General features: G+C 32.7%; 3 protein-coding genes across 5 annotated transcripts in view; all 3 read left to right on the plus strand.

Moving 5' to 3' along the window:
* Positions 1-3,471: 3,471 nt before the first annotated feature.
* On the plus strand, positions 3,472-13,685 carry LOC139523797 (uncharacterized). 2 transcript variants are annotated; one of them, XR_011664695.1, is made up of 3 exons: positions 3,472-3,576; positions 5,317-7,546; positions 12,243-13,685. XR_011664695.1 is itself a non-coding variant. In XM_071318080.1 (2 exons), the coding sequence occupies exon 2, from the start codon at positions 6,046-6,048 to the stop codon at positions 7,018-7,020; it is 975 nt and encodes a 324-aa protein (XP_071174181.1). In that variant the 5' UTR covers positions 3,472-3,576; positions 5,317-6,045; the 3' UTR covers positions 7,021-7,174. The 2 variants fall into 2 exon arrangements, 1 of the variants encoding a protein (XP_071174181.1); XM_071318080.1 differs by lacking the exon at positions 12,243-13,685 and having other exon boundaries at positions 5,317-7,174.
* Positions 13,686-14,450: 765 nt separating this feature from the next.
* On the plus strand, positions 14,451-27,375 carry LOC139523798 (monomeric sarcosine oxidase-like). Its single transcript, XM_071318081.1, has 9 exons — positions 14,451-14,644; positions 21,012-21,081; positions 21,749-21,805; positions 22,706-22,837; positions 23,357-23,570; positions 24,981-25,147; positions 25,527-25,713; positions 26,150-26,283; positions 27,104-27,375. Exons 1-9 carry the CDS (start codon positions 14,551-14,553, stop codon positions 27,282-27,284), a joined length of 1,236 nt encoding a protein of 411 aa, XP_071174182.1. The 5' UTR covers positions 14,451-14,550; the 3' UTR covers positions 27,285-27,375.
* Positions 27,376-63,567: 36,192 nt separating this feature from the next.
* Positions 63,568-72,089, plus strand: part of LOC139523799 (uncharacterized) — a 13,681-nt gene continuing 5,159 nt past the window's right edge. For both annotated transcript variants that reach the window (XR_011664696.1, XM_071318082.1), the window contains exon 1: positions 63,568-63,667. The gene's annotated coding sequence lies outside the window, so the exon portion shown is untranslated. The remainder of the gene's footprint in view (positions 63,668-72,089) is intronic.

Here is a 72,089-nt window from a genome sequence, read left to right on the forward strand (position 1 = left end):
ACATAACGAATCATACATATTACCGGGTTTGTACTAACATAAACAACATCATCGCGGTAGCAAGATTTTGAGTAGGGTTGTCTTACCTTTCCAGAGTAGTTTAGGTCATCCCCCCATTTTGATATGGTATGTGTTGCGTAGTCTTTAGTTTTCTATGCTCTGTTTTGCGTACTGTTGTTTGTCTGTTGTTTTTTTGTTTTGCCAAGGCGTTGTCAGCTTATTTTTGACGTATGAAATTAGGGGTTAAAGTCATAAAACTTTGCTCAGTGCTTGGAGCACAAAAATCATGCTCGAAACATGAAATCCAGGCCTTGCGGTCATAAAACTTTCGAGTACGATTTTTGTACTCAGACTCAAGATTCAACCAATCAATATGCTGGATTTAATGTTTCGAGCATGATTTTTGTGCTCCGAGCACTGAGCAAAGTTTTATGACTTCAACCCCTGCCTTTTCATTGGTTGATTTTCGAGTACGAGTACAAAAAACTGACTCGAAAGTTTTATGACCGCAAGGCTAGATGTTACTTTTATATATTTCGCCTCTCTGTTACAAATCTTTAGGTTGAAGATAACGATAATACAGTTTAACTTCTTTCCTTAATAATGATGAAGCTATGGACTTTTCCATTACAACAGCGTAACATGTGAAGGGTGTATAAGTAAGCATGTCATAATTTGTAGTAATTCTATATCCAATTACTTATTTCAAAAAATTGACGTCCACGCGAACCTTTTCAACAACTGAGATAATATATGAAAATGTCTAATTTTTGGCAATAAAAAAAAACAAAAAAAAAGTCTTTAGAACCGGATTTTTAATAACACAACTGGAAGAACACACATTGAGGATCTATGAACTATTGTCTGTAATTTTTTTAAATGTGGTTATAATTGCAAATTATTTTTTTAAACTGTATTTGCGAGATGAAAAATCTGCCTAGGTAATGGAAAATTCTAAGTTAAATTCCTTTCTATTACCATCTACTATACTAAAATTGCTCAATGTTTTCTGCTGTTATCAGAAGTAAAAACCCTGTATTTTCATTCGATAACCTGTATATTATGTTGAGATTTATTTAGTATGATGATCATAATTTATATTAAAAAAATAGCTAGCATATGGAAGATAAACTTAAAGTTTGTGATTCATCAGGGAAATTGTCTTTAACATCCTTCATGTTGCTGATTATGGCTATGCTGTTACTTTTCATCAAGTAACATGACAGAACGTAACAGAAAGAAATTACACAATACTTGTTGTTCTTTTATTCGAATTGTGTAGAAGTTTACTTCCATCTACAATTTAATAATATACTATAAAAACACATTTACTGTTACAGAGCTGTCAATGAAATATTCTCAGAAGGTACACTAAAAGGCTGTAACAGGAGAGAACAACAAAATTATTCTCCTCTAAATTCTGATCCTTGGGGAATTTGAATTTTTCAATTTGGCTGCCATTCACCAATACATACGGGGTCATACATTCAGGAAATGGTGCTCTTCTCATTACATTACAAGACACCAAATCTTGGTCTTTTAAACGTTTCTAGAGGTGAAAAACAGTTATGACAGGAGGGAAACAACCCTTTGGGACAACATTTAAAATACCCTCAAAAATGCTAAATTTTATCACATGCTTTAGATGTAATATAATCAGACCATTAAGAACAAGTTGTCTATATAATCTATCATATTTGTAAAAATAAATCGGAAGCCTGTTTACTTAATTTATATGTTCGATGAATGACTTAGTTGTCAGAAAACAACACCGGACAACATAATTTGGGGAGGGGGGGTGAACATTTTAATTATAATATTTTATTAGAAGAAATATAGGAAAGAGTGTTTAATTGACAATAGTTGGTGTAGTATATACTCTAGTTAATACTGAAACTTAAAACACTCCAAATAAATATGCCTGAATTGTTGAAGAAAAATTGCGGGTGCAAGATGGAACTTGAAAATTCTACTTTTTCAGATAATTTCTCAACTACAGTGTATGTGATTGGTCCGTGCAAGTTGTCTGATGCAAGATACATTTCTGCCCTGTCAAACAGGCTCTTTTTTATAATTGACAATATAAGTGTCACGCCCTTCTTTTTGTCGAACTAAATGACAGAACACATTATATGAATTATTGCGAAATTGTTCTTGTCCTTTAATATGGATGTTATATTTGCTACTGTTTATCGGTATTCAATATGGATGGACTATAAGCCTATGTTTCATGTCCTTTAATATCGGCCCCTGTTTATCGGTCATTAATATTGATAAAATAGTTCGCGATCTTTAATTGTGATGAAATAGTTGCCAAAGTTTCTCGATATTTACCATCTCCATGACATATTTGCAACTGTTTCTCGTCCTTTAATTATGGTGAATCCGTGTTTAGAACTGCTGTTATAAATTTGATATTGTATGATTTATTAGATGTGTTCGGTCTCGAACAGTCTAAACTAGGACACCATAATGGCGGTTTTAAAGACCACTCAAGGATATGATATGTAAACATATCATTGCGGCGGGCTCCTTCATAAATACATGTGGGATGTGATTGTCAATGTTAACATAAAAAAAATAAAGAATAAACGATAGTTGTTTTTAGTTAACTTAAGAGTAAATAAATGTTGATTGAAGACTTTGAAACAGAAGGATAACATAATGGTGCGTTCGAGGCGTTTTTCCGTAATGTCATTTACTTTCATCAGGAACAGCCAAACTCGAATGCTATTTATCATCTGGATAGACATGGTAGATGTTCTGATTGTTCACGATAGTGACGCGCAATGTTTAAATACGCGTCCTTTTGTCATTACTGAAAAATATGTTACAAACAATTATCTTACCACGATAACAGAAAAACGCCAGATAGTTTTAAAGCATAAGTACTTGAAAAGGCACTGTGCTACAATTAAGTTTATGCCAATTGTGTTTTTTTAAGATTGACATTGATGAAAATATAAGTGAGCTGATCATTCAAATGAAACAGAGACAACAACTATGTTAATTTCAAGTTTTATAAGAGAAATTATGTATAGCTGCACCATGTATGAAAAGCTTCACATTTTCCCGAGTATGTTATAGCCCACCCCCTTTTTGCAGGAAATTTTATGGTGATTATTTAAAGAATCATTGTTGCTGGAGTTCTCTTATGGCAGTCAGTTGATTTCAGGTTCCACCACTGATATATATATGACATCGACTGCTACAGATGTTTAACGGCTTTGACTAGTTTATTAAGACCCCGCTCTGTTATATTTGACACCCGCCAATTCATATTTTGTCGTTAACTGTCTATTTATAGTTTTTTTTTAATAAATATATAAAATTATCGACGCTCTTTTCTATTCGCGCTATCAGTCTAAACTCTTCATTTTACAACTGGAATATATACTGTATTGATGAATGCAGCTGCCAATTGTTGTGCATGTGCTGCGTTTCTTTTGAAGAAAAGTATACATGCGTTACGTGTATATAGTGACATTTAAACATCCGGGTTGATTTATTGACCTTTTCAGAAAACATGAATTGTTTCGATAAGAATTTTTGAATGACAGAAACTAAACATTTAAGGTAAAACTACTAATATTATTTTATATCATCTACTTAATTATCAATGCATTAGCAAATGACTTTTATTTAAATTTGCAGAGTAAACCAAAAGTCCTTTCAGTTCTTTGTGATGACCACGGATTTTTATATAGCTTCTATACATGCTATAGAAACACAATTACCAGTGGCGGATCCAGAACTTTTCATAAGTGGGGACCACTGACTCCCTGAGAGGGGCCCCGCTCCAGTCATGCTTCAGTGATTCCCTATATAATCAACCAAATTTTCCCCAGAAATGTAATGTCAAGAATAGTTTGTATATTCAAAGGTAAAAGGAATGAAGTATATGTAGACATTTCCGTTCAAGTACATCGAGTCGACGATCACCTTTCTCGATGTTTATTTTTTTATGTTCTGCAAACAACTGGCCCAATAGAACAGTAATTGGCCTTGCAAGATGATTACTGTTTTCAAACTTGGATGTGTTTTCAAACAGAAAATCTAATACAGTATAACAGAAAAAAGACTTACAAAAACAGTCAATCAAATCCTTATAACTCATTGGTGAATTTTTTTTCTGGGGGCTACAGAAACTAAAAGATAGAAAAAACCATTAAATATCAGCAAAACAAGACCTACAAATACGTTTACACAATTGACACCTTTTAAGCTGTGATTCAACTAAATGATGATTTAAGTTTTATCTAAAAGGGAATTGGGGATTTTAAACCAAATAATAAAATAAAAGTAATTCGAGGTAAAGTAGAAAGTTCTAGTTGGTAAACTTGGCCAAATATCAGACTCTAATATGAATATTAAATCTTGAATCAGGATTTTTTACTTTAATGATTATGTAATAATCTAAAAAGAACTGTATATAGATGTAGGAATATGTGATATGAGTGCCAAAGAGACAACTCTCCATCCAAATAACAATTTATAAATATTAATGTTAACCATTATAGGTCAAGGTACGGCCTTCAACACGGAGCCTTGGCTCACACCGAACGGCAAGCTATAAAGGGCTCCAAAAATTACTAATGTAAAACCATTCATACGGGTAAACCAACGGTCTAATCTATATAAAAACGAGAAACGAGAAACACGTATGAACTACGTAAAAAGACGACAACTACTGTACATCAGATTCCTGACTTAGGACAGATGCAAACATTTGCAGCGGGATTAAACGTTTTAATGGTACCAAACCTTCTCCCTTTTCTGAAACAATAGTATAACATCACGCCATCGAAAAAACACACTATAAAATATAAATTGGAAGGCTTAACTTAATAAAAAAAAACTAAAATTAACACACAATGAACGAATAAATTTGATCTTCAATACCTGAAGCAAAAAACATAGTAAATGAAATTTACAAGGGATAAATAATTAAGGTCAAAAGTAAATAAACAGGTTTAAACAAAGCTAAAGTAAGATTATACCACTTTGAAATAATAAACGATTTTTAGAATGTATATACATGTATATGATATATTTATAAATATAAATGTAAAAATGACTCATGATATACAAAAAGATTTCTAAATAAGATTCACTAATGAACAAACAACTGATTGCAATAAAGGTAAAAACGAATACTAAAATGTCATAGTGAACGATTCAGGCTCTTTGAAGCCTCTTGTTTTGATATTTTCTGTTCAAAGTTTAGGACTACAAGTTAAATGAAACGGATTTGAAGTACAATTAAGATGTTTTAAAGTCAGTAGCTAATAGATGATTTTGAATTTTGTTTTGAAGATAAGAATGGCTTCAGCTAGTGGATCATTTTGTGGTGTATGTGAAGCTCAGGACGTGGTGAACGAGGCTGCCGTTTGGTGTCCGGAGTGCAACGAAGGGATATGCACATCGTGTGAAAAACATCATCGAGCCTCAAGAGGAACAAAACATCATGAGGTAACTTCAATGAATGATTATAAACAAATACCGCACACAATAGCAAGCATAAACCAATACTGCCCAGAACATGACAAAAAATATCAGCACTACTGTTCTCTACACGAAAAACTTTGTTGTCCGCCTTGCATCACAACAAATCACAAGAAATGTGATTTGATAGTAATTGATGAAATTATTAAAACCTCGAAAGGTTCCGCATTATTTGACATTATGGAACAAAGTTTAAAAGAAATGAAGAAAAACATAGAAAGAATAGTGGAAGATCGAAGGCAGAATTTAGAGGCAATTAAGCATCAGCGACAGAGATTCCATGCAGATATAAAAGAGACACGTGAGAAGATCAACAAACATCTAGATAAACTTGAACAAGACATACAACAGGATATACAAGCTGCGGAACAAAAAGTCATATCACAAATAAACAGATTTGTGCAAAAAGTTTCCGACCATGGGAAAACAATAGATGAGCTACAGAAAAATATAACTGCGACTAAACGTTTTGCAACTGACCTTCAGACATTTTTTGGCGGTAAAATGCTTTAATCCAAGATTCAAAAAGAAGAGGAGTTTATGATGTCATTAATAGAAGATGGATGTTTACAACAACTCAACTTACAATGGAGAATGGATGCCAAGATGTCTGATATTCTGTCTATGACGAAGATTGGTGAGATATCCGTTATACCAAAACCGTCAACCATTTCCGTGACTACGGATAGGGAAAAACAAGCTCAGCAAATGATACCAAAGATACCAAAAACAATTAATGACATTCAGCTTACCTTATTAAAAAAAGTTGAGATACAGAAAGGAAAAAAAAGAATTGCAATCACAGGTTGTACTATCATGCCTTCTGGTAAAATTGTTTTTGTTGATCAATCCAATGATCGGCTTGTAATCCACAAGGACAATGGATTGTTTGTTTGTGAATCACCTGTATCCCATTGGCCTTTAGATGTTACATGTATTGATGAAAACACGGTCGCTGTCACCCATAATGCAGAGCCTTATTACATAGAAATAATCAACATCGTCAAAAGAAAAACTGTAAGACAGATTAAAACGTCCCATCAGTGCTACGGCATTACAAATGAAAAAGGAAGATTACTATATTATGAAGTAGGAAGTGGTATTCAAATAGCAGACGTCAAAAGTGAAAGTACTGCCACCTCAGTAGTTAAAGTCGATGGCAAGCATGGATGGAACTATGTAACAACATCAAAAGGCAAGATATACCAAACAAAAAATGAATCAGGTACCGTAACATGCTACACAGTCACGGGACACAAGGTTTGGGAATACAAAGACGAATCTTTTTTTAAATCTGTTCGTGGAGTAGCAGTTGATAATGATTCCAACGTGTACGTGGTATGCTATTGGAATGACAGTATTGTCGTATTTTCACCAGACGGAAAGCACGTGCGTCGATTGTTAACAAACGAGAATGGGATACAAGACCCTTTTGGTATCCATTTTGACAAAGGAAGAAATATTCTAATGGTAACGAATTCATGTGGACCAGCCAGTTTGTATGAAGTTAAATGATCGGCTAAACGTCAGAAATCAAACAGTTTGAAACATTCTGTAGACTTACAAACAAATTTTCAATGTAAACAGTGCAAAAATATTATTGACATTACTAACGTAAGATATTTACTCTAAGAGTGTAGATTGTCAGTTTTAAATTTAGTATTTTTTATTAGTTTTGTTGGGTCAATTTTCTCTGAATTAATTTCACATCAGGGCCTTTACAAAATGTCTAAATGTCAACTTCTATTTCACGTTTTCGAAGCTTAACACAATTTACTTTGATATTCGTCATTGTGTCCAATTTGACTTATTTTCCGTAAGAGATGGATGACCAAGTTGATTATTGACGCCTGAAAATAGCTAAAACCGCATTTTGTATACCGATTTTGGAAATTATTCAGAATTTATAAACAAAAAAATGAATAACCCAAAACAAAAGTTCGTTGTTATTAACTATATATTATCTTTTTGGATAACGATAAGAAACGCACACTACTTTGTAATACTATAAAATACAATTAAATATTTTTCAAAGTGATATGTCTATATGATATTTAGAATTTTGAAACTAACATGACTAAGGAAATTTCATGTTGTAAAGATATATATATACTAGGCTAAATTACAAGTTTGTAAGATCATTTATATGTATAATAACAAAATACGTTAATGGAACAGTTAGCTAACATTATTTTGAAGAAAATAATTACGAGTTTTCTCTATTTGAAACAATATTGCACATTTTCGGACAATTTTAACAGGACGAATTAGAAATTCAAGTTAACGTGACAAAAATGTGTAATATGTGAACCTCTTGCATTTATTGCCGCCTGATACCTCCTCGCATTGAATCAATTAGACGTCGAATGAAGTCTTGAGGGATGTTGTCCCATTCCCTGGAAAGTGCTATTAGGAGCTGAGCGAGCGTTTCCGGTAGATTTGGACTATTTCTGAAACGTTGTCCATGTTCATCCCACAGATGTTCGATTGGCGATAAAGCTGGATTCATTTGCTGGCCATGGCAACTCACGAATGTGATTGTTCTCAAAAAAGTTTAACGAAATGTGTGCCACGTGACAACGGGCGTTGTCCTTCTGAAAAAGAGGGACGAAAGATATCAAAGGGACAGTCACACTCATAGATCGAAAATAAACTGACAACGCCATGGCTAAAAAATAAAAAGACAAACAGACAAATAATAGTACATATTCAAGGCATAACATAGAAAACTAAAGAATAAGCAACACGAACCCCACCAAAAAGAGGGGTAATATCAGGTACTCCGGAAGGGTCAGCACCCGTCGTGTTGCTCATGTTATTACAAACCCAGTAAATAATCTAATTCCGCAAGTCACATTCGTGGTAAAAAAGGATTGGATTGTAGTTACGACATAAGGAACATATCCGATATCATCTGTGAAGCGTTATACCATAACGATTAACCAACTCGAGATGGCGTCCGTAAAATTTAAGAAGGGACGATTTCAACTTCACCATTTGGAACTTTTGGTTTAATAGCTTCGAATTCCTTGTAAGAAGTAAGTTAACCCTCTATCAAATATATTACGTTACCTCAACCAAATGCTATAAATCTTATTAATAATGCTTGCTACAACAAAACACAGATTAAGTTTTGGAATTTTGGTGGCGTCACGTTTACGTTCTAGAAGTATGCCTCTTTACAAATACAAAATTTGTTAAATAATTCGATTCCATTCCAACCAAATGCCCCAACCAACTTTTATGAAACGTTTACACAATGCTTATTGCCACAACATTCAAATCAAGTTCGAATTTGGGTAGCAGCATTTTTTTTGCTGTTCTTTAGTTCTGTCCCTGTATAACGTTACATGCAAGCGGGGCATTTGTGTCCAATGGACACATTCCCCATTTATTTTTATCTGTTGCCCCACGATAAATACGTTCTCCCTTTTTTGGCTCACCTGTCCCGAAGGGACAAGTGAGCTTATGCCATCACTTGGCGTCCGTCGTCGTCCGTCGTCTGTCGTCCGTCGTCTGTCGTCGTCTGTCGTCGTAAACTATTTCAAGAATCTTCTCCTCTGAAACTACTGGGCCAAATACTTCCAAACTTTAATTGAATGTTTCTTAGGGTATCTAGTTTGTAAATTGTATCCGAAGTTATGATCTATCAACAAACATGGTCGCCATTGCTAAAAATAGAACATAGGGGTCAAATGCAGTTTTTGGCTTATAACTCAAAAACCAAAGCATTTAGAGCAAATCTGACACGAGGTATATTGTTTATCAGGTCAAGATCTATCTGCCCTGAAATTTTCAGATGAATCAGACAACCTGTTGTTGGGTTGCTGCCCCTGAATTGGTAATTTTAAGGAAATTTTGCTGTTTTTGGTTATTATCTTGAATATTATTATAGATAGAGATAAACTGTAAACAGGAATAATGTTCAACAAAGTAAGATTTACAAATAAGTCAACATGACGGAAATGGTCAGTTGACCCCTTTAGGAGTTATTGCCCTTTATAGTCAATTTTTAACCATTTTTCGTAAATCTTAGTAATCTTTTCAAAAATCTTCTCCACTGAAACTACTGGGCCAAATACTTCCAAACTTTAATTGAATGGACCTTAGGGTATCTAGTTTGTAAATTGTATCCGAAGTTATGATCTATCAACAAACATGGTCGCCATTGCTAAAAATAGAACATAGGGGTCAAATGCAGTTTTTGGCTTATAACTCAAAAACCAAAGCATTTAGAGCAAATCTGACACGAGGTATATTGTTTATCAGGTCAAGATCTATCTGCCCTGAAATTTTCAGATGAATCAGACAACCTATTGTTGGGTTGCTGCCCCTGAATTGGTAATTTTAAGGAAATTTTGCTGTTTTTGGTTATTATCTTGAATATTATTATAGATAGAGATAAACTGTAAACAGGAATAATGTTCAACAAAGTAAGATTTACGAATAAGTCAACATGACGGAAATAGTCAGTTGATCCCTTTAGGAGTTATTGCCCTTTATAGTCAATTTTTAACCATTTTTCGTAAATCTTAGTAATCTTTTCAAAAATCTTCTCCTCTGAAACTACTGGGCCAAATACTTCCAAACTTTAATTGAATGGACCTTAGGGTATCTAGTTTGTAAATTGTATCCGAAGTTATGATCTATCAACAAACATGGTCGCCATTGCTAAAAATAGAACATAGGGGTCAAATGCAGTTTTTGGCTTATAACTCAAAAACCAAAGCATTTAGAGCAAATCTGACACGAGATATATTGTTTATCAGGTCAAGATCTATCTGCCCTGAAATTTTTAGATGAATCAGACAACCTGTTGTTGGGTTGCTGCCCCTGAATTGGTAATTTTAAGGAAATTTTGCTGTTTTTGGTTATTATCTTGAATATTATTATAGATAGAGATAAACTGTAAACAGGAATAATGTTCAACAAAGTAAGATTTACAAATAAGTCAACATGACGGAAATGGTCAGTTGACCCCTTTAGGAGTTATTGCCCTTTATAGTCAATTTTTAACCATTTTTCGTAAATCTTTGTAATCTTTTCAAAAATCTTCTCCTCTGAAACTACTGGGCCAAATACTTCCAAACTTTAATTGAATGGACCTTAGGGTATCTAGTTTGTAAATTGTATCCGAAGTTATGATCTATCAACAAACATGGTCGCCATTGCTAAAAATAGAACATAGGGGTCAAATGCAGTTTTTGGCTTATAACTCAAAAACCAAAGCATTTAGAGCAAATCTGACACGAGGTATATTGTTTATCAGGTCAAGATCTATCTGCCCTGAAATTTTTAGATGAATCAGACAACCTGTTGTTGGGTTGCTGCCCCTGAATTGGTAATTTTAAGGAAATTTTGCTGTTTTTGGTTATTATCTTGAATATTATTATAGATAGAGATAAACTGTAAACAGGAATAATGTTCAACAAAGTAAGATTTACAAATAAGTCAACATGACGGAAATGGTCAGTTGACCCCTTTAGGAGTTATTGCCCTTTATAGTCAATTTTTAACCATTTTTCGTAAATCTTTGTAATCTTTTCAAAAATCTTCTTCTCTGAAACTACTGGGCCAAATACTTCCAAACTTTAATTGAATGGACCTTAGGGTATCTAGTTTGTAAATTGTATCCGAAGTTATGATCTATCAACAAACATGGTCGCCATTGCTAAAAATAGAACATAGGGGTCAAATGCAGTTTTTGGCTTATAACTCAAAAACCAAAGCATTTAGAGCAAATCTGACATGGGATAATATTGTTTATCAGGTCAAGATCTATCTTTCAGATGAATCAGACAACCTGTTGTTGGGTTGCTGCCCTGAATTGGTAATTTTAAGGAAATTTTGCTGTTTTTGTTTATTATCTTGAATATAATTATAGATAGAAATAAACTGTAAACAGCAATAATGTTCAGCAAAGTAAGATCTTCAATTAAGTCAATTTGACCAAAATTGTCAATTGACCCCTTAAGGAGTTATTGCCCTTTAAAGACTGTTTTCACAATTTGTTCATCATGTTGACTTACTTTAGAAAATCTTCTCCTTTGAAACTGCTGTATCAATTTCAGCCAAACTTAGGCTAAATGAGTTTCAGAGTATCTAGTATAAATTTTATATTTTATTTCCTTGTATGTCAAGAAACATAGCTCCTATGGCTAAAATAGAACATAGGAGAAAATGATTATTTTTTTTGGCTTTTGAAGAAAATAGGACGATCCAAAAAACATTTAAATAAATTGAAAAGCCAAAATAATCATTAAGAGAGATTTAACCAAAAGAATTAAGGTGAGCGATTCAGGCTCTTGAGAGCCTCTTGTTTTAATACTTACTGGTAATTAAAAAATAACAGAAACTTGTAGTGCCGATTGAAAAAATAAACAAAATGCGTGTTAATCAACTGTAAAATAGACTTAAACTAAATGAGATACATCATATGATCCATGCAATAGGCGGATCTGGGGGCCCATTTCGTGGGGAAAATTTGGTTGATTATATAAGGAATCACTGAAGCATGACTTGAGCGGCACCTCCCCCTTAGCCTAGGTCAGTCAGCCCCCCCCCCCCTTTTTCCCCCGCTTATGAAAACCTCTGGATCCGCCACTGCATGCAAATAAAAGAGACTGTTAAAACATTATAGATATTTTGTTTTTGAAAATTTATACATAATTTGATTAATAAATGTTTGAAATTGTACATAATTAGATTAATAAATGTTTGAAATTGTACATAATTAGATTAATAAATGTTTGATTGTAGAAATCGTAATGTCAATTACTCTCTAGACCAATTTTGTGGAGTTAATTACGGAATCCGTATTTCCGTTTCCTTTAAGCCCCGGTAACAACAGATCGTACGATTTTTTGTCGTGCAAGATATATAAAATAGTTGTCGTGGCACTGTCGTGCAAAATGTAAAAAAAAACATTTCGAGTGGTCACATTTCCATGATGGGTACACGACAGAGAAAAAAGAATTGTAATTGTACTGTCGTAGGTAACTCGCAAGTCGGTCGTGTGACAGTCGTACGACAGTCGGAGTTTTTAGGTCTATTTTTCAGGTTTTCGTGTCATAGAATGAGCGTGTTACTGTCGTGTCACTGTCGTGCCACTGTCTTGAAACATGCCAGGCTCAATCTTCATGAATCCAACGCAATCACCGGCAGATTCTCGCTCCAACTCTTGCATCAGTGTATACTATTCTGCCCTGACATCATGCACCGTTCGATCTGTGGCCTAACCCATCAAAGTCGGGCGTTTCGCTGGTTCCTATACTATTCACGGGCTTAAATTAACGCAAACAGGACCATATTTTGCTCTTGTTGGAGTCCGACAATGCGCCTATTTAGCAGGACCAAGTGTAATCGTTCTCATTGAATAGCTATCCTCTTTAAACGGCAGACGTTATGTTTTTCCAAACATTCATTCCCGCCGAATTGTATCCTTCTGAATAAAACATAAAAATATGTTGCACGACGAACAAACCACTGTCGTACTACAGATATTTAATGTTGTGCGAGCATCGTACGAAATTTGGTATTCGTGAGACAATCGTGCGACTGTATCACGAGTGTCTTACGACAGTCGTTGGATTGTAGTACGACAGTCGTTGGATTGTAGTACGACAGTCGTGCAACAGTTGTAAGTATTATCTTTATTAAAATGGTTTATATTGGTACCCACGACAATGTGTTTATTGCACGACAGTCGCACGACAGTGGTAAGACACTATCACGACAGCCACAAGACAGTGACACGACAAAAAATCGTAGAGCAAAAAAGGTGCATGTCTAATTTTCGACACACGACAGCGCCACGATGCTCAAAATATCGTGCGACTGTCGTACGATGATCACGAATGACCCACGATTTGACCAATTTTCATGTCGTGGCGCTGCATAAATGTGTCGTGGGTTCGTTGTGACCAGGGCTTTAGATTCACGTTTTTCTACATATTTGAGGCAATTTTAAGCGTGACATTATATAGCCGCATGTCAATTATTTACCGTAAGATGTCAGCTTTTTTATTATTATGGGCCTGCTGTCTCATTAAAATATATCTCTGTTTATTCAAAGATGGTGAACCTCTAATTCAATAACACAAAGTGAACAACTTCTGTGTTATTCTACATGTTATAATTATTACCAAGTTGAACTTTAAATAAACGATACAACAAATACAGAAGTGTCCACGTCAAGGTTTGATCAACAAACACTTTAAAATCAAGAGTGAGGGTTCAGATGTTATTTGTATCATGTAACTGATCAAGATGCCAATGTGATATTCAAAACTTTTAATTCAAAGAGAAAGATAACGAAAGGACAGATAAGTCCTTACAAAACTATATACAACACGAACCCAATTAAAATAGTTAGCCTTTTAAAAGGGAAAGGGTTAATTGCACCTTCTTTTTTTTTTTAAATCCTCTCATTTTAAATGTTTTATTTGAATTAAATTATGGTGCTAAACCAGAAATGCTTTCAAAACGGAAAACCTTACAACACAGCCTGTTGTTAAAATTGTTAATTGCTGTAAAAAAAATTGAACCCAATAAGTAAGTTTGTGACATCCAAAAAAAGAAGTAAATAATAATGAAAATTAATATTAGAAAAGCAAGTACTTCTAGTAAAGAAGGACGGTCATTCCAACTGTATATGAAATGATTTTCAAGTTTTCAGTTCAAAATTAACTCTTTTATGGAAAAGGTTCTTCAAAATTACGTTTTTTAGTGTTTAGGATTAATGAAAGTTTTGTTTTAAAAAAAATTCAATTCTGAAAAGTTAGTACCATTGAGACATTTTTTTCCAATCCAATAACGTAGTTTCTAACAAATATAAACAGTGTGCATACATATTCAAATCTGGTGTCCTTAATTATCTAGTTTTATCTAGTGTGTTTTCATTATAATTCAGTATATTCATTGAAACGAACGAATGGTTTTGTACAGGTATAGTTTTATTTAACCTTGACAATTTTATCTTAAAATAAGTATGTCAGGTTTATTAATCTCGTGAGGTCTGTATAAGTAAATTATAGAAACAACATTATGGACGGAAGAAGGTATTTTGAGTACATTGTTGTCGGCTGTGGGGGAGTTGGTAGTGGGACATTATATTGGCTCTCGAAAAAAGCCGGTATAGGTACGTATACGCTTGTGGTTTTCTATGTATTTTCAATTCCAGTGATAGACATAAAGCCATAAGACATAAAGTTTAACTTAAAGTCGGTTTATATGCAATACAAGTATAAACATAAGCTATGGAAAGCTTTTAAAACTACGGAAGCCGATAAGGGACATTAAAAAAAATTATGTCGGACATAACATTTCGTTATCACGACATCGCTATGTCGTAATTTCGACATCGCTATGTCGTTATTTCGACATAACATGTCTTAGATACGACATCATAATGTCGTTATAACGATATATTATGTGGAAATTACGACATCACTATGTCGTAATAACGACATGTTATGTCGAAATAACGACATCGATATATCATTATAACAACCTTAGCCTTGTAACTTTCTGAGCATTGAAACAATATCGGAAACAACATTTTCATCTTTGTTTTAAGAACCAATTATCAAAATTGAATCAAACTTGATATACGTGTGCACTATAAGGTCATATTCAAGTAGTTTCAAATTGGTTAAAACACATGAGAGCCGAGGGACCTTAAAATTTTTTTTAAATATTCTTCTCAAGAACACTAAAATGACTGAGTTTAAAATTAGTATAAACATATATTGTGTACCTAGTATCCCATGTCTTTAAAAAGAGTTGTTGCGTTTGATATGATCCGAAGTTAAATATGGCCGACAGTGAGGACAAAGTTTGTATCAAAGTCCTATTGTAAACATATTCATTTTCTTTTTCAGAATGATAAACTCTGAATTCAATCAAACTTGATTGATATTAAAGTTAGTTACGCTATACATTGTATGTCTGCACATGATATAACTTTATTTCATAATCAAGTCGAATAGGACCATATAAATGGTGATCAATTGAGGCTCCTTGGATCCTCTATTATATTTGGCATGTATGTAGCAAGAAGATGTGTTTAGTACTAGATGGGTAATGTGTGATTTTGCAATTGCTTGTCGTCCGTCATCGTCTGTAGTTACCGTTTACTTTTATTTCTATTCATTCTACTAGTATTGCCTTTACTAAGTATCAGTCTCCATATTGTTGGTTGCCGGTCATAATCGACGGACGACAAGTGATGACAAATACATGTAGCAACCCAAAAAAATGTTTTAGAGGACACAACTCGGATATGGTTTAAACTGATTATTCTTATATTTTCGGCATAGGTCCATTTTTGTAATGCCGCTACAAGGCAGCACTCGCACCCGCAAAGTGGAAAGGGATTAATATAAGTTGCAAAACTTGTTTCCCAATCCTCTATAATTAAATATGTTTAAACTAAACTAAATTTTTGTCATGATGAACCCTCGACAGTTTTGGGATTAATGTAACGGTTTTCAAGATATTATCAAAAAACTAATGAGTGCCCATTATATCCTATTTTTCAAGTTAGTAACAGCGGCTGTGCTTTTAAGGGGTCAAAAATCGACGCACGCCTTTTATAAAGGAAGCATTCTATAAGAAAAAATCAAACTACCTTTGAAAGAATTTTGCACAGTAGTTTCAAAGGATATTTAAAAATACACTTACGACAGACGACGACGGACAACAAGCGATAGCAATCGCTCGCATACCACTTCGGGTACTAGACACAACTTCTTAGGATGCTAGGCGAAGGTCAGGGGATCCATTAGGCTCGAGTATTAGGGGTCCAAAGTTTAACGCAGGCTCCAATGGAAAAAGCTTTGAAAATCTTCTTTATATAAGAACTATCAGGCCATATTGAACCAATCTTAGAGAATGGATGATCCTTATATAATAAGGAGTAAATACAAAAAAAAAGATGTGGTATGATTTCCAACGGGACATATCTCAACAAGAAACCAAATGACACAGACATTGACAATTATAGGTCACCATACGACCTTCAACAATGATCACAGCCGATACCGCATAATCAGCTATAAAAGGCCCCAAAATGACAAATGAAACACAATTCAAACGAGAAAAACTAACGGCCTATTTTATGTACAAAAATAAACAATTAACAAATATGTTACACATCAACAAAAGACAACCACTGAGTTAAAGAATTGGGAAAGACACATACATAAAGAATGTGGCGGGATTGAACATGCTAGCGGGATCCAAACCTTCCCCCTAAGTTTGTAGGTATATTTGTCCTGGGGAACAGTGGTTAAAAGAACTTGGGGTTCAAAGTTTTAATAAGGTTTCAAAGGGGAGGACGCTTGAAGAAACTCATTAAGAACCAACAATAGCAATGCAGTTATAATTTGCATCAATTCTCAGTAGTACATTAAGATTCAATTGTGTACAAATGAAGGTACAGAGGTCCGTGGGTCTGAGCACTATGAGTCAAAGCTTAACATATTAGTATTCATTGGGAAAAGCTTAAAATTCGTCTTATTCAGAACCTGCAATGGAAATGGAGGACTTCATTATTTACAAAAATCTGTACATGCCAAACATAATTAGAGGCTCCAAGGAGCTTGAATTGCCCCCGTATTCAACTGGGTCTCATTTGACTTGATTGTAAAATAAATTCCTCTTATGTGCAAGCCTTGGGGTGCAAGTAAATAACTTTAATTAGGCTTAATTGCTTATAGTGTTCATTATTCTCTCTAAAAAAAAAAGATGAATTTGTTTTCGTTACAAACTTTGCCTTTATTGACGACCATTTTGAATTCCCTATCTCTTCAAAAAGTAAAAGGTTAAACTATAAGGTTGTTGTTATTTTCACATAGAGGTCAGAAGTCTGGAGTTCAGTGGTTGTCGTTTGTTGCTGTGTTACATATTTGTTTGTTTTCGGTCTTTAAATTATTTAAACCGATATTTTTCTCGTTTGAATTAAATTGTTAAATATCTGTCATTTCGGGGACTCTCCCTCTTCTATCCCTCTTTTATAGCTGACTATGCGGGGGCTTTTCTCATTATTGGAGGCATTATGATTATGATGACCTATAGCTGTTAATTTGATTTTATGTGTCATTTAGTCTCTTTGCAATCATGATACATATTCTCTGATATATATATAGCGATCGATGTCGTTATTAAAACATAGTGATGTCGTAATTACGACATAGCGATGTCGTAATAACGACATGTTATGTCGTAATAACGACATGTTATGTCGAAATTACGACATAGTGATGTCGTTATTACGAGATGCTAAGTCGTAAGTACGACATGAACAAAAATTGTAATGGCCCTTATCGGCTTCCGTATAAAACCGACGGAGCAACAATAAAACAAAACATACATATCAAGTCATGCATTAAACATATAAATCAAAAGGTTATATCAGTATGTAAACATGTAGCACACAAGTTCTTTAAGCATCTTATATAGACACTTATAAACATTCATTAACTTGGCATTGCACAAGGTTATGTTTTTCTCTGACTGTCTATGACGTCTTTACACTAAATCCATTGGATGTTGGAGGTGTAAGGATTTATAATTTAGTCTTATAGATGCATGATTTTTTTATCAGTTGTTAGTGGCTTTGAACTAGCTGTTAACTGCGAGTACTCTCATATAATGTCTTTTTGTTGTTGGTATTTTACATGTACCCAGCCACGTTCACTTGTATTTTTATCAATCTGATGAGTAAAACCTTTTTTCAACTGATTTGTATAGTTCATTCTAATGTTATTCTGTTATACCACTGTCCCAGGTAAGGGGTGGGTTGGGATCCCGCTATCATGTTTAACCCCGCCACATTATGTACGATGTGCCTGACCCAAGTCAGGAGCATGTAATTCAGTGGTTGTCGTTTGTTTATGTGTAGCATATTTGTTTTTCGTTCATTTTTTATATAAATAAGGCCGTTAGTTTTCTCCTTTGAATTGTTTAACATTATCATTTCAGGCCCTTTTATAGCATACTATGCGTTATATGATGGCTCATTGTTGAAGCCGTACAGTGACCTATAGTTGTTAATTTCTGTGTCATTTTGGTCTCTTGTGGAGAGTTGTCTCATTGGCAATCATATCACATCTTCTTTTTTATATTAAGTATATACATGCATATCACACTATGTGTATGACAAACTTGTAATGGTGAATGTCACATAATTGCATGTAACGAATATATCGATCTAGCCATCATATACCTTCCATATAGGAACCCCAAGGCTTGACTATGTATAACAAATATAATGCTCCTTGGACTTATCCAGTCGACAATTTGACATGTTCGGGCTGTACACATCTTCTTATCGCATAGAATATGCAATCACTAATTGTGTTGAAAATTGACGTTAACGAGAACTCTTAAGCTTGTCACATTAAAACGAACCCTTGTAACAACTACACTGTTTGTGAGATATTCGTGTATATATTTTGATGCAAGGATACATTTCTACTGTGTCAAACGTGCTCTCATTTTGTGACTGACAGTAACAATGAAAAACCCGTCATGTCGGGCGAACTTAATGACATTTAACATGTTATCTATAGTGACAGTAGTATTGCAAAGTTGTTCTCTTCCTTTAATATGAATGCATTTTTTGCACTATGCACATGGCGAGCAAGGTTCTTACTCCCTCAGGAAAAGTTTACCTCAGATGAATATCGCATGTTTTGGTACTTGTACATTCTTGGCTTTCATTTTTGTTATTAGAGCGATTCTGATAAAGGCAAACCAAGCAAATTACTTTAGACGGATAACACTTATAGTGTTTGACGAATAAATCCGTTTCAGATTTTTAACAGAGGAGATTCGCCAAAGGTTTTGTGCACCACGAATTCGAGAAAGACAGCAATTTAAATCACAACAAAGATATCTCATCACCTGCAATGCAAAGATATTTGTATGAACCGTGTAAACCCTATTATAGTAAATATATTTCTTTTTGTCTCCAGTAAAACTATGTTACTCTACTACGGTGTAATATCAATTAGGACCAATATGTTTACATCTGAAAAACAATTCATGTCAATATCAAAAATGATTTGTATATACATATGCACATGCATGGTTCTACAATCTGTCGATACCTGTATATTGGCCTTGCACAAGATCATGTTTTTCTCTGACTGTTAATGACGTGTTTTTACTAAACTGATTGATGTGTACTGATTGATGCAATAAACTTGTCTAGTGATATATCAGGGGTGGATGCATGATTTTAAGGGTGTAATTCAAGAAATGTCAATAAAACCTGCCGACTTGAAAGATGCAATTTTTTATGTTGACGATTTTAATGCTAAAAAGATTCCATAAATAGGTAACGAAAGAAACTAAACAAAATGACAACGATACATAGATAATAAAAGACTAGTAGCAGTTACTGACATGCTAGCTCCATACATCAATTTAACTGATTGAAAGATTACAAAATGTATGTCTTCATCATTTGAATATCAAGCACAATCCCTCCCGTTTGGGGTTTAGTGTTGTACAATCATTAAATATATGAGAAGAACATTACCCATGTCATGCCAACAACTTGTTTTATAATAAATGTGTTTATTTCCGATGCAAAAACCCTAAAAAGGGAACTTTTATTTGGCGATACAGAGGGGAATACGCCCTCATCATCCTCTTGGATCCAGCACTCGCATAGGTTACATACACCAGCAAATGTAATTAGAAGCGAACATGTACCAGCGTTGTTACTCACACTGTACAAAAACATGAGATTATTGATTACTTTTATAAAAGAGGGACGAAAGATACCAGAGTGAGAGTCAGACTCATAGACAGATAATATACTGACAACGCCATGGCTAAAAATAAAAATAAAACCAGACAAATAATAGTACAGAAGACACAACATAGAAAACTAATCACTAAGCAACACGAACCCCACCAAAAACTAGGGGATATATCAGGTGTTCCAGACGGGTAAGCAGATCCCTCCACATGTGGCACCCGTCGTGTTGCTTATGTTATTACAAATCCGGTAAATAGTCTAATTCGGTAGGCTACATTCGTGAAAAGGGAAGGGTATTCTAGTTTCGACATAAGGAACATATCCGACAACAGTCATTCCATGGCGTCCGTGCAATTTACGAAAGGATGATTTGAACTTCACCATTTGGAACTCTTGTTTTAATAGCTTTCTTGTGAGTAGCAATCCTCTATTAAGGAAATCATGATAGTAAATACAAGCCCAGGAATATCATATCAATTGGGAGATATATACTTCGTATGCAGGCGCTGCTGGAATGTTGCTACATAGAAATGAAAAGTTCACAATTGGGAAGCTGAAATCATCTGTTTTGTTGTAAAGTTTTGTTTTCAACCGACCCTCATTGTCAATTTCTAGATGTAAGTAAATGTGATGCAGACTTAGCTGTATCTGTAGTATCCTTTATCTCTAGTTCGATGGGATTATTTCGTTCAAAAAAGTCACCAAATTTATAACTATTGCATGATTTTAACAGATGTTCTCGGTCTCGAACAGTTTGAACTTGGACACCATAATGGAGGTTCACAGGATCACTCAAGGATCATGTAAATATACTATTGTGAAGGTTTTCTTTATACATATAAGGAGATATGGTATGATTGTCAATGAGACACATATATTACCAGAGACCGAAGGATGTAAATATAAGTCACCATAGGTCTTAGTACGGCCATCAACTATAGGCAAACTTCATTCCGTATATTTAACCATAAACGGTCAGGAAGACAAAATGAGAAAAGAAAAAAGGGGAAACTTACGAGCTGATTAAAGCTAAAACTAAGTATGACAAACAGCAACTTCACGCGTTTTTCATTTGATTGAATGCTTTAGTTATTCGTTCTTTGGTATTTTTTTTGTGCCATAGGAAATATTGTAAGCACACACTTTATATTAAAACTAATATTCAACGGATAACTGTTTTAATAGGCATTTGAATTGCGTTAAAACGAAAAGGAAAATTATAGAAAATTTCATCATATTAGATAAGAACTCTGACATTGTTAATGAAATCAATCTTGAACTAATATTGCACAGAGTGTAATTGTCATATAGTTTGATTTGTGAGTGTCTTAGATCTTAAGTATACTTTTGAAAAGTAAATCAAAACCCTTTATACATGTGGTGCGTAAAAACTAAATTCTATTAATCATTAATATGTATAGTTTGATACAATGATGCGCAATGCAATTTTTTTTTTATCTTTACTTACAGACGATTAGCTTACCACGATAACAGATATACTAAACTTACACCAGATACCTACACAGCGTAAGTATTTTATAACACATAATTGGTATGCGCAAAATAAGCATGCATGTTAATATGAGTAATAGAGCAACCGTTTAACTTTAAAGAGAGAGGGGCGGGAGGGGGATTCTTAGTTACACATTTATTTAGTTTCTTGACGCGATTATTTAGACTATTTTTTTACAGTAAAATGTACGGGGGGAGGGGGGGGGGAATTGTAATCATAATATTTTTTATATTTTTTTTGTCATCTGCTTGATCAGAATTGGAAAATAAACACTATCCCCCTTTCACCCCTGGAATTGAAATGGTCGTTCCCTAAGCTGTCAAAAAGGGAAATGGAGTACATTCTATTTCTTTTTAATATATATTGATACACATCGGTTTGTTTGATGAATCATAAGCGGGCCTGGACTGGGTCCTTACTTTTTCTATTCTTTTTTTTTGTTTGTTTAAGTATAGAATACGTAGTTGTTGTTCCATCGGGTTATATTTTTTTTCATAGGAGTAACATGTGTTTTTATATATGTATCATGGATTTTTTAAATTTTTTAGTTATCGTTAGGTAAGAATTTCTCAATTGTTATGGTCTCTTACTCTACCCCTTTCCCCCGAATATTATCTCTCTCTTTTAGCCTCTGCACTATTCTTTTGTTTTATCTATTGTATATCTTTTGGCCCAGCTTTCTGTAGTAAAGATCCGTTATCCTCTTTTCTAAAACCCCTATCAAGACGCTCGTATATAATGTCAATGTAATAGAAAATGTTCACTCAACAACACGGTTTAAACTCTGGACCATTATTTCCAGGAAGCGATAGGTATAGAAGAAAACCACGTACTTTTTTGTATTTTTTTTTTTTGGGGGGGGGGGTGTCAATCTTTTCTCATTTCATTTATCTACTTGCTTTTAATTTACAAAGATGGGAAGCAGTAGAGAAGGAATCCGGTCTACAGTTAGTGTATAACACAGGAGGAGTGCAATTTACCAGAAAAGACGAAATGTCTCACGTCATCGACGCTTATGCTAAAGCAATGACCGAAAATAATATCAGGTATTTTTAACGTTACAAGTAATTGTTTAATATAATTTTTTTTTCTAGATATGCAAATAATTCAAGTGTGCGCAAGTGGAGAGAGTATCGAACCTTTATCTTACTTTTGATACCTTAGTTACATAAACATGTTCGTTGTTATAATCATATAAAAGAAGACTAAGAACCTCTGTGCAAAGACACTACCCAATACATGTATTTATTTTCCCGAAGGCTGGATGGCCGAGTTTAAGTAATGCATTACTGTATCTCTGGACTGTGCGCACTGAGTTAGTGAGTTCGAATCCTGCCGGTTGCAGATTTGCTCTATTCTAATATCAATAGGTTAGGATTATCAGTGTTTCCATCGAAGGTCGGTGGTTCGGACAAGCAAAGAAATAACACAACAGTGCTGAAAGTGGTGTTAAACTCCAAGTAACAAATGCAATCAAATAACCAAGTGTCTGAGACAAAAAATTGCTATATGATGTATATGATGAGATTTTTTTAAGCATATCTATTTAATCTATATTTTGTCAGTTTTGAAAGACTAACGGGAAGCCAGCTCAGAGCTAAATTTCCACAGTTTGAAATAGATGATACTTACGACACAATTTATCAACCAATAGCTGGACTCGTAGATGCAGCTCTTGCAAACTCTGTTCATATTCAGCTTGCTAGAGCCAATGGAGCTACTGTTTTAGAACACTGTCCTGTCCAGAAAATTGAAAAGTTGCCTATTGGAAGAGTACTGGTATGTTGATGATGATAACATTTGCAGTAAGCGAGTTGTCTTAATAAAAAATATAATTAAATGTTATTGTTTTTAGGGGGCGGGGTTGCTAATGTTTTTTTTCCTTCTGATCAAGTAACTGTATTATTGAGATATTTGCGTTAATGCAGCATCAATAAGATAACATTAATCTACTGAATCATACAATTTGGTAGGAGAACCAACTAATTATTTTTGTTTCAAAATCTAATTGGTCCAATAAGTCTCAGCGTCTTTACTATATACATGTATAAGAGAAGTATCTTTATTCCATTTTAGGTGCAACTCAGTTTAAATACAGGCAACAGTAATAACAATTAAACTCAGTTTAAGTCTACTTAAAATATAAGAAGTGGAATTGAAAACCTATAAATATAGATGTTAACTTTAAAGAAAATGTTTCAATGTATTAAAAAACATACTTGTTTGTAAAAATAATTTTTAATAATCAGTAGTAATTTATATTTTATTAAAAGATACGAACTTTTTGGACTCACTAGAAGCATTCGGACATTTTGTTTAAGAAGGAAACGAAAATCATATTGATGACATATATTTGACAATTTAAGGAGAATTGCGGGTACAAAAATTTCGGCCAAAAAATAAACATTTGTTTTTTCTTGCATTATAAATTTGATTTATTACACTATTAGATATAACTGTATGACATGGTACCACATTCAACCAGAAATATCGATTCGGTTTGGCCCAGATGACTTTTAAAATGTTTATATCATTAAAAAAAAAGCTCCAAATTATCTTCCTTTGGTGCAAAAATGCCATTTTTTGGCTTTAAAATTGAAATAGCTTTTTTAACTCATCGGTGATCTATACTTTTTATTATTGTTTTCAAATAAGCTGTACATAAACTAAATATTTGTAAAAGTTTAGCGATTTCTGTAATTTAGGTCTTTTTTGTTTTTGTTTCGATATTAGCTCTATTTCTCCTATTAGTTCAACAGAAAAAAAGGACATTAACAAAAATGTATGCTTCTTTCGGTGGCACATTGTGAGCTTAAATGAACGGTGACCCCATTTTTTAATTCATTCTTCTATTAAGGATAATTTTATTATTATGATAGAGTTCATTTATAAAAAAAAAATATAGCGAAATCTTATATTAGGAAAAAAAAATGATTTACTCCCGCGAGCCCCATTAAACATATAAATATAGGGCAAATATGTAAAGATACATGTAAGTTTCTACTTTATATAGTCATGATGGTAGGGTTGCCAATAAGAATGTTAGTTTGAAGTATTTCAACAGTGTACAATTTTATCTTATAATATTTGATTATAGAAAAAACAAATAGAAATAAAGCAAGTCGTCTTGTGTTGTGTAATTCGCATTGGTTTAGATAATTTGTCAAATATATCACTTATCCTTTCCAGGTACACACACCAAAAGGGGTATTTCAGTGTCGTCGTCTAATAGTCACTGCTGGTGCTTGGATAAACCATGTTCTTGGATCTATTGGTGTCCATGTACCCGTTTATGTTACTCAAGAACAAGTCACATATTTTGCTACACCAAACGTAAAAGATTTTACAAAGGCAAAGTAGGTTGAAATTATAATCAATTTTGAATATAAGAGAACATTTAATATTCCGAGATCGCACTGCAATCTATTGGTCTTTATGTGGACTGGTTATACTGTGTCCGTATGATTTCAGAGCGTAGTCAATGTAGTATACGAGGTACATGTACCCAGTACAAATAAACATTATAAAGTATATACGTTAGTTGAGTTCTTATTGTAGATTAAACAACAATTGCTGAATACTTTACTTACAAAAAAATTGCATACATGTGAAATTTATCCTTTTGTTTGATATCTTTAAAATGTTGCTCTCACAATTTATGTTTTGTGTATCTTAACTTGGGCACAATCCGTGCCATTTATATCCTTTCATCCTTTATTTCTCATTTATTTGAAGGTACCCGATATGGATTTATCACTCACCTAAATACGACTTTTATGGGATGCCAATGCATGGTAATTCAGGTAGCAAAATTGGGATAGACGCTGGTGGACCAGTTGTTTCCGTTGACACACGGAATTATGAACCAGACAAGACAAGAGAACAAGCTTGTATAAAACATCTGGAGAGAACAATACCAAGGGTAATATTGTTTATATATCAGACAAACCGTCAAACACATGATTTCTATCCTTTTATCGAATGTAAAAAATGATACTATAAAAAAAAAAGAAGATGTCGTAAGATTGTCAATAAGACCACTCACCACAAGAGACCAAAATGACAGTATAGACAAATCTGATAAGAAAAGAAACCAGAAAAGAAAATAATAGCACCCGAAAAAAGACCGAAGAAAAACAAATAAAGAAAAACAACCAAAACTTATTGTTAATCAAAAGATTAGACATTTGAAATAGCTATTGCACAGTATGTTCTAAAAAAAATATAGTATAACACATTGTACATGTTGTATAATAAGTACATGCAATCATGTATATTTAAGACTCGAAAATAAGAATCTATTTATATTCAATGTATATTTTTTTTTCTCCTCTTTACAAATGAATAAATATTTTTAGTCCCTAGGACCTATAATGTATACTAAGACTTGTCTCTACACAATGACACCGGACCGTCATTTTGTTGTGGATGATTGTTCTAAGAATGGATGGGATAATGTGATCGTCTGTTGTGGAGCTGGTCATGCGTTTAAGTACGTGGTATACTATGTGATTATGTAGAATTATTAGAATAAGTAGGAAAATAGGACCATTTATGCGAGAAAAAAATCATTAATTATTTTCCGTCATAATAACATCACATAGCGAATTAAAAAAAAAAGATACTGCGAAGTAATATTAATATCAAGAATATGACGAGAGATAAATGAAACAGGCCCCACAAAGTCACATGATGGTCTCCCATGATGATTGAACTATAAGCCGTCAACATACAATAATCATCTAATAAATTGAAGAAATACTATAGAAAAATTTGTATTTACTCAATAGCACAAATACCACAAGACTGTAGGAAATGACAACAGTCAACACCATACATGTAATAGTGAAAACTAAACATATCATCCTTGTATATATATGTATAAAATTGAAAATGGAAATGGGGAATGTGTCAAGGAGACAATAACCCGACCATAGCGAAGATAACAGCAGAAGGTCACCAACGAACTGTGATTTCGTTTGTTTTTTTAATTTTGCTTTTACTCTTACTACATATCCTCAAATAGGATGAGGTTTCTGCACATGAAAATAAAACAAAACATTACTAGTAAAACATGTTGCGCTAGTGCCAGTTTATCTGAATCATCCGTGCTTTTTGTTATTGTTTTGTTGTTGTATGTGTACAGTTTGTTTTGAAGGAAGTCAATAATTGATGATTGATGTTGTTACTGTACTGTCCAATATGTTTTTATAATTTGTGTTCCATTTGTCTTTCGTTTATTTAATTGCCTACATGATATGGACGAAACATATGGAAAGTGTACACTTCATATTATTTAATTTTTTTTTCAGATTTGCCAGTCTTTTAGGAAAAAAACTAAGTGAAATGGCAATAGATGGCAAAACCAAGTATGATATTTCGAAGTTTAATATAGACAGAGAAGCGATCACAAACCCTGACTGGACACCAACATTATACATGGGCACTGGAGGAAAAGTTCCGACGAAGCAGAGCTCAGCTTCGAAACTGTAATAGTTTGAACTGTGTATTCGATGAATAATGAAATATAATTGAACTTTACAATTTTTTCTAAACAATAATTTAAATAAAAGGATACAAGAAAGAAGGTTCAATGACGTTTTGATTTTAGTGATTGGTGCATTCAACATTTGTAAAAGCATAAACGGCATAACCTATAACAAACAACAAGCCTTAAACAAACCATGTATTGTCACTGATGATATTTGGAACCGAAATTAAACTCTGCAACCCCGCAAAAATTTCAAAGACTAACCGAACATTCTAATTTCAGTAAAGTTATAAACTAAAATGTAAACATACCAACGATAATTGTCTTTGTAGTTATAAATGAATATGTAAATGTGTATCATGTGTATCCAACCGAATTAAAACAAACTGTCAATGCAGTTTAAGAATTCAATCTTTCTTTACAATTATTTGATACAGCTACAAACTATATTTTGTCATGAAGACGTAAATGTTTATAACATGACAATTTAGTGTAACTTACGGTCATCCCGAGCGTATATTTATACATTTTATTTGTGAAAGAAGGGATTTTGTAAAATCTTTGAAATCTGTAGCAAATTGTAAAATCAGTAGCCGTTTTACATGTTTTACTGCTTTTGTAAAATATAAAAAAAACCTTTTTTTAAACATGTTAAGCTCACCTTCAATATTGGTGGGGCTTTTGGAAAATCACTAATTAGATATGTAAACCTTTTACAAATATACATGACTTAACAACAGGAATGCATTTCTATCACATATATAAAATTATATATCATAAATTAAAAATCTGGTAAATTAATCCGATAAACACATTGTGACCTAGTTATAATAGTATGTGTCTATGAACACTCCGGATTTCTTCAAGCAAATCATACATGATTTATTTCAATGTTTCATTGCAATAGTTCCTTGAAAATTGAGATAAGGAAATGCTAGTCTGTCTATTATGCCGACAATCATAAATTGTTCCTTTTGTTAACTTAAGACCAGTTAAGTTGGTAACTTTACGGGGTAAAATGACTCCATTCATTCATTTCCTTTTGCAATTTAAATATCCTATATCAAACTCGGGTGTTTATAATAAAACGATACCAGAATTATTTTTTGTTCTCCAAATGGACATTTCGTCTATAAAGGACTCATTGATGACGCTCGAATATAACAGTCAAAATCTAGTGAGAAGGTGAGGAGCATTGCGAACCCTACATTCCTATGTATTTTACTTAATAGAGCTAGATCAATGGGTGAAATATACCAGACTTATAGTTATTACGCTAGGCAGTTTTAAACCCCACATTCCCTTTCTAGCAACAGCTCAAATTACCAATTCAAGAGTTTAATTTCTTTTTATAATAAAGACATTATATATTTGTTTATTGTCCATGCGCATCTCTACTACATGTAATGTTGTGTTAATAAATTCGGTTTAAACCGTTTCCGAATGTTTCTTTATATTTCATGATTTGTTGGTGAAGTCTATTTTTAATAGAACGTGTTTGATAAAACATCGAATTCATAAGTTGAAAAACTGAGTGAATGATCGACAAAAGTCCATTTCAGAGACAAAGAAAATGTGAAATGTCTATCATCTCTTCACGATAAAGTGTTGTGTTCCTGCCGACAAAGCTTCAAACATTATGGTCTGTGTATGTGAATCGTACTACTACATGACTACGGGTATCTGGTAAAGAAATGTAGAATTGATGAGCACTCAGGTAATCTCACATACTTAAATTTATCATTTGATAAGAATGAGATTTTGGCGAATCATAAGTCCTTCATGGCGTCAATGAACATTGCATTGAACAGCATTGACACGTAAATTGGAGAATTTACCTTGTTTGCATTTGACATCTTAGCTTCACCAAATTCCATACAAACAACGGCTCATCTGCATGTTCGACGAAGGAATTGTCCATTCGATCATGGAAGTAATATTGAAAGGAACAACATCGTCGTCACTTCAAAGGTTTCATCTGCGTTACCGCCCATCTTTCGATAACTCGTTAATTGGTTCAATAGCTGACATGGAAGTTGATTCTCCGCATGTAATCGATCAAAACACTGACACTTATCTGTAATTTTCGTGTTCACGGAGAGTTACGAACAGACAAGTTTTTGTCGTATATACGTGCAAGGTAACCGAATAGTCCATTCGTTACATTCCGTTGATGTACGCTGCCGAATAGAGTCATTCGTTTAATTTTTATTTTAGTCCAATTTTTTCCTATTTTTGGTTAGTTTGAGTCTTAATAGTTAAACCGACACCTATCACATACGAAATTGAAGAACAAGGCTATGTCATTTTCAATATTTACATACACATGATACAGTTAAAAAAAACATTTCCGTAAGTTAAGAAGATGATTGTACAAAAAAACGTTTGGACCCCCTTTATTAAATACGAAAAATCTAAGTCTTTCGTGTATTAGTCAATCAAAATATTCACAATTCTAAACGATTCTATCCTTCAATTTAAGTTCTTGATACATAAACTAATTTGTTTAAAAATGAATTTGCCGTAAGACAGATATATTCAAGTCCATTTCGTCGGTTTGATATAAATTTTGCTGTAGCTTGTTATATTAATACAAGCATTCCATAATAAACAATTAAAAAAAAATATATATTTACGAAAATATTATCCCCATTTTAGTTGTCCAGTTTCAATTATGCAATCAATGATATTAATGACATATACATAAATGACATAAATTTAGAAAGTAAATATCCTTCTTTTTTCAATCTCGATAAACCTTTGCACATTTCAACAGTAAACAAATCTATGTCTAGATTTGCCTACATTATTTTGTTAAACATCATGTGAAACCTGATCGATTCATCGGTATTTAACTGTTTAACTCGGGATCCACTTTTGACCGGAAAATACTTTTAGACCAGTTTAAAACAAACGGTTAAAAGCAAAAATATGCTAAATTAAATGCAATTTTCCACGCTAAACTGTTGTAGTTTAAACAATTCTCGTCCGTTTTTTCAATTTTCAAAAAATGGTAGAATACGCTATAATATTTTTTTTTTTTGGGGGGGGGGATACCGTAGGGCATGTTCTGTAGAACAAAAAGGTAAGCATGCTACACAGAGAAACAAGTGATGAGTATGCTGGAGATTCTTATTGACAATATGCTTGTTAAACATGGAGGTAGACATTTTCAACAAATTGTCGGCTTTCCTATGGGAACAAACTGTGCGCCTCTCCTTGCCGACATCAACTTATTTTTGAATGAGTCAGAGTTTCTTCAGACTCTTTTAAAAAAAAACAAGAAGATCAAAGAAGCCAGATTTAATTTCATATTCATATATATTCATGATATTGCTGATGTTCTTTCTATTAACAATCGAAACTTTTCTGACTATGTTCCATCAATCTACATCCACCAGATCTAGAATATTAAAGACACAACACACATGACTTCGCCTGTCTCGGTTTGTAGACTTGAATCTCGAATTTGACATTTGCGGTCATCCAAGAACAAAAATTCATGACAAACGAAATGATTTAAATTTGAAATTGCCAATTCCCCACATCTTAGTAGCAATATACCGATTTCACCAGCATATTGAATATTTATTTCCCAACTTATTATGTATTGAAGAGCGTGCAGCTGCTACTCAGACTTTTTAAAACGTCACCAGTGTCGGAGCAAAAAGTTGATGAACAAGGTTATGTCATGAAGTTAAAAAAAAAAGGTTCATCGGAATAAACCAATACCTCGTTGATAAAAATTCCGTATCAACTTTACAAATGATATATGATGGTCTTGCAGTATAGATTCTGAGTGCCGACCTTGTTTATCATCATGTTAACGTGTTATAGTGTTTTTCTATTTGTCTGGAAATTGTTATGTTTACGGTTTAGTCTTTTTTTTTTTTTGTAATATCTATTAGACGTGGCTCGGTTCTTGTACATCCATTCATTGTGTTATTGTGCTTTTTGTTTTCTTGTCTTTCTTTTTTGGTCAAAAGCTTTGTCTTTATGCATTTTTGTTTTTCTTTGTTGACATATTTGGTTTTTTTTTATAGTGATTTAGATTATAACGTAATGGTGACTGCTGTACCGCAATTATTGACATTTTCACCTACAACCAAACTAACACAGCACATCCAATCAGATTTGTGTTTCCTACAACAGCATTCTCCAAACGTTGACTTTTCATAAATGTAAAATGTAATAACAGATTAATTCTATCTATTGTATTTCTTGTCTAGTATTTCAAATGCCATTCATTGTGAAGAATTCTTTATTTATTCTAACTAAAATACTTTCCTTTTTAATCTGTTCAAAGGTTCGATAAAATCCTAGCAAACTCGAATTATTTGCTGTCTATCTTTAGATAGTATGATTACTGCAATACAAAACTATTAAGTAATTTAGATGGTTCAAGTGATAATAATAGGGATATCATTCTTCAATAAAATCAAATTGAGAGTTTTATTTTATAAACAAGACTAACTATTGATGTATAAAACATATCATTGAATGTTTATTGTGTAAATCATCAGATTCCGTACATGTACATGTGTTGATAAAAAAAAATTGGTGAAAGATTGATTTTGAGAATATACTTTAAGCAGTACTTAATTAATACTATTTACAAAAAGTATATCAGATTGCTGTAAGTGATAGAATAAAGTACTTCTAACAGCTACATGTTGACATAAAAACAAAGGAAGCGAATGCAATATTTATTATTGTTATCATCGACAAATTTCATCGATTTCCCTTATAAGTTATTTGAAGTGGTTTTAACAAAGTCTGCATACAAACCTATAAAAAAGATTTGAGAATATACTTTAAGCAGTACTTAATTAATACTATTTACAAAAAGTATATCAGATTGTTGTAAGTGATAGAATAAAGTACTTCTAACAGCTACATGTTGACATAAAAACAAAGGAAACGAATGCAATATTTATTATCATTGTTATCATCGACAAATTTCATCGATTTCCCTTATAAGTTATTTGAAGTGGTTTTAACAAAGTCTGCATACAAACCTATGAAAAAGTCTCAACTCATTTGAGATTTTAATTAGCAGTTTCCCGGTACATAATAAATTCACAAATAACTGGCATTCGATAAAATTGAGAATGGAAATTGGGAATGTGCCAAAGAGACAACAACCCGACCATAGAAAAAAAAACAACAGCAGAAGGTCACCAACAGGTCTTTAATGTAGCGAGAAATTCCCGCACCCGGAGGCGTCCTTCAGCTGGCCCCTAAACAAATATATACTAGTTCAGTGATAATGAACGCCATACTAATTTCCAAATTGTACACAAGAAACTAAAATTAAAATAATACAAGACTAACAAAGGATGAATGATAATGAATCAACAGTTTCCGTATATCCACGTTAAGCCCCGGTCCCACTAGACCACGATCGCACCACGCTTACCGCGATCCTTACCACGTAACCATTAAACAAGAAAAAATCCAATGTTCAGATTACCTCTCGTTTTACTGTTAACACTTAAGTGATAAACAATACAAATCAATTACAAGAATTTGAAATTATTAGGAAAAGGAAAATTGTGTATATTAAAGCACATGAGATCTAATGCTCGGGTATAAATTCGAAATAATGAAAGGATTTTCTATGATCAAGAAATGCGATGATATCAGTTATTCAAATAGCGTTTTGGTGTACTGTCGAAATAGCTGCACGACGATAATTAATCGAGAATACACAGAGACACGAACAATGGTGTAACATCAGTACATTGCACTCGTTTTTTTATGTTAATATAAATAACCTGAGAAATTATTCTCTTGATTTAGACGGTTGGAAATTAGTCTTGAATTCTTGTGGAGATATTTTTATTTCTTAATTGTTAACATTTTAATTAGGTCATTCAAACACAATCACATTTTTTATTCAAAGTTTTATCAAACATTTATTAATAAGAAACTGGATGTGACTTGTACTCTTATACAGGCAAGGATGTTTTTAAGCTGCTAATACTCAATGACATGTTTTGTGAAATTTCCACTGTAGAACTGAAAGGAACTACAATTCAAGCAATTATTTACGTACAGTTAAAATATGGATGAGCTCTGCATAACAGTTTAAAAAAAAATACAAATTTAAACCAAAAAAAAACAATATATCTAGCATCTACAAAAGAGGGTTTATGTGTTTAAATAGACTAATAGGGATTCATTATTTTTCATTGGATACCAATTTTCGTGAATTTCGTTGGTACAGGTGTACCACGAATTTAATTTTCAACGAATTACATATTTTCCATAGATTTGTGGGCAGATTTTGTCTGAACCACTAAATCAAATGTCCAAGGAAGTGAAAGTTTGTTCAATCTACGAAAATTGGTATCCACGAAAATAAGTGAATCCACAGTATAAAAACAATACATCGAAATTAACAGAACATATCAACGATCAATTAAACGTGTGTAGAGGCAATCACCAGCTTTCTAATGCAAAACGATTTTTATGAAAACTCGAGAGTGTGCGAACAATTGTATGATGAACTTTAAATTTTAGCGCCCGACGTAAAGAAAAAAAAAGTTATATAATTCTGCTAAAGTCAAGATCTAATTCAAATGGGTCCTAAACCAAGTCAAACTTGGGAGAAACAATGCAGTCAGGTCAAGAAATTAAACTACAAAAGACCAACAATAATTCATTGATCACGTGTTTAACTTTACATATTGGAATAGCAATACTAATAGGCGAGTGACTTATTTCAAAAAGACGCTTAGTTAACGACTTTAATGCACCCACCTAACACACGGCTGTATAATATATCATTCGAAAGCTGTTAATCTGTACTTTCTGTTTAACCCGGTCGTAAAAAAATCGTACGGTGCAATTTTTGTTAAATCAAGGTCAAAGGTCATGAAAAAACATTCCAATTTTTGCGATTACTAAATAAAACGCCATTTTCTAATTCTTGTACCATAAAATAGTCCAAAAGATCATATGAACTTTATGGAACATGATACATAACATCCAAATCAAACAAAAAATAAGAGATTCGATGCTAAAAATTTCCCGAAAAATTGAAATTTATCACAAATCCTAAAAAAATGAAAAATTATTCAAAAAGCAAAATATATCTTGGGGAATCGATATTTGTATGCTAAAAAAATAGATAATTGTATATGTTTTAGGTCAAAGAATATTTGTTTTGTAATTTTAAGATGCAATTATTAATTATTGTTCATGGAACAGCCTTCTATTGAAGTATTTGCAGTTGCCCAAAAATCTGCCATCTGCAAATAGCGATCATTTAGTTAATCTATGTTAAAATAGCACATCGCTAATTGTAAATATCAGGAAGGAGAATGATTTTCCATAATAAAAGAAGGGGTATTTAAAGTAAGAAAAGAAGACATGCGAGGTAATTGAGGTTAAAATATGTTTTTTACGAAGTCAAACTTTTTTACTTTTTGTAATCATGTTTAAATGAAAACATTACTTTGCGACTAAATCGTAGGCAAGATTGAAATAAGTAACCTTGTTCAGAAACACTTGGTTGTTTAAAGCGGGATGTAAACGAACTAAATAGAATGCGGCTGCTTCTTGTTTAGTTTATAATCGTGTTCTGGTAAGTCAAATTAAATGTGTTTAGAAGTTTAATCGCTTTCATTATTTGAATAAAAGATGCTTTGAGTATTTTCTACATAAGCTTTAAAAATACAAAATCATGTCATTGTGTATGTAAAACACTATAAGCAGTTGTGAAATAACAAAATGAAAAAGTTAAATACCCATCCTGACCTCATAAGATCATTCGCTGTTTTAGGAGTGTTCGTTTTCATGGTATGCTATCTTTTTTGGACTGTTGTTCGTCTCTTGGACTTTAATTTTATTTTGTTCATGGTTTTAATTAACTTTATTTGATTCATGGTTTGAGATGTTGATTGTCCCTTTGGTATTATTTTACTTTAAAGACATTAACTTGCAGTAATGAAAATCGGCCAAAAAATCCACTCAAAGTAAAGTGAAGAAGATTAACGCAATAAGACAAATATCCGCGAAAATGACTTAATTTGCTCACGGTGATATATATATAGAACCAAATCGTTACCATGATACATTTAGCTACACTTATCTGTAATTTTTAAACCTTTTACTACTTGAATAGTGACGAAATATTTCAAAGGGACATCAAACTCATTTAAAAACGAACTGACAAAGCCGGGCAAAAAACGAACAAGACAAGCAACAGTATACAAAACATAACATATAAAACTACAGATTGAGTAACACCCCCCCCCCCCCCAACAAAAGAAATTGAGTGAACTCAGGGGCTCCCAAAGGGTAGGCAGATCATGTTCCACATGTGACACCCTTCTTAGTTTAAATATATTTATTTATAGTGGATTGGGAAACAAGTTTTGCAATTTAAATTAATCGCTTTCCACTTTGCGGGTGCGAGTGCTGTCTTGTAGCGGCATTAGCCTGCTCTTTTTCGAAATCTACATATGTGTGTTTAACGTGCAAGAGATATGGCTCTCTCTTAACACGGGTCAGACCATACTCACAAATGGTGTCAAGGAAGAGCCGAAAATTCAGTCCCTGAAATTTTCATCACGGAGCGGGAATCGAACCAGGAACCTTTGTGTTAGTAGTCCGATGCACTAACCACCACACCACGGCTCTCTTTAACCCGTCTTGTGGCTCATGTATTTCCTAACTCGGTGCCAAGCCTTATTCGGTTGGTGACATTCACGGCAAAAATGACGTCAATTTGGTTACGTCGATGGAACTTTTTAGTCGTCATCTGGCGAAACAGATAGCTCATAGATGTCAACCAACTCGTAGTGGCGTCCATGAAATTTTCAAAGGGATGATTTCAACTTTGCATTTGAACTCTGGTTTCAAACATTTTTAAACCACCATTTTTCTTCAAATGTCTTGTACCAAGTCAGGCATATGGCAATTGGTATCGAATAATTTGTTTCTTTGTATGTTGGCGTTTGTTTTTGTAGCAGTTCTGTGTTTCTGTTATATCGTTGTGTTCCTCTTATAGTTGATGCGTTTTCCTAGTTTTTGCTTTGTGACCCGGATTTATTTCAGTTACTAGTAAATCGATTGATGACTATTGAATAGCGGTATACTATAGTTGCCTTTATTTCAGAGGAGTTGAGGCTCAATGAAATCGGTCTCCTCCTTTAGTAGTATAGATATGCAGGCGTTGCTATAATGTTGTTACATAGAAATGAAAAGTTTATAATTTGGTAGTAATGGGTGTTTTTATAGGTTGTTTTATGCTCATCTCTTTTGTCGTAAAACTTGTTCTCAACCAACCCTCATCATCGATTTCAAGATACGAGATAGAGTAAACTATATCTGTTGAGTCTTTTATTTTCAATTTCAATGGAAAATACGAGTCCAACATTGTCACAAATTTTGCACTATTCAATGAGATGACATCATCTATATAATGGAAAGTGAAGTTTCAAGATAACGATAACTTCTTTTCAGTCGTCATCAGAAACTCTTGCATGAAGTCATCCTCGTATGAAAAATGAACTAGTCATTCAAGCTATTCAGGAAGTCTAGTTGTAACTAGAATCGTTGCGTATTAATGGATATTTTTTCTTCAAAATTATTCTTATTTGATGAATTAATGCATGTAAACAACGAACAACGCAATTTAAGCAATGAAGTAGTCAAGTTTTATAATGTGTTTACTAGTTTTTGGAATTCTTTGAAATTTCAATTTTCATCAATTTATTTTCCATTTATTTTGGTCTAAATTTTCAATTCACATTAAATAAATGAAAGGTCTTTTCACTACATCAATATTTATAATGAAGCTACAAATCAAACAATTAGAAAAGTCGAAATATGTTTATTTCAGTCTGGTAGTTACATGTACAATGCAGATTGCAATATCTTATTTTCAGCCCCTTTATTTCAAGCAATAAGATGATTCGCGCACATATTTTTTCACTCTAAATTTTTCAGATTCTTAAGAATTTATTTATTAAATCTTATATTGACCACATACATTCATCTTAGTTTGATTTTACTGACAATCAAATCAACAGAACATCTATGATTTGTGACAAAATTAACAAATCCTAATTAAGAAAGTATGTCTAAAAGAAAAGACAAAAGCATAAAATGTATTTAAACAAGCTTCAAATCATAAACATGAGTAATGCATGTAATGCGATCGGTTAAATTAAAAAAAAAGAACAGTCAAAATACCTTTTATTCTTTCGTTTTGGCTGATTGTCAGGAAACATCATTGAACAACCTTTCAAGTCAATTTGTATAACCTACAATTAGTTTTTTCAATAAAAAAAATGTTCTCATAGTTGAGGATCCGGAACAATTCAAATGAAAACCTTCTCATTTTTAATCTGTATTGCAGAATGACAACAACTACATGTATTACGTCTTGACATTTTAAGGTTTATCCCTTTTTCAATCAGCACTTTAAGATCAATCTATAATCTATGATTGGTGAAATTACGTATACTTTCAAATGCATTGTCAATAATAGTATTTTCCCAATGTTTTTTTTATAAAAGAAATGTACTTTCATTATACATTTTCCGATAGATATTTTTCATGTTGACAGAAATGTGAATTTTAAGGCGAAAAGAAGTTTATTGCTATATCATTAACAATCTTTATATTATAGATAGTTGAATATCCGAATATTCGAATATTTGAAACATTTTATCGTTTTGTGGGATTTTCTTCATAAAGGTTTATATGAAAAAATAATACAATAAACCATCAATTGTATACACAGAATAAAAAGGAAAAGTCTAAAACAAATTAAATCAATAAATTGTAAACAGTATTGATGGGTGTCCTTTGTTGATTTATTGCCACTCTTGATATCTGAATGCAGGTCCTGATCCTTTTGCAAATGAACGTTTTTTTCTACACATGTGTTATTGCATTTTTCTGCTACATTTTTGATCCCACTTGGAGGCACAACTTGGTTCTTCTTCCCTTTCCGATGATGTTTAGAACATGAATTACGATACGCACAACTCATTTGCAGTAACAAATTTGGAAAAATTTCTTGTGTATCATTTTCCACAAATTTATGGTGCAAAGAGATGCTCCAAACTGCGCAAAATGTTATTAAAACACTGCAAAAGAGTTGAACTTCAAGAAAGATATTGAAATATGAAATTGGTTTGCATGCTGGAAGTATATCCGTAACCAGAGTTATGAAAACAACGAAGGTGAGTAGAATAGTAAACGCCAATGAACCACGTTCACCAGACGCAGCAGGAATACAAAACACCAGTAAATTAGCAAAACTAAGAAGAACAATAGGAACAACTAAGTTCAAGAATAAAAAACTCGGATTTCTCGATAATGTTATGTTAAAGCTAACTCTCGAAGTATACTCAGTAACATCGCTTTCTACAAAGTTTTCTGTTATGCTCCATTTTGGATTTGATACGCCGTATGTCAAATCAATTGTTTTCAGTACCGGTTTAAGAATAGTGTAATCGAATACTTGTGTTGTACCTAGTTGAATGGAACATGCATGTGAATCTATAGGGAAATATTTAACATTAGACGAACAGGAAAGCTCTTGTACACCACTTACTTGGAAAACTGCGATACCGCCTGATTTATAGTTGACATACGATTTCCTTATTTCCATTTCATTATGATACATAAATATACTATTATGACGAACCGTATTAGCAACGATAATTTTTGGAATCCAAGTGCTCGTAATCGGTAAATTTACTGACGTGACATTTTCATATTCAGAGCTATTCCATTGTCTTAGTTCGTCCATCCACATCAGCATGAAAGATGTTACAACTTGTAGTGTCCCAGAAACTTCATCATAGTCAAGTATTGAAGAAAGAAACGCAAATATTGAAACATTAACAATTTTGTTTTGATCAAATCTTGGATGAAGATCAGGTTCAATCGTTTGCAGTTGTCTCTTCAGATCGGAAATCTTATTAAAATTTTGACAATAGATCATGGATCTAAATTGTGCGATGTAGAATACAATGAAAACATTTTTTACAAAATCCATTTTCAACACCTTCCACATCTCTGCTCCTTTGTGTTGTGATTTTATAATGTTCAAGTACTATCGTAGTCATTATATAGTTTGTTGATTTGACTTTGAAGATAGTTTGCTTTATTAACAAAACATAAAAATTGTTGAAGTCTTAATCAAACATAAGGTAACAAAATTCCCACTCTCTACGTGTGTATACTGAATGCGAAATGAAACGCAACACATGCGGTCTGCAATATAATGATATAAGTTGTTACAATGTATACGATAAGTTTGCAAAAGATTCCATGATAAAAAGTTAACACACCAGACTCGCTTTTCGTTTGCAAAATACGTTGGAATACACAAATTTGAAAACGCCACTTAAGTTATTAAAGAACGGAAAAAGAAAAAAAATGCATTGTCGCAAATACTTTTAATAAATAACATAGAAACTCATTCAATGATAATCATAACAACATTAAACAAGTCTTACAATTAAAAAGTGAAAAGTTCTTAACATGTGTTGCCTTTCTCTAAATAATAAACATATTATGTCAATAAATTGCAATTAAGCGATTCTAATGGTTGGAGTGTTGTAAAAGCATTCTTCAGTGAATATCTGTTATCGATAATTGTAATTTCAGGAGGTTTAATAAATAGGAATGACAGTCATGCATATTTTCATTCCTTTTGTCACAAATGCAACAAATGTAATTAAGTGTGAGAAATTCGTTATTTATTTTATCTAGCCACTTTCCGACAAAACTGTGATAAAATGATCCTCAAAATCTCTTTGTTCAGAGGTTTTATAAAATCGTATTATCAATTCAAAATTATGTTATTCCTTTCTATAGACAGTTAATAGATGATATGAATATGTCAATACAAAAACATTAAGTTATTCGAACTGTTCAATTGGTGACAATAGGGATGGTATCCAATAATATATTACATTAGTAGTTTTATTTATTAAAGACAAACAGAAATATAGATGGGTGTATACAAATCTTCATGAGTTTATGGTATAAAACATTAGATAACTTAGATGACAAAGCAATTCGTGTCATATTGATTTTTTAAAAATGAAACAGATCATAATGAATTAATACTACAGCAAAGAAAAGCTATTGAATATGTCATAGGGTAAAGTCCTTCTAACAGCTACATGTTGACATACAATAATTACAATATATTTCTAGTTACTGTCGACAAAATCTATCAATTTGTAAGCAATAGTTTTGTTTTTGAATACCTATAAGTAACTACTGTACTTGTTACTGATTAACTTTAATGATAAATATGACAATTGACTGTACTAGTACTTAGCGCAAAATTTCATACTCAAAGAAACTTTCATTTTTAAGTCGACATCAATAATTTTAAGTTATAAACTCCTTTGCATATTACGACAGTACATATCAACATTGACTGTTTGTCTAATTTTCAACATAATTCAATGCTTTATCTCGTGTCGACTCCGTCTAAAAAAAATAATGTTAATATTAAAAAAAAACACAGCTAAGAATTTGATTTACACTTAATCTTAAAAAAAAACCTGAGAGAAAGTAAAAGAGTTGTAGAGAAAATGTGATTATAACGAATTCTGATGAAAAGTGATATTTTTGTTTTGTTTTGAGACAATAAAAAAAAGTAGCTTTATAAAAAGCATTTATTACAAAACCTCATAGAACAGATAAATGTCTTTTCAAATATCTTTAACACCTACCTGTTACACAGACTTTTTTTGCCACATAGATCAGAAACATAAATACATACATGTATATCATCCAGCTGTTACACATCCTTTTTTGTCACTTAGAAAAGATACATGTATGCCTATATCACCAATATATCACACAAACTTTTGTCACATAGAAAAGATATCTGTTTTTTATGCCAACCTTCTGTTTATAAAAACAAATTATATGTTACTCGCTATGGTGTAGATAAAGACATCAATTAACGTATTGATAACTTTTTAGAGGGTGCTTTTTTTTATTCCAGACTGTTTTATTTTTATCGTTTAAGAAACATATTATTTGGTGGCATTCTCGGGCCAGAACCTGTCCTAGTCAGGACTTTGCTTATAGTTATCAAAGGTACCAGGATAATAATTTAGTACGCCAGACGTGCGTTTCGTCTACACAAGACTCAACAGTGACGCTCATATCAAAATATGTATAATGCCAAACAAGTACAAAGTTGAAAAGCATTGAGGATCCAAAATTCAAAAAGTTGTGCCAAATACGGCTAAGGTAATCTATGCCTTGGATAAGAAAATCCTTAGTTTTTCGAAAAATTTAAAGTTATGTAAACAGGAAATTTATAAAAATGGCCACATTATTGATATTCATGTCAATACCGAAGTGTTGCTGGCTGGTGAGGCTGAGCCATTAATCGCAAAATTTAAATAAAAAGTAGGCATTTAAAAAAGAAATAAAAGTCTTATTGTGACGATACATTTTGACGAACAAATCAAACTGCATGCAATCAAAAACAACAATGTATATATCTTGTGTGTACATCTTGCAATTACAAAACTATACATATAATTGATTTTCCTCTAAGTTCAGTACTTTTGTGATCTTTCTTTTTACTCTCTGGTATATGGATTATTTGTTTGAAAACGTATGGTTACATATGTACATATTAATATTCTAAGGAGAACTATAATTCTTAATAAAGGACTGTACTGTCTTGTTTTAGATGGATATTTTGCATGAAGACGCTTGGTCATGTATCAATATTTTAAGAAGAATTGTTCTCCTTTTGAGAGGATTGTATTCTTCAGTATATAAATAACTTGCATAATGACGAATGGTTAAATAATACAAATATTCTAAGGAGAACTGCACTCCTTTAGAGAGGACTGTACTCTCTAGTATATGGCTAATTTTCATGAAGATGAATGGTTACTTATAGATTTTTAAAGGAGAACTGTACTCCTTTAGAGAAGACTGCACTCTCTAGTATATGGCTAATTTGCATGAAGACGAATGGTAATTATATATATTTAAAAGGAGGACTGCATTCCTAAAGTGTGGACAATACTCTCCAGTATATGAATAATTTGCATGAGAAGGGTAGTTACATATAAATGTTTTAAGTTGAATTGTACTACTTTAAGAATACTGCACTCTCTAGTATATGAATAATTTGCATGTAGACGCATGGTTACTTATAGCTTTTTAAAGAGCACTTCATTTCAAAAGAGAGGACTGCACTCTCTAGAATATAAATAATTCTCATGAAGACACATAATTATTCATAGAGATATTTAAAGGAGGACTGAACTCCTAAAGAGAGGACTTTACTCTCTAGTATATGAATAAATTGCATGAAGACACAAGGTTACTCATTGAGATATTTAAAGGAGGACTGCACTCCAAAAGAGAGGACTGTACTCTCTAGTGTATCAATAATTTGCATTAAGACGCATGGTTCACATATAATGTTTAAGCAGAACTGTACTCCTTATTAAGATGACTGTACTCTCTAGTATATGAATAACTTGCATGAAGACGTACGTTCGGTCACATATAAATATTTCGAAGAGGACTGTACTCCTTTAAAGAAGACTACTCTCTTGTTTATGGATAATTTGCATGAAAACGTATGGTCACATATAAATGTTTTGAGGAGGACTGTACTCCTTTAGAGAAAACTATCTTCTCTAGTATATGAATTATGTGCACGAAGACGTATGGTTTCATATTAATATTTTGTACTGATGAACTTTACTGATATTGATCAAAGTTAGTTTTCGATCTATACTTATATCTGATCGTATTATGATTTTATAAGTATACTTAGTATAAGGAGTCAATCAAACGCTCTTCCGAAACGTTTTTCTACTTAAACGTTATAATTTATTATTCTGACGTATTTTATAGATATATGTACTACAACAGACTGATGCTACTGGAAAGATTTTGAACAATTCAGGAATCATGGAAATTTTTCAATGAAAGTTGTGTAATCAGCTCCTAACAGATAAAATAGAAATGTTCGAAAGCTGCTGCTAAAACCAAGAAATATGATAATTAGTTTTTCAAATAATTCAACACTGGTGTGTTTGCAATATAATTGTTGTCATTAAACTGCCGTTGTGCTATTCCTGGGAGGTCTTATTAAAACAAAAAGTGTCTTCATCAGTTCTTGAAGCATATTTTTACAGTATGAAATGGCACTTATACACCATCTGAAGCTTTACCCATTTGAAGAGAAATTAGTATAATTCATATATCATCATACTTATATAAATGAAATTAAATTTCAAAATGCTCTTAAAGTCCTTTAATTCTCTACATGTTTCTCCAACCGGTTCCACATCTTTGTGATAATCATGGACGAATGTTACTAACGGTAACGTAACGTCACGATAAGAAGTCTGTAACAATGCATTAAAGGGACGTAACCCTTACAAAAGTAACGTCTTATCTGTTTTCTTTTTTAATTCTCATTTCTTCGGTGAATTGGTCGTCACATTAGTAAAATGGGAAAACATAGTATGTGGGTGATTTGTTGCTAGCGCATAAATCCAGGTGTTCGCTTACGTTAATCATCCTGATTTCTCTATGTCGGATTTGTTGGCGGTGAACAGTAAATCTTTTCCGTAAAGTGTTTCCTGTTTGTCCAATATAATCTTTTTTACACCCATTACATTTCAGTCTATGGAAGAAGCGATTCGATAAAAGCTTTTCTTATATCAACGAGCGATATTGTCTCATATCAACGAGTTGCATTGTGGGAAATTTCAGACGAATGTTAGCATTTGTACGAAGAAAGGCAGATTTCTCGGTATAAAGTAATGACTCTTTTCTCAAAACAGGGTGACATTTAACACGACATACGTCTGGTGTATAATTTTCATGAGTAATTTTATGTAATAACAAGCAAGGTGTATTTAAACGAGAAAATTGAATTATTGAATAAATGAAACATAAATACACGATTTATCATTTGTAGATGTACACATTCTATAAATATCATGTAGCAAATTCAGTGGAATGCAATTGAGATGAATTCAATTGTTTGCTACGCCAAAATCACCTATAAGTCAACGATACTGCTATATTTTAAAATATCAATGCGATATTTGTCTTATATCATAGCGATGATTTTTTAATTTCAAAAATTTATGAACGCGATACTTTTCTAATATAACTGCTATAGTTTTCTAATATAGAATTAATACGATGACACGTCACAATGCATGTCAAGAAAACTGCAAACATAATTCACAAACTTAGATCATGACCGGTGCAATGTTTTAGAATAAACATCACTAAAATTTCGTAACTGTAACACAATTAACGCTTACATGAACTTATCATTCCGAAAATGTTGCTTGACCCTATTGATAGTTGAAAGTGTTAACAACCTGTTCAGTCTATTTTTTCAATCACATGGTTTAACCGACTAACTAACATGTTTAACCCCGCCACATTATTTATGTATGTGCAGCTGTCCCAAGTCAGGAGCCTGTAATTCAGTGGTTGTCGTTTGTTTATGTGTTACATATTTGTTTTTCGTTCATTTTTCTTTTATATAAATAAGACCGTCATTTTCTCGTTTGAATTGTTTTACATTGTCTTATCGGGGCCTTTTATAGCTGACTATGTGGTATGGGCTTTGCTCATTGTTGAAGGCCGTACGGTGACCTATAGTTGTTAATGTCTGCGTTAATTTGGTCTCTTGTGGACAGTTGTCTCATTGGCAATCTTACCACATCTTCCTTTTTATAATTCTATTTGAATTGATGATGCAATGGCGGGATTAAAAAGCGGTTGCAAATACGTCTACCGACCTATTAGATTATAATTTACTGGTCACACTGCTATAGTCTACCCACCTTGGTAATATCGAAATAGACAAAAAATATCATTACTTAAAAGAAACATTCATTCAAAAAATCCAATCCAATACAGCTCCAAATTACAATGAATATTCAAATGGTAAAATCAATAATCCAAACAAATTAAAATGTACAAATGCTGATGTCCCGCTCTTTGAAGATACCAACTGAGTAGTCTCGGACTATACATTGGACAACTTCAGACACAACGAGAATCAACAATCTTGTCAAACAGAAAATGTATTTATTATTAACATAGAAAAAGATATTGAGAAGGAAGACAGTTCTTTTTGGATATCAAAGACTTTTCCCCGTTGGTAAATCGATATCTCTATGAACATAATCAGCTCGCCGCGTGGACGCTCTTTTACATCGCGATGACCGTGAGGGTATTCCGATGTATTGTTGCCACAGAGATTTGACTTTTGTTTTTGGCTAGTAACCGATCGTATAAATACGCGAACTTTTCTTAGTGCAAAATAACAATCCGTATCGCTTGTTATAAATTCATTTCTTCAATGAGTACTAAATAAAATGTTTAGAACACAAATAAATAAGATGTAAGTCTCTTTTGACGTTAGAAATGTGTATATATCTTTTCTATATTCATAAATTTACATCGTTCAGTTGGAGGACTGAAAAGCAGTTATCTATAAGGGGAAATTTTAAAGATTTATAGATATAAGAAGATGGTGCATGAGTTCGAATGAGACAACTTTCCATCAAAGTAATAATTTGTTTAAAGTAGGTCCTTAAACACGGAGTCTTGGCTCACAGCGAACACCACGCTATAAAGGAACAAGAACATTGCTAGTGTTAAACCATTCAAACAGGAAAACCAACGGTCGCTCACCTTTGTCGATGTGCATATTGAACAAAGGACACAAATGAATTCATGACAAAATTGTATTTTGGTGATGGTGATGTGTTTGAAATTCTTACATTACTGAACGTTCTTGCTTTTCACAATTATATCTATAATGAACTTTGCCCATATGTAACAGAGAAAATTATTTTGTAAAAATTAACATAAATTTAACAAATTAATGAAAATTGTTAAAAATTGACTATAAAGGGCAATAACTCATTAAGGGGTCAATTGACCATTTAGGTCATGAAACTTCTTTGTAGATCTTACTTTGCTGAACATTATTGCTGTTTACAGTTTATCTCTATCTATAATAATATTCAAGATAATAACCAAAAACTGCAAAATTTCCTCAAAATTACCAATTCAGGGACAGCAACTCAACAACGGGTTGACCGATTCATCTGAAAATTTCAGGGCAGATAGATCTTGACCTGATAAATATTTTTACCACTGTAAGATTTCCTGTAAACGCTTTGGTTTCAGAGTTATAAGCCAAAATCTATATTTTACCCCCGTTCTATTTTTAGCCGTGGCGGCCATCTTGGTTGGTTGGCCGGGTCACGCCACACAGTTTTTAAACAAGATACCCCAATGATGATTGTGGCCAAGTTTGGTTCAATTTGGCCCAGTAGTTTCAGAGGAGAAGATTTTGGTAAAAGCTAACGACGACGGACGACGGACGACGACGACGGACGACGGACGCCAAGTAATGAGAAAAGCTCACTTGGCACTTTGGGCCAGGTGAGCTAAAAAAAGGAGATTCAAAAGTACAGGTCAATCATTTTGATACTTAGCTATTTAATTATTTGATTACGGCATTGTTTATTAAACTCTTATTTGATTAGATTTGCTTCCAAAACCAATTGAGAAATTTGTAAGATGTTACCAAAAACAATTTGAATTTAAGCAATGGTCTTAAAACTGCTTATTTACATACAATACTACTAAGAAGTAAAATTAAAAAAAATACTGAACTCCGAGAAAAATTCAAATCAGAAAGTCCCTTATCAAATGGTAAAATCAAATGATAAAACACACCAAACGAATGGATAACAACTGTCTTATTTCTTACTCGGTACTGGCATTTTCAAATTTTGAAAATGGTGGATTGAACCTAGTTTTATAGCACTTCACCTCTCACGTGTATGACAGTCTCATCAAATTATGTCATATTTACAACGATGCGTGAAAAAAACCCAGACATTATAGGTAAAATTGTCAAAATATGGGTACAACAGTCTAATATTAATACTAATCGGTACTAATATTGATATAACAAAAACACCGCTATGATATTTTAAAAGTATCGCATTGATATTTTAAAAGTATCGCATTGTTTAATTATGTATATAAGAAAGACACAGCACTTCAAATTTTACACGTACATAAACTTTAGCTTCTAACTAACATCTGCATGTATATTTAGACTCAATTGTTGTTTATATTTGATCAATAAGTTATAAAGTTAGTATTTTCTTAATTTGTCGTTGCCGAAAACAACATTTTCCGCATGGAATGTCTGCATATTTACAATTGATATTAGACAATATCGCTATGTGATATAAGAAAAGTTTTTATCGATACGCTTCTTCCATAGACTGCATTTGATGACATAAATTAAATTGCTCGATGCACACGTACGGTAAAACAGTTTTTAATAGTGAAAATCTCTCCTGATTTAAATACATATGACTGTCCTTCCATAATATTTTGACAAATACCGCAATTTGAACGTCTGCATTTTTTTACAGAAGGAATTGTATCATCTTTGCTTAATTTCGCGATGGTGATAATTTATACTTATATATATTTACATAACCCCCTTTGCCATGCGATCTTGTAACGAACGCACCACCATATACTGTGTTTGTTTTTTCTACGATATATAGTTAAGACCAAGTTTATTTTCGAAGCAGTGAAACGAGGGAGTAAATCAAGTTGATTAAAGCAACCTTCAAGTTAATTCATTTTTATTGACATGAACATTGTAAATCATTTATTTAGATATAATTTGTGACAAAATAATTGGAACATAGTAACTTAAGCATAAAAGACAAGAAGAATGCATACAATGTGTAACTTAAGCATAAAAGACAAGAAGAATGCAAACAATGTGTAACTTAAGCATAAAAGACAAGAAGAATGCATACAATGTGTAACTTAAGCATAAAAGACAAGAAGAATGCAAACAATGTGTAACTTAAGCATAAAAGACAAGAAGAATGCATACAATGTGTAACTTAAGCATAAAAGACAAGAAGAATGCATAAAATCTGTAACTTAAACATAAAAGACAAGAAGAATGCAAACAATGTGTAACTTAAGCATAGAAGACAAGAAGAATGCATACAATGAGTTTTAAAAAAGCTTAAAATTGTATATGTACTGAAAATAAAGTTTAAAATGCATTAATCAATCGCCTACCCGTAGCACTAGTCACTGATTTATGAAGGAAACGATGCTTTATACTTTCTTTTTTGTTGATGGTCAGATAATACATTTTTTTTTCTTATAAAAGCTGTTCTTATGGTTGAAATTTTAGTGCAACACAAAAGACCTGCTTATTTTACTTAATCTAAATTTGTTACCTATAATTTGTAATATATTTAAAAACTTTTATATAAGTATCTTTTTTTTCATTTTTTTTTTCAATTTGCTATAAAGATACAGATTTTCTCGAGAAAAAAAACATTACATAGATTTTTCTTTATAATTTAAAAAAAAAATGACTTCTATCTTTTTTTTAGTGTTTGTACTTTGACATTCCTTTACTATGTTTGTATACGTTAAATTTACATGATGTTGTCTTGCATTGTTTTACCTATATGAATAAAAACATATGTATATTAATTGCTGTAAGGACTTTAAAAGTCAATACAGCATTTAATATACATGTATCAAACAAGTATACATGTATTCGCATATATTAGCTAGATGTCTGGGAATTCAAAAATTTGTATAGGTCCCCTGGGATTCAATTTGTGATTATGGTCGATACGAGAAAACAATACCATGAACAATTAGTTGTATGCACAGAATAATAAGGAATAGACTAAAGCAAATTGAATCTATAAATTTCAAACAATATTGTTGGATGTCCGTTGTAAATTTATTTTCATTTTTGTTATCTTCGTGTAGTTTCTGCTCCTTTTGCAACTGCTCGCTTTTGTCGAAACATGTGTCATTGCTTTGTTCTTCTGTGAACCCTGTAGGGGGCAGGATGCGTTTGTTGTCGACTTTCCGTTGGTTTTTAGAACATAAATTACGATAAGCACAACTCATTTGCAGTAAGAATCGTGGACAAAGTTCTTGTGAACCATTTTCCACAAATTTATGATGCAAAGATATGCTCCAAACTGCACAAAATGTTATTAAAACACTGCAAAAGAGTTGAACTTCAAGAAAGATATTGAAATATGAAATTGGTTTGCATGCTGGAAGTATGTCCGTAACTAGAGTTATGAAAACAACGAAGGTGAGTAGAATAGTAAACGCCAATGAACCACGTTCACCAGACGCAGCAGGAATACAAAATACCAGTAAATTAGCAAAACTAAGGAGAACAATAGGAAGAACTAAGTTCAAGAATAAAAAACTCGAATTTCTTGATAATGTTATGTTAAAGCTTACTGTTGATGAATAGACATAAACGTTGCTCTGAATAACACTTTCTGTTATGCTCCATTTTGGGTTTGGCACACTGTATGTCAAGTCCATGGTTTTTATTGCTGATGTAATAATAACGTTGTCAAATACGTGCGTTGTAATGAGTTCAATAGAGCATGCGTGTGAATCAAACGAAAATACTTCACATCAGAAGAACATGAAAGTTCTTGCGCACCACTTAATAAAAAAACTGCGGAGCCGTCTGATTTATAGTTAACATTTGCTTTTCTTATTTCCATATCATTATGATATATTAATATTGTTTTTTGACGAACCATGTTGTTCACGCTTATTTCTGGAATCCAAGTGCTTGTTATCGGTAAATTTATTGAACTAACATTCCCATATGCAGAGCTATTCCATCTTCTCATTTCGTCTGTCCAAGTCAAATGGTAAGTCACGACTGCTTGCAGTGTCCCGGAGACTTCGTTATAGTCCAATATTGAAGCAATAAACGCCGTTGTTGAAACATTAACGAATTCGTTTTGTTTTAATCTCGGAAGAATGTCAGGTGGAATCTTTTTCAGTTGTCTCGCAAGATAGGAAGTGTCATTAAATGTTTTACAATAGATCAGGGATATCAATGATGCGCAGTAGAATAGAATGACAGCAATTTTAATGATATCCATTCTAAAACTATCTACAATTGAGTTTTTTTTGTGTTTTGGTCTGATAAACTGGCATCACTTATTAAAAGTAGTCGTCGTTAAGCTGATTGGTTTGTTTTTCAGTAGATTTTTATTGCATCACAAACAAAACCAAAACATTATTCTATACAAAAATCAAATATATTTTAAAATGTGCATTGCTCTTAAGTACATATACTGAATAACAAACTAAACGCGACACATGCAATATGCAATTTAAATTGTTATAAGATTTTTTTTGTCGAAAGATAGACTATAATTCTATCATTCCAAAAAATATAAAGTTTGTAGACGTTCTATATGAAAAAAAATATTACTTCCGGTATGTCATTATGTGTATCATTGTTTTTTATTTATTGTTTTAAGATTTGAATTTAAAGAGTTTAGTTCTGCAATATGTATGGTAGAGCAGTCGATGAGTTATATTGACATATCACGAAAGCTAAATGTGACAAGGATAATAACTTTCATTATATATTTTACCGGATGGTTTCGGTTAAAATTGTTTAAAACATGTGATATGCCTTTACGGTTATGAATGAATACCGACAACAAGAGTGTACGGGGAGATAAATCATATCGTCGTTGGGCTTCCAAAATGTCGAATACATGTATGAGGGTTTTTTTTTGGCAAAATTACCTTTTCACACATATCGTCTTGGCGAAAGGCAGTCATTGATACTCCAAATTAACAAACAGTTGGACCAATTAAAACATTAGACAAAGGTCAAAATATCAATTGCTTGTAAAGTGAACGTTTGCTCCAAAAATGTTGTATGTAAATTTAAACAGTGTTTATTAATAGATTCTGGAATCAACTAATGTTTATTTCTTTATTTCGGTTAAAATAAGTTTAGTTTTTACGTAATTTACAGACATCATAATTTTATTTCACTGCTATTTACAAAAATATTCAAGTTCACTTACTACATTTTTGAAGCATGCATTTCAACATAAATTTTAAATCCTGTTTTTTTAAAGGAAAAAATGATAATTTACAACATATTGATAGCCCATTGACGATATGGAATAAACAGTTTGGTTACACAGGGTAATTGTAATACCGTAATACGACTGTTTGTGCTAAAAACCTTCTCGTTGTAACGCGTTCAAAAAAACATTCATCTGACAAAAAATCGAGTTCAAGACAGAGACTTTTAACCGAAAACTGATAAGATCTATATGTAAATACATGAAGTATGTGTTGCCTTTCTCTAGATAGTATACATATGTCAATAAATTGCCATTAAGTACTCCATATGGTTTTAATGGTGATAGTGGTAATACTGTCCTTAAGTAAATATCCTTTAGCAGACTTTTATTTACCGTAGGATAAAAACAAAGGAAATAAATTGATACATATGAAGCTTTTAAACGTTTCAGATCAATATTAGAATACTTATAGAAATGGACGAATAATTTTAATATTGAGAGTGAGAATTTAATTGGAATTACACCAGTTGAAAAAATCTGATGCATATTTGTCATAGGTAATCGACAGTGTACAAGTACATAAAATGGGCATCAATTGAAAAAACGACACATCAAATGCAATCATCTTTCGGTCTTGGGGTAGAATAGATATAAAAAGAATGATGTGGAGTGACCGCCAATGAAAGAACTCTCAATCAAAGTCACAATTTGTACAAACAGTAAGACAAGTGAGTCTTGTCGGAAATCGTTTTGTTATTTCTTTTAACTTTTTAACTTTTTAAGTTTTCAATACCAATTCAAAAAGTCATAAGCCTACGTTAATAGTCCTAACTATAAAGCTTTACTCCAATTACCACATACACTGAACTTGATCCACGAAAATAAGGTCAATGTCAGATATACCAAACAGGAAATGCATGTACAGCTTAAATTCATTAAATACACTAAAACATTTGACCTATTGTTGATAGTATCTAAGAAACAGACAAGATTATGAAAACTAAAGATTCGCCAATGAACCATGAAAACGAGGTCAAAGTCAAATGATACCTTCGAGACAGACAAATATGTATATACAGTCCTTTTTTCGATTTAGCAAAAACAAATCCGAGTAACAGACTAAAACCCAGAAAAGCACATATCAACCATAAAATGTATTAAAGGAAAACATCGGACTAACAGAAAAAGCACTGATTTACCTCAATGGTAAACGCCAACATACATATTAACAGACTGTCTTATAACAACTGCCATATTCCTGACTTGTTTTCGAAACTGGTGGGTTGAAGCTGATTTTATGGCTAGTTAATTCTCTCATTTTATCATGTGTATATGTCAACGTTTAAAATGTCAACACTACGTGACAGGAGTGCAGTACAAACAAACGCAAGAACAAGCAAAATTGTTATATTTTGATGTAAATCGGGATCTTCAATCCATCCATGTCTGTAAAGAGTTACACAACTTTTCCTTTACATTTCCTATTAAACATTTTTATGATGTTCAGGTTGTATTCTTTCTTTTCCGTGTTATACACGGATATATGAATACATTGTAAACCAATTATAAACAACTGTCTTATACATACATAACAAGAAGACAGTATCAAAAGGCAATTAGCAAAATAGTGAAATAGACAACCGACATCTTTTTATTTTCTTGATTCTAGTACTCTTTGTATTCGTTTAAAACATATAGAAGTAAAATAACCAGAATGAAATTTTTCGGTGTAGAAATAACTGTCTGATTCAGCAAATATTATTAATATGCAGAGTAGTACCACCTAGCTCTTCCATAAAAGTCGAATTACATGTTTTTGTATTTACCCTTAGTTTTCGATAAATAATTTATATTGTTTTCATTATTTCAAAAGACTGTCTGTCTGACATCTAAAAGAATTTTCAAGTTCAAATTCTTCAATCTTCACCAAACGTACTTTAATCTCCTTTGATACTAATCATATTGAGCGGTAGAGAATTGGGCGTATTGTATTTTCCTAATTTTTCAAAGTCCCAATACTACGTTTCCATAAATCTAAAGTACACGTTTCCGCGATTTGTAGGGAGGGACCAATCCTACTTTGTAAATGATCACTCTCAATCAAACAAAAAAATCCCTGAAACTGACATTATTAAGATGCTTGATTTCTTGATATTTGTTACGTTCGGGGACATTTTTTCAACAGACTGTCTGGACTCCTATGAGACCCAATTGTGCCCCTCTTCTTGTCGACTTGTATCTTTATTATCATGAGGCTGACTTCATACAGAAACTTCTTAGGAAGAAAGGTAAATTATTTATTTTATTTTTTATAAAGAAAAAGTTCTGGCCTTGTGGTCATAAAACTTTTGAATCAGTTATTTGTACTCATACTCTAAATTCAACCAATCAAAATGCCTGATTTTATGTTTCGAGCATGATTGTTGTGCTCCGAGCACTGAACAAAGTTTTATGATCTTAGATCTAAAACGTTTCCTACTGCTACAATCAGTTGTTGCAGATTTCATTTAGGACAAAGTTGGTGGCGGAAAAAATTAGTCGTTAGGTCTGAGTGCCAATTACAAAAAAAACAAAGATTCGGATTGCTGACTTGCCAACTGACATGATGGAGGAATCGTTTGTTGAATTAATAGCCGATGCTTCATCTGACGATAAATCCATAAAGTTTGTCGATTATATATTGGAGTTTTATATAGAATAAGATTCCAGATTTCCAACAACTATTTTGGCATCACCTCCTGACCCTAAGAAAAAGAGAACCAGGAATGGTGCCGAGTCTTTTGATGCCCAACTGAACGAGTAGTAGCTTTACGCTAGCCATCCTTTCATTTTTTCTTTGTTGGTGTGTTATTGAACTTACAAACAATATCTTACATAAGGATGAGTACTCTAACAGTATAAACACCCGTTCGGAAATATGAAAAGGAGAAGATGGACTTCCAACATAATACAAATCTTGTAAACGGTGAATGTACTACTGTGGACGTTTTGGCTACAAATATTCTGCCAGAACTGACTTCTGAACTCATATCAAGATATATCAGATTAATGCTGTCCTTTGAACAAACGTTTTCATACATTTCAATGATGAGTTTTACTTGCATGTTATGAAGACCTTGAACTTAAAAACTTTAATTCTTTATTATGGCTCTGCTTTCGTTCAAAGGGTATATTCTTTAATTATTTGCTGAAATTTTTTTTTATTGTGTCAAATTTCGCGTCATATGTCGGACGATAAGACTGTAGAAACACTTAACTCTTAGAGTTTTCATTGTATTCTGTGTAAGCTTTTTAAAATATTGAATATAAGCTAGAGCTAAATGGTAGATTAGAATGAGATAGAAGATAAGTACATGGACGATGTTTTTCTGTAGAAAATGATTTTAATATATGAGCATACAAAGGTTGATAATCTAACTATTGTGTTCGTGACAAATATTTCACGCAATATAGATAATGTTTCAAATAGGATTCATTTCAGAGAAAAGACAATATATGAAGACAATGTTTTCATTTTTGTGAAATTGAAACTGGATGTGATATGTATATACAAATACAAACAGGAATTTTTTTTATTAATTGTAACATTTTTATGGATATATCATCAAAACAAAAAGTTAATTTGAATCATTTTACAACATTTGTTAACATTTACATTTTTAACTTTCTTAAGATAAACACAAATAAACAAACATGTACAATATTGTTCTAGTTAATTCGAACATGAAATCAATCTAAATGACTAGTTGCAAGAAGTAACAGCAGCATCGGAATACATTTTGTTATTTTACTTTTTTGCATTTTGCATTTATCATGAAATACACTGATGGTTTATAAATATTCAGTAGTTATGTAAACTCACTAGCCAATATCAAGGAAAAAATAGTTACATATCAAGTGATGGAGGTCGTAATACCTGATCTTTAGTTTTCTTCGTTTTATGTTGTTGACTCGTTAATTCTCTTTTTTTTTCTTACTATGGCGATATACGTTTTTTGTCGACTTTACAGGTTTAAGTGTTCGTTTTGTGTCCTCGCCTCTTTTGTGATATCGCTTTCTTAGAACCGCATGTAGTACTATAAAGATGGTCTATATCTATTTAGAAAATAGTTCCCTTTTGAAAGAAAAAAAAATATTTTGGTCCGTGATATCATAAAATCCATTGATCAAGGTCTACAAAAGACTTTTATACTATACACACTCAATTGTATACAGAGAATAGTAAGGAATATACCGAAACAAATTGAATCTAGACATTTTAAACAGTATTGATGGTTGTCTTTGGTATACTTATTGACACTCTTGATATCTTCGTGCAATTCCTGCTCCATTTGCAATTGCGGAGTTTTGTCGACACATGTTTCATTGCAATGTTTTCCTGTTAACCCTCTGGGAGGCTCAACTAGGTTTTTCTTGTCTTTTCGTTGCTGTTTAGAACATGAATTTTTATATGCACAACTCAGTTTCAGTAAAAATTGTGGGAAAATGTCTTGTGTATCATTTTCGGCGAATTTGTGATGCAAAGAAATGCTCCATACTGTACAAAATGCAATAAAAACGCTGCAAATGAGTTGAACCTCAAGAAAAATATTGAAATATGAAATTGGTTTGCAGGCGGGTAGTATGTCCGTCACCATAGTTATAAAAACGATAAAAGTTAGTAGTAAAGTAAACGCAAGTGATCCACGTTCGCCAGACGCAACAGGAATACAAAACACTAGTAAATTCGCAAAACTAAGGAGTACAATAGGAAGAACTAGGTTCAAGAATAGAAAACTCGGATTTCGCGATAATGTTATGTTAAATCTAACCATTGAAATCATTGGATCAACTTCGCCATCTACAGAATTTGCTGTAATGCTCCATTCGGTATTTGATTCGGCGTACCTAATTAGATCAAAAGTGTGCATGTTTGATTTAAGAATAACATTGCCATTTGCGTACTATGGAAATAGTTGAATTGAACATGCATGTGAATCAAATGGGAAGTACTTCATATCAGACGAACAAGTTATATCCTGTGCACCACTTACATGGAACTCTGCGAGACCGTTTGCCTGATAGTTGACAAGAGATCTCCGTATTTCAATTTCATTATGATACATAAATATACTTGTTTGACGTACCATATTCATAATGCTAATTTTTGGAATCCAAGTCTTTGTAATCGGCAAATCAATTGATGTAACATTTCCATATTCCGAGCTATTCCATCGTCTGATTTCGTCCTTCCAAGTCAATACGTAAGAGACTACTGGTTTTAGTATCCCGGAAACTTCATTATAATCCAGTATTGCAGTAATATACGCCATAATGGAAACGTCAACTGGTTCTTTTTGGTTTAATCTCGGATTGAGGTCAGGTGAATACTTTTTAAGTTTGCTCTCAAGATTAGAAATTTCATCAAATGTTTGACCAATTATCAAGTATTTTAGTTGTGTCCAATAGAAGAAAATGAGAACGATTTTAATAAAATCCATCTTTTACACAGTTGCGTTTATTTGTGTTGTGATGTGATAAAGTACTACAATTCTGTTGGTCTTTATTGAGTTAATGCATTTATAGTTCGATATATTGTTATTGCTTCAAATCAAACATCGTTAACTTGGAAATGAATCAATCATTGAAATTGTTATCCTTTTTAAGTGCATATACTGATCGATAAGTTAACAGCAACATATATGATCTGCAATTTATATCTTTTCTATGTAACTATTTTCACATTAAACATGTTAAACAAAGCAATAAAAAATATAAATCATTAAACTGAATGTGGTCATATATTTATGTCCATTAGTGTCTATCATCCTTCTAAATCATTCGTGGTCCTAGATCTAAACTTAACTTAATATTGTTTTTAAAATTTCTAATTAGCAGGATATGCCGTCTTTCATGAGATAGTATGTATATATGTCAATAAAAGGCTCTTAAGTAGTACAAATGCTTTTAGTGATGACAATCGGTATGGTATCATTCAATATATATTATATCCCCATAGTGTTGTATCAATTTGTGTCAGTCAACTAACCTCTGAATCATGCTTTCCATCAAAGGGATCAACAAAATATATTGTGTAGATTTTTACCAAATCGTTTACAGTTTTTTTTTAAAAGTGATGCGTGGGAATAAACCATGTTAAGGTCAGATAAACACATATCTCTGCCTTAATGTATTCATTGCTGTTTGTTACTTTATATTACATCAGTTTTCGTTTATTGTTTACATAAATCAGGTTGTTGGTTTTCTCGATAGAATTATTTATGTGTAATTTTAGGACCTATTTTAGCTAGCTAAGCGGTATGAGTTTTGCTTATTTCTAAAGGCCGTCAGGTGATCTATGGCTGTTACTTCTAATGTTGTTTAGTCTCCGGTTAAGAGTTTTATTGGCAATCCTACCATTTCTTTTTTTTTCTAATTGTTTCATCTCAGTGTATAATTTGGAATTTAGTATGGCGTCCATGATCACTGTACCAGCTGAAGGACGCCTTCGGGTGTGGGAATTTCTCGCTGCATTGAATACCTATTGGTGATCTTTTGTTGTTGACAGTGTTATGGTCGGTTTGTTGTCTCTTTGACCCATTCCCCATTTCCATTCTCAATTTTATTCCATAATTTTATAAGTTTCACAGTACACTTCCTTTGCTACATCACATATGTAGTTCAGTGATCATGTCTACTCCTCCCTAAGCTTGATTTGAAAACCTTCCTTAAATTCTTTATTAAATTATCTACAATTTTGGGACTAAATATGATGTGAACATTTATAAATGTTATTTTTTCGTAGCCGAGTTGTCTAGTAAGTAGGTCGTCATGATAAATGAAAGAGTGCGGAAAGTAACGTTTATAATCAAATCATCGATCGTTGTAATGTTGGTCATTTATTAACATCAGTGTTGATAATTCCATTGAATAGTTTTGAATTATTATAGATGCTATTTAAGTTTAATTGAACACATACATTTGCAAGATTCCCTAAAAAATTTTTTAGTATATCTAAATGTCAAAGAACGTAATTTTAACCATTGGAAAATACATGATTTTGTTTGTTTTTGTATAGCCTTTGAAGAAAACCTTATCTATATCTATGTTATAATTCAGAAATAATCTGAAAGCACAATAATGAAACAGCAATCTGACAATTAAAATGCACTTACATGACGGCGCATATTTTTGTTTATTAATAAAATTAAGATTATCAGTACAACGAAAGAAAAGCCCCCTTTTTGTGTAATACTTTGTTAGTAAAACTTTTACAAAGTGTTTTGTTTGCCTGAACCCCAAAAGGTCACCATTGGTCTTTCTTCGAACAGCAGTAACACCCTAAAAAAAAGTTAATTAGGCGTCCGGTAAGAATGAGGACGTACATTCCGATGACCCATGGTAAAAAGAGTCACTCCATGTAAGAACCATTGAAACAACTCTTTGACGGGTCCGTAAGTGTTCTGTTGCAAGGCTAAATTTCTGTCCCTATCAAATTCATATACCACTATTTGTTTCATGGCAGTCCAAATTTTTCCAAAAGAGAAAAACGAAAAGACAAACAAACAAACAATAGTAAACATAACACAACATAGAAAAACTAAAGAATAAACAACACGAAACCAACCAAAAACTAGGTGTGATTTTAGGTGCTCCGGAAGGGTAAGTAGATCCTGCTCTACATGGGGCACCCGTCGTGTTGCTTATGAGATAACAAATCCGGTAAATAGTCTAATTCGGTAGGTCACATTTATGAAAGGGAAAGAGACTGAAGTTTCGACGTAGGGAACATATCCGATATCATTTGTGAAACGGTTATTCCATAATGGTCAACCAACTCGTAATGGCGTCCGTAAAATTTACGAAGAGATGATTTCAACTTCACCATTTGGAACTCTTGGTTTAATAGCTTCCTTGTGAGCAACAACCCTCTATCAAGAAAATCATGATAGGAAATGCAAGCACGGCAATATCGTATCAATTGGGAGATATATACACCGTATGCAGGTGCTGCTGGAACCTTCATCGCAAACAGTGCCTATGGCAGTACCTAACTTCTATATATTGTTCGTTTGTTTTCGTCCCGAATATACATGAAATGTTTGCCGCTGGACTTAACATCTAACAGTCAATCAATTATATATCTTGCAAACGAAATGTAAAAAAATGAGAATATTTGAAAGCAAGGAAATTAAACTTTGTAAAAGAAATATATATACAATGTTATATATTGTTCCTTTTCGTTTAGTTGATTTGAAGACTATAGGAGGTCCTAAATAATCAAAATTAGAAAGCAACATATACATGATATATACACAAATAGTGTTCTCTTTACCGTCGCATTTCCATGCATCATGTGCACGCATAGTGATTCTTTAATTTCTTGCCCCTTGATAAATATCTGATCCTTCTTTTAAGATCATTACTTTAATTTTGAAAATAAAATAAATGGAAAATTGTAGACATGATTCAAAAAGTGGTCCAACTTAAATAATTAACTTTAAATTATATTAATTTAAGTAAATGCTTTCGCACTTTTTATGTTAATATATAATCAAATAAGTGTTTTGTCATATTCACGGCTGTACTAATAATAAAAGAAACACAATATTTTTATTTGATATTTGCCACATAAGCGGATATAACTTAGATCATGCAACTTTTATAATAGAAAGAGTAGTTATGAATTTACCTTTTTTAATATTTTATGGCAAGAAAGCAAGTTCGATGACCACCATTTTCTATAAATTTTCTTATCTGAAAGCATCTTCGAGAAGCTATCTTTTATTATTTTATTTCCAAATTAATATGGGATAGTTTTCTTTTTATCACACAAAATTAGATTGTCCATGTATAATCTATACAAAATATGACAATATCGCACAACCCGTGGCGTGAAAAAAATCAAATGAATTTGAAAAAAGCATGTTTAAAACTACATGTTGACAGCTATTAAAAACATATAATAATTTTAATTAAGCACATCAACAAACGAAAAAAACTATTGAACATCAGATTTCTAACTTTAATTATGGCAGGTGCAAATAATTGCAGCGGGTTTAAACGTTTTAATTGTACGAAACCTTTACCCTTATCTGAAACAATTTTGTAACATCGAAACATCGAAAGATGTATTACTCCCGATTTCCTTTCTCAATTTTACTGTCAGTACAGTCTGTTTGACGACTTTTCCATGGCCTTGTTCCCTGGGTCATGGTCTTGGGACTTTGATTTAACTATTGGTACACGCCATTTTAAATTGTGGGACATCTGTTTAATTAAAGTATACTTACATTTTTTTGGAGATGATAAACGTGTATCTAATAACTCAAAGACAGCAACTAATATGGTCATCATATCTATCAAATTTAACTGTAAATAAACGAAAAGGCAGTTTCAGAGACACGTCAAGCTTTGACTTACAAACACTTTAAAATCGAGAGTGAGTGTTCATGGTTTTCAATTTGATGCGAAATAAATAAAGTTAGAACTGTATTATTTACAACATTTAATTTTTCGTCTATTACGACGGTTGTAAGTTGAGAGAAAACTGATTCCTTCGTGGAAGTATCCAGTTTTTAGTGGTTCTTGTTGCTGACTGATTATTATTTATGCTGTGTTTTTAAAATATATTGAAATAAGGGGAATCGTTATGATAACATACGCGACATCTCTCTATGAGATTCCAAATGACTTGACTGCTAGAAAAAAAAGCCTGTTTTCTTCGATAATTTTTCCTAATTAAAAAAAAACCTGAAGGGCTTTGGTTGCGAACCCATATCGATGTTCATTATTTATAGTTAATGTCTGTCATACTTGTTTTACGTAACTTGTTTTGATATAAAATAAGATCGTTAGTTTTCTAAATTGAATTGTTGCGTATTTTCCATGTCGGAGCCTTTTATAACCGATGGTACAGTGTAGGATCTTATCTTTGTTAAAGGCTGAACGGTTGTCTATTATGCTTGCATATCACATTTCCTTACTTCTATATTAAATCATGTAAAAGTCATGAACATTTTGAAAGCGTATGCTATGCGCAATTTAGCAACAGAAAACGATAAAAACAAGAGCCAGAAGATGCCGAGGAGACATTCAAACTTAGTACGGGGATAAAGACATCTAAAGGGTAGGCAACAATACACACTGTGACGACATTTAAGCAACATGAACCCAATAAAAATGTAAAGATTTAAAAAGAAAATGATAAATTGCACTTATATATACTTTTCAAATCAACATACATTTTGAAAAAAATTCATAAGAAATTTTGTAACCTATAAATGAAAGAAAAGTAATAAACAATGACAAATAAGTCAACAAATTACGTCTTCGCAATGAAACTGTCATTCTTTTTGTTTGTTTTTATTTTTGGAAAAAAGCCTTTCTTTCGAAAAGGTTATTAAAATTTACGATTTTTATTTTAGTTTTTAGGATTTATTCAGTATTATTTGAATTGTTTTAGTCTGAATAGTCATGTGATATGATACTAACTGAAAAATCTGTTCTGCCACAGACTATTTATTATATGAATGAAATATTTAACACTATTTCTCGATTTTTAATATTTATAAAATAGTTGCCACTGTTTCTCGATCTTTGATATTGATGAAATAGTTGCCACTGTTTCACGATTTTTGATATTAATGAACTATTTGCCACTGTTTTTTCGTCCTTTATCATAGATGAACTACTATACAGTTATTCAATATGTAACTATGCAATGGATTAAAATATATTTCCCGAAGTTTGAAGATCAGCTCATTGTTCTAATGCCCGAAGCCAAAGGCTGAGGGCAATATAACAATGAGCTGATCTTCATACCGAGGGAGAAATATTTTGATCTATTGCACTGTTACATATTCAACTGTTGTATTACCTAATAATAACAATAAACCTAAAAACGTTTAAACGAACCAATTTGATTAGACAACATGAGATTTCAGATTAAGAGATCATAACAGGTCAGTGCAATAGACTACACACAGGTGCAATAGAACGATAACTTCCAGTGCAATAGACCATGGAATAACAAATTGCAGAAAAATAGCAAATGATATAGAAATATAAATAAAACAGTAAAATACTCTTTATTAGGTAATAATGACCATTATTGTTTTTCGTACTTTAATATTGATGAAATATTTCCCATTGTTTTTGGTCTAATAATATTTATGAAAGAGTTGTCACTGTTTCTAAATCCTTCATATGGATAAAATATTTGCCACTGTTTCTCGTCCTTTAATATTGATGAAACAGTTTCCACTTCTTCTCGTCCTTTAATTATGATGCAATAGTTCCCATTTTTTCGATTTTCAATATGAATGTTATAACTTGCAGAATACGTATACAGTAGCGAGTATGTATCAGGATAACTCCAACTGTGTTAAATACTGCTGCCATGAATATGTATAGTATACTTTATAAGTTGTTCTCGGTCTAGAACAGTCTTAACTTGGACACCATAATGGGGGTTTAAAAGATCACTCTAGGACCATGTAAATATAGAAAGGTTCCTTTATAAATACAAAGTGGGATGTTATTTTCAAGTTTTATAAAAGAAAGTACTATCAATTTCTAGTTATTGATTTGTTCTTTAAAATAGTTGCTAGGTAAACAGGTATTCAAATCAAGCTACTACTTGATTCATTTAAATATTTGTTAGATTAACAGGTATCCAGGTCATGTTACTAGTTGATGTTATTTGTCAGAACAATAGTTGACCCACACATTTGAATATTAACAAATAATACATTTTCTACAGACAAGTCTTTGGCAAAACAAGGAAATCCAAATATTTCTCAATCCATATAATTTTGCACCAACCTTAAATAAATGAAATCAGAACAGAATTCATTTGAAAGTGAGAAGACATGAGTAAGGTGACTTTCTTTAGCTGACACCATTGATGAAAAGCTTCACATTTTCTCGAGTTTGTAATAGTCCACCCCCCCCCCTTTTTGCAGAAAATTTTACGGTGATTTTTTAAAGAATCATTGGTGCTGGGGTTCTCTTATCGCAGTCAGTGGATTTCAGGTTCCCCCACTGATAAATGACATCGACTGCTCCAGATGTTTAACGACTTTGACTAGTTGATTCAGAACCCGCTCTGTCATATTTGAGACCCGCCAATTTATATTTTGTTGTAAATTGTTTTTTTTTTATAGTTTATCCTAAGTATATAAAATTATTTTTAACTATCGACGCTCTTTTCTAATCGTGCTAACAGTCTAAACTCTTCATTTTACATCTGAAAAATATACTTTTTTTATGAAAAGAATTCAGCAGTCAATTTTTGTATATGTGCTGCGTTTTGATGAACAGTATACATGGCATTACGTGTATTGTGACATTTAAACATCCGGGTTGATTTATTGACCTTGTGAGAAGACATGAAATGTTTTAATAAGAATTTTTGAATGACATAAACATTTAAGGTAAAACTACTAATATATTTTTATATCATCTACTTATCAATGCATTAGCAAATGTCTTTAATTTTAGATTTGCAGAGTAAACCAAAAGTACTTTCAGTTCTTTGTGATGACCACATATTTATATATAGCTTCTATAGAAACACCATGACCAGTGGCTGATCCAGAAATGTTCATAAGTGAGGACCACTGACTGCCTGAGAGGGGCCCCGCTCCAGTCATGATTCAGTGATTCCCTATATAATCAACCAAAGTTTCCGCAGACAAGGTTGGGGTTCGGGCCCCCTAAAAAACCTCTAAATCAGCCTCTGATGAAATACATTTTTGTAATATCGAGAATAGTTTGTATATTCAAAGTTAAAAGGAATGAAGTATATTTAGACATTTCCGTTCAAGAAAATAGAGTCACCCTTCTCGGTGTTAATTTTGTTTATGTTATTAACAACAATACAAACAGAATATTATCATTATATAGTATCAAAACATTTTGGGAATAAAAAAAAATTATACCTGCAATTTTTTTTGTGGACATGCACACCTTTAACATGTATAATTCTGACTTTCGTTTTTTTTCTTTTTCTATTATCTTGCCTGCACGTTAGCTGTCGTCATCACTTGGCGTATGTAGTCCTTCTTCTTATGTCGTCGTTCGTCTTCCTTTCCATTGACGTCATCATCGTCCTCTTAGGCCTTCTTCTGTCGTATTCATCCTTGTAAGATTTAAAAAATGCTCCTTTTCTGAAACCGTTTATACTGAGCCAAATGCACCAGGGAAATCGATACTATTTATTCTGCCATAGGCGACAATATTAAAATTTTCTAAATTTACCACTTTTTATAATAAAAACCTGGATAAAACTTTTATATGTGGTTTTTGTACTTTATAATTCTTTTTCAAAATTGAAACCAAAAAGTACCATGAATGACCAAGTTCCAAAAGAGCTCGTTTATGTTAACATCCTTGCCTCCCGTCATTTTACACTAAATATATGAAACTTTTGAAGTCTTTTCGAATAATTCTCTAAAAAATATTTCAATGGGTTTCAAAATTTATATATTTATATTGTAGTTATTTATAGAATGAAACATTAAATTGTACTCTTACATCCAATCACCGCACTCCTAAGTTGACTTCCTTCACCTGCCATTGATTTACAAAATGCAAACCTAATGCTGGGAAAATGTAATAGCACCGTCTTGTTAATAGATAAAACATGTGATAAGGAATTTGATCCATGAAAAGACCTTGGTTGTTGGAATTTCTTTAAATAATTGTTATCATCTTTCATGCATACAAACCTTTGAATGTTAAAATGGTGTGAATGTCAAAATGGTTGGATTTATAGCATCTACTACTAGCATCAGTGGAAATACTACATTGGAAAAATAGAGTGTACTTGGTTTTCCAAAATAGCTGATGCATTTACGACATCGGTTTAACCACATCAAAAATAAATACAAAAATAAATACTGACATCTGATTACTCTCAGATACTTATGATTTAATCAAGCCCGGAGTATTGCCCCGAGGGGTGATGTTACAAAAAATTGAACAGTAAGGTTAAATACCATTTATGATTTAAACACCTCAAAACCTAATAAGAGAATTAGTGAAAGGGTTTAAATTATCAAAGGTCAAGGTTTGTCTCTTATGGAATATTCCGAAAGATTGGACAACAATTCTTTTTAACATTATGTGCGATTTAGCAGAAACCATAATAGAGGGAAACTGTGTTTTAGCAACAATATTCAAAATCAGATCAACATGAATGATCACTTACAAGAGTTACCGCCATTTTAAGGCGTTTTTTACTAATTTTTGCAGAAAACATTATAAATTGAAGCTGTAATTAGAAATGAAATGATAAGCACAAACATAAGTCAAAATGGCTGCAATTGTCAATGACAAAATAGGGAGGGATAAATCCTACTGTATAAAGGATCACTCTGATTCAAACAAAATGTTCTCTGAAACTGACATTATCAAGACGCTTGATTTCTTGATTGACAACATATTTGTTACGTTCGGAGGACGTGTTTTTCAACAGACTGTCGGCATTCAAATGGGAACCAATTATGCCCCTCTTCTTGCCGACTTCTTTCTTTATTATTCTGAGGCTGACTTCATACAGGAACTTCTTAGAAATTAAAAGTTAGCAATATCCTCTTACTCTACTTTCCGCTATTTAGATGATGTTCTTTCACTAAATAATTCAAAATTTAGTGACTATTGTGAACGCATCTATCCAATCGAACTAGAGATAAAGGATACTGCAGATACAGTTAAGTCGGCCTCATATCTTGACTAACATCTAAAAATTGACAATGAGGGTCGGTTGAAAACGAAACTTTATAACAAAAGAGATGATTTCAGCTTTCCAATTATGAACTTTCCATTTTTAAGTAGCAACATTCCAGCAGCACCTGCATACGGTGAATAAATATCCCAATTGATACGATATCCTCGTGCTTGCATTTCCTATCATGATTTTCTTGATAAAGGGTTGCTGCTCACAAAGAAGCTATTAAACCAAGAGTTGCAAACGGTGAAGTTGAAGTCATCCCTTCGTAAATTTTACGGACGCCAACACGAATTGGTTGACCGTTATGGAATAACCGTTTCACAAATGATATCGGATATGTTCCTTACGTCGTAACTACAATCCCTTCCCTTTCGTGAATGTGATCTACCGAATTAGACTATTTACCGGATTTGTTATCACATAAGCAAAACGACGGATGCCACACGTGGAGCAGGATCTGCTTACCCTTCCGGAGCACCTGAGATCACCCCTTGTTTTTGGTGGGGTTCGTATTGTTTATCCTTTAGTAGGATCTGCTTATAGTACTGCAACCAGAATTCATTTTTTTAAACTTTAATGGTCCGGAAGAACACACACCTAAATTATATATCGATGGAAAGAGGAAAACGTGTACAATAAGAAAAGTTTGGTCGTAAAAATCTAGAGTGGTCACATTTTTGTGAAATAGAGATCAAAGGTCAGACCTAAAAATGTCAATATTTCAACCACAAGGACAAAAAGGAGAAATTAATGATATTGTTCAATAGAATGCTAAAAAAACGATTCAATCATATAAACGATGTTAAAACGACAAATTTTACTACTTGTATGAAAAGCTGCCATTACAAACATTTTTTTTCCATTTATGACATAGCAAAATAAGAAGTGGCCTTGACCTTTTCACATCCATAAACTTTTATATTGTGTATAGTGTTTCACTGCATTATGCTACAGAATTATTTTCCAATATATAAAACACAAGTTTATCAAATTATTTCAATATTTTTTTCTATCTTTGAAAAAAACTAAATTCAAGCGCTGAAACAGTGTTTTTAATTTTGCATCTCGAAGGTTGTGTATTTTGTGAAAATTAGTATCTTGTTATAGATAAATACATATTGTGTATTTGCAAAGTCTGGTTTTAACACAAACAATACCATAGTCACCCGAGGCGAATGCGAGGTTTAAAAAAATCATAAGTGTTACTTGCCTGGATTAGGGGTTTGGTTGAGTGTAAAACAAAGTCAGTTTGGTGCATGAACATTGTCTTAGTGGGATAATCCTGGTAAAAAAGTTTACTCATCAATTTTTTTAAGAGAAGGATGAAACATTATACAATGTTATGTCAATTTGGTAATGTTGTAATTCACAATTAGTCATGACCCTTATATAACTTATTAAAGCGACACACAATAGCTCAAGTCTTCATCAAATAGGGACATGAACTAATCTCTTAATCATCATATGCGGATTCAGTACGCGTATTAGCATTACAACACACTTCCCTTTTTTAACAAGAACAAATTCGGCGCAGGACAGAGTTTGTTCAAAGCAAACACAGTTTTTGAGTACAATGCCATCTGGAGTGTAAATACCGTCTTGATTCGGTCACACTTATCAGGTATAGTCTTACCTCTGCATAGGAAACACAAAAGCAACGAGAGTACAAAGTTTCGATCAATGTTCATGGCCCATATTCCCATACGCACATTCTTGACATATCTGCACGGCCAGTCTCAAATGTAATGTGGCAAATGTTGCTACAGAAACGATTGATTTTGTAATAGCCATACATTTACGAATTTGTGTTGTCTTTAGGGACAATATACAGTTCAGAAGCGCCTTTGTGTTATTTTTCATCAATTAACCAACAAGTGAACTTAAGAGCCTAGGCTCTGTGTTCAAGATCGTACCGTGACTTATAATGGTTTACTTTTATAAATTGTGACTTGGGTGGTATATTCTATCATTGGCACGCATACCACATCTTCCTATATCTATTAAGAAGCTATGCGGACATCTTTTCCATAAAAATACCCAAACAAGGACATAGCTCATAAGAGCATTGGCGGCAGGGTGAAGTAATTGTTCTTCTTTTAATGTATCATTGATATTTTCACACACACCTTGGTAAAATTCTGAAAGTCTTAACATAGACTTCAATTTTCCTGCAGCAGATATAGCATCCCCTATATTGAGTTCAGAGCTAAAATCTTTATTTTATATCCCTTGGTGCCACTGTGTCTGAAATGTAAGGTTTCACAATATCTAGTTAGTTCTGGAGTTTGGCAGTTTGGTAAGCATCAGGGACAATCTTGGGTAAAAGTGATCGGTATATGTAGAAGACGTGCTACATGAGAAAGGCTTTTTCTTATGGAATAACAGATCATCATTAACAACTGTTATCAATGAAGTGACAGCAAGTTAAAATTCGAATTTTTCAGTTACTGCACCTAATTGCAGAGGTGTTAATTTCAATAAGTACTTGGTAATGCATGGATAAATGATTACTCACATCAATTCGCACATGCAACTTAAAAGACTGTCAACACGTTTATAGGACTCTGTTTTGTGTAGTGTTCTGGGTCTCTTTTTTTTTAAAGGTTTTGCATTTCACAAAAAAACTGTTTTCATATCCAAACTACAAGAAAAAAACTGAGCGCGAGATCGTATAAGTGTCAGGTTGTGAGGATACATGTGGATAAGTTTGATCACATCTATGGATTTCTGTTGTTTCTAATTTAAAGTTCCTCAAGGGTAACTGGGGAAACGAAATATGGTCACTTGGTCTTCTCCCGACCGGCAATAAACGAAGTGGGAGGTCCGTTTGACTGTGCGGGGTGTATCAAGTTCGCAGTCATGTCCGGTCAGAATGGGGACGTTAAATCCAATGCCTCGTGTAAAGAGAGTGCCATGTTTTTGCGCGGTAAGAACCCTCGCAACAACTCTTTGAGGGGTCCGTAGGTGGCCTGTTGCAATGCAAAATTTCTGTCCCAATCCAAAATACCATCATTTTCCATTGACAGTCAAAATTTTCCCGACCATCATCCCGAATGGCGTCTATTAAGACAAGACCTTCCTATTGTTTTCATTGTTAACTTGTTCTTGTCCTGAACATGCATGATATATTTGCCACTGGACGTTATGCAACCATTAATCAATCAACCAATCTAATCTAAAGACGCAACAATTTTGCCTACTGGCGCAAGTCTCATAACATCACTGATGATTCGCCCAAGGAAAGCACAATATCAAGAGAAGTTGGTTGTAGCATCACCTTGTCACGCACCAAATCTCTGCGAAATTTCAATCGTACTTTTTTCCCCGACCACTTGCATGCATATTAATTGCTCTGAGGTTAAACATTGACATACAATGTATTTTCAAACAATATCAACTGTAGTCATTATCCGGAAAAACCTCTTATCCGGAAGATTTAGTTAACTTTTATAAAAAGTAAAAATTTTATTAATAAAAATATAACTTATTTACAGAAAATACACGAAAGAACTACTATATATATTCAAATCACTCAAAAATAAATGAACTTGTCCTTCAAAAAATACACAATCACATCGAAACTATCAAATTTATTGTGAAGGAAAAAATAATTGGTGGAGCTGATTGACGGATACGAAATTTCCGTAATTAACGGGTGCGGGAATTCTCGCTACATTGAAGACCCATTGGTGGCCTTCGACTGTTGTCTGCTCTATGGTCGGGTTGTTGTCGCTTTGACACATTCCCCATTTCCTTTCTCAATTTTATTTTTTACAGAGTTTGTCTTTAGTGCCGTGTGGAGACAGTAGAGTGCCTCCCCGTGCTTAAGGTTTATGCTCTTATATTATACTAGATTATAGAATGTGTGTGTCCGAGCGAGAACTTCTCTATGTTCATTACTTTAGGACTATTTATTAAATATTATTATTTTAATTTTCAGCCCCATTCATCTATTTAGTCAGACGTCAGTCGCTACCTTGATATACCCTATCTTTTGTCGGGTAATTTATGACAAAAAGCGTTTGACGTCTTTAGCCGAACAGATGTTTTCATTTTTACACAATTCAATTTACTGTGTGCTGGTTCATCTTCTGGACGCCAGTCTTTGCTCCTTTGTAATAAAATCTACATACCAAAAACAAATATGAAGCTTCGAAATGGAAAAATATTAAATACTAAACTCGTTTAAAGGGTATCTACACGTCTCAATCTTCAAAATCGCTTATCTAAAAATACTACCATCGCTAACATTTTTAACAATAAAAATCGTGGTTACCCTTCTATCGATAAGTGTCATTCCAAAAATGACTTACATGTCCCCGTCTTTCCACCAACAATACGGGAAGGTCCACGTTTAATAGTCGCACATTTTCTTTAAATTTTGAAACTGATATTACTTGAAAAACAAACAATATTATTTATTTACTCACATGAAACAAACCGGGTTGTGGTATTCAGTTCGTAGGTGAAACTGGGCGATATTTATCTAAACGCACGCAAGAACACCTGGATCGTTTCATTTATCAACATCTTAATAGGCACAATCATCCTATTAAATATTTAACAGTTCAACTTTTAGAAGTAGTAAATAAGAAGCCTGGTGAATCTCATTTAAAGTTTGTACGATCACGGAAAATAATTGAATTAAATTGGATTAAAAAATTATTGAGAGTCTACCCTCTCGGTCTTAATGATAATATCATGGGAATTGGCAATATATCAAGAACCGATTATGTTAACATTTGGATATAGTTTCTTAAACTGTTCGTAAAAATCGTTCTCATGGACGCAGAAAAAATCGCAATCAAACAAAATTTCGGACCAACCATACAAATATTTCGGATCTAATTTCTATTTCAAAAAACAAGGGCAGACATTATCTGTTAACCAAGCTTTGCTCTTTACCTATATATAAATTAAATAAAATTTTAGAGGATTGCAACACAATTTCATATTACAGTTCTAAGTATAAAATTGTTCAAATTATAATTGCATATTGTTATTCTAAATTGTTTCCAAAAATTGACCGCCCTGAAGATCATAAAAAACATTTTATTAAGATAAAGTATGTCAATAAAGGTTTTGATTTTGTAAATATTGCCGGTATTTTTCGACCATTCTGTTAAAGACCACATTCCTGGATATTTTGATAATACTGAACTCCTTCTTATTTGTTATATTTACAAGGAATCTACCCGGAAATATGTGTTTAATTATAGACAATTGTGTAAAGATATAAATATCATTGAAAATACACCTATGTCGTGTAGTTGCAGTAATTCCGAACACACCTATGGCCCCATTTCCCATGTCATAACAGGAGACCTTAACATCGTTCGCGACCTAGAGTTAAAATCATTCCTCAGTAAAGGACCTAAATATCGTACCCCGTCAATTATTAATTGGAATGAGTGTCGTAATATCATCCACGACTCACTCCATACCTACTGTTTAAAATAGGTAAAACGGGAAAAAGCTGACAAAAAATCTTTGGACTCTTTTTTTAATTCAGTAATGAAGATAGTTGATATTCGAAAACAACATTTTAAAGAACATTTTACTCTTAACAACAACCATAAAAACCCTATTTCGCGTACCAAACATAAACTAAAAGAACTAGCCAAGGAATTTGTTTTTGTCCCGGCTGATAAAGCTGCTAATAATATCATTATTGTTTGACGTAAATTTTATATAGAGGTTCTGCAAAAGGAAATCACGAATTTACCAACATTCCAACTGACTTCATTTTCAGAAAACGACATCTGTAACAAACACAAACTTTTAGCTACTTCTTTACAAGCAGAACCAATTACAATATAAGTCCCAACTATGTACTAGCTTCTGAAGCTACACAAAAAAACTTACAAATATAGATTCATTTCATCTTCAAGCCATTGTTCCACTGCTCAATTGTCTGTTTTACTTACTAGTACACTTGGTACAATAAAAAACCTGATACTAAATTGTTTAAATAAAGCCTTTGAAAATAGTGGAATTAATTACTTTTGGAGTGTCAAAAACTCGTTGGAAGTATTTGATAAATTGCATGCATATATTGGTGATTTTGAATTTGTTCAAAGTTTTGATTTTTCTACCCTTTATACCACTTTGCCTCATATTCT

The sequence above is a fragment of the Mytilus edulis genome, chromosome 5 (assembly GCF_963676685.1).
Source record: "Mytilus edulis chromosome 5, xbMytEdul2.2, whole genome shotgun sequence".
Lineage (NCBI taxonomy): Eukaryota > Metazoa > Mollusca > Bivalvia > Mytilida > Mytilidae > Mytilus > Mytilus edulis.

Bases quoted from the DNA above. Each gene is read 5' to 3' on its own strand.
- LOC139523797 (XM_071318080.1), top strand. From the start codon at position 6,046: ATGATGTCATTAATAGAAGATGGATGTTTACAACAACTCAACTTACAA.
- LOC139523798 (XM_071318081.1), top strand. From the start codon at position 14,551: ATGGACGGAAGAAGGTATTTTGAGTACATTGTTGTCGGCTGTGGGGGA. The intron at 14,645-21,011 runs GTACGTATACGC...TGATTTTAACAG, and splicing joins CTCGAAAAAAGCCGGTATAG to ATGTTCTCGGTCTCGAACAG. The intron at 22,838-23,356 runs GTATTTTTAACG...ATATTTTGTCAG, and splicing joins ATGACCGAAAATAATATCAG to TTTTGAAAGACTAACGGGAA.